At 41.9% G+C, this 72089-nt stretch overlaps 3 protein-coding genes across 3 annotated transcripts; 2 read left to right on the plus strand and 1 right to left on the minus strand.

Annotated features, from left to right (window-relative positions):
* Positions 1-32432: 32432 nt before the first annotated feature.
* LOC143102840 (ectonucleotide pyrophosphatase/phosphodiesterase family member 7-like) lies at positions 32433-38278 on the plus strand. The gene is made up of 6 exons (XM_076266654.1): positions 32433-32682; positions 33214-33359; positions 34806-35438; positions 37029-37263; positions 37786-37906; positions 38275-38278. The coding sequence occupies exons 1-6, from the start codon at positions 32433-32435 to the stop codon at positions 38276-38278; spliced, it is 1389 nt and encodes a 462-aa protein (XP_076122769.1).
* Positions 38279-44432: 6154 nt separating this feature from the next.
* Positions 44433-48830, plus strand: cbx2 (chromobox homolog 2 (Drosophila Pc class)). The gene is made up of 5 exons (XM_076265336.1): positions 44433-44514; positions 44600-44643; positions 45826-45891; positions 46387-46456; positions 46542-48830. Exons 1-5 carry the CDS (start codon positions 44443-44445, stop codon positions 47976-47978), a joined length of 1689 nt encoding a protein of 562 aa, XP_076121451.1. The 5' UTR covers positions 44433-44442; the 3' UTR covers positions 47979-48830.
* Positions 48831-64215: 15385 nt separating this feature from the next.
* On the minus strand, positions 64216-65696 carry nog1 (noggin 1). Its single transcript, XM_076266845.1, has one exon. It carries the CDS (start codon positions 65230-65232, stop codon positions 64564-64566), a length of 669 nt encoding a protein of 222 aa, XP_076122960.1. The 5' UTR covers positions 65233-65696; the 3' UTR covers positions 64216-64563.
* Between the last annotated feature and the right edge of the window lie 6393 nt (positions 65697-72089).

Consider the following 72089-nt stretch of genomic DNA (forward strand, 5'->3'; position numbering starts at 1 on the left):
ACAATAGAGCAAACATAAACGATATAAGCCGTCTCCGGCCTTGGTGGAATAATGGAAAAAGGCCCCCTTTCTTAAAGACTGGACTGGCTCTTTTATACAGTGACTTTTGTTGCTTCTATAATGCATGGGGCAATGGGAGCATTTTTTTTTTTTTTAAATCAGCCAGGATTAAAAATAAATAAATAAATAAATAAATAAAATCCAGCAATGTGGGTCTTCTAGTTTGATAACTTTCATCACTGCATGTTATGTGAAATCACACAATAGCAAGGGTACCTGTTTTCTTTTTCTGTTTCTCTTTCTGAATCACATTCTTTTTTTAAAGCTCTGTCAGAGGAAAATGTATATTTTCATTCTGCAATCTAACATCAACAAGAAAGTGGTGGCACTACCTCGTTCCAGAGATTACCTCTCAAGCAACTGTAGGCGAGTGGAAGAATAATAACATTCCATCTCTGTTCAACAGTGGCTCAAAGAATCCACACAAATCAAAATAAAGTAATACACTTATCAATCCTTACCCACAGCCAAAAGCACAGTAAAATAAGTTTTTTTTTTTTGTCCTAAGATAACTAAGGAGAAACTAGCATTAAATAAAAACATGTTGTTGTTCAAGGAGCAGGTCAGGCTCATGTCAACAAGGGTCCAATACAGAGTAGAAGACAAACATTTGAAGAAAACCTGGAGCTGGCCAAAGCAGACACTTGATCATACACACTGGGCCTTTGGACAAGTCATGCCATTCAGCTATCATATGCATTCAGGAGTCAGAGCTCCTTAAGTCAATGAGAAGTAAGACAGGGAAAGACTGAGTTCATGTTGCTGTGAATGTCATCTCTGAAATAAATTAGACTTGCCAACCTCAAGGAGAGACCAGCACCATCATCATATCGGAACCATCATAGGCGCAGTGAGCAAAGAACACAGTGAAGATGAGAATTACTACGGTAGGCAGTGGATCACCACAACTCAGAATTGTGTTGTTCACTGTTTGCAAAAAAAAGCAGCCACACTGCATCAGGGCTGAAGAGAATACATGCAAATTATCTTAATACCATAAACAACAGCTTCAGGTTGAAAAAAAAAACTCTTTTATCTCTTGTTGTAGAAATGTGTTTTCCAGTAACCTTAGAAAGAATCAGTTTTTTGTCATGATTCAACCGAACAAAAAACGTTCAGTTGAATCGTGTCAATCTGTTAATAAAGGTTGTTATACAACAATTGGGTTCCATGGAACTATTTATTTGTTTCTGATTGGCCGAGAGACGTTCCATGAGTTGGAATATCCCTGGACATTTCAACTCAGACTTTGCACAGCTAATAATAAATCACTCTGCGATACAATGCAAAGATTTGACACAATGTTCTCATCCCAGCTCTCCAGTATTTTAAGCAATGGGTTACTCCTTAGCAAACCATAACAAAACAGTGCTTCACCACATCTGTGGAGATTTGTAGATAACTAACGTTAGCATAGTTAGCTAACCGCTGCTAACGTGCTAGCATCGTCACGTCAGGCTGTGCACAGTAGTGTAACATTTATTCACCATAAATTAATAAAGTTGAGTGGTTCTGCAATGTAGGCTATGTTTCCGGTTTTTTTGCAGTACCATGTCCCTTACATGACATGGCCCAGTGTCCTTGTAACATGCATGCAGCAAACCTAGATATGAATGTGATTTCAGCCCGACTTTCAACATTTCTTTCAAGAAGACACGTAAACCACAAAGACCCGTAACGGTAACGAGGGATCTGGAATGTTGGTTACTTAGCAACCAAGACGCTGTCTATTGAAAAGGGAACTATTTTTTGATGCGTAAGAACAATGTCGAAATTAACATTTTTAAACAATATTGGGGTGTTTTCAGATTATTTAGTTTGTGGTAGAATTGTTGTATAAAAGCAATATAGCACTCGTGATCGTGGGATTGGTCATGGACGTTCCCACAGCTGTTGTTGCCTGCGCCACTCGGCCTCCGGCCTCGTGGCTACGGCCGAACAACACCCGTGGGAATATCCATGACCAACCCCTCTCTCACTCGTGCTATATTGCTTAATTATAAGCAATACTGTAGGTGAAACAAAAGTACCAAGTATTTTGTTTAAAATGCTCGCATGTTCAAATGATTACACATGAAAAGAAACAAGGCAGTAAGCCCTGCAAAAGTATAAGACATCACCCCATGTTCTAACAATTCTTTGCTGTAATGTGTGCAATGTTTTTGTGTAAATAAAAAAGCAACCAAAATAGAGCTGATGGTTTGAATATCCCCGTTAGTATGACCCAGCTGACTGGGTAGGATTTACGATAGTTCACTATAGACATGGCATGGTTTAACATTACAACAATGCAATTTCATCAACACTGATTACATCATGCTGTGTAAAGTCCTCCCAGACACTCCTGGATTTACTGCATAGATAAGATTATCAGTGAGGCATGAAGAAACACACAAAAAAGTACATAATCAACTCAAAGGGGACAAGGAGACACTGGCGACACTGATGATTTATCACGATATCAGCAGAACACGTAAAGGTGTGCTGTCCTCTGTTTTGTCTGGATATACTCCCCTTCAATCCGAATTCTTGCCAGGGTTTAATGGTAGGCAGCTTCACAGAAAGGTCCATATGTGTGTCTCCATGTTTGAGAGAGAGAGGGGGTAGGGGGTGGGGGGTGTGGGGGGTAGAGAAAGAGGATTGGAGTAGAGGATGATAAGTCATCGCAGATAAAGAGAGAGCCCAGGGGTGAAACGATGTTCCACATAACAGTGACCGATCAAGATATGGCCAGAGAGAGGTGAAACACTGATAGAAGGCATGACTGTAAAGGTGTAAAAAAATAAAATAAAACAGTGAACCAGTTAGACCCTTCTTCAAAAGTGTTCCCCTGACAATATCCATCCACTCTCTCCTGCACACGGTGAGGGAGCGAGGGACTGTTTAAAAGCACATTTTACCGTGCCGCATGTGCCCTCGTACCCTTCAAAGGGTTCAGACAAAGAGCACAACAGTCTAGTGCCAGCATCATGAATTTTCATAAGCAGTTTTGAGGTTCGGAGAATATTTCGCCTCTGAATGATTGACAGTTGCAAAGTGTGCACATATTGACAGTGATTAGAAGCACGAAGGTCTTGCCGTCAATGAATATTCAGGAGCACCTGCCTGAGAGGCAACTCCTGTGCTCGACAATGTGTGGACGGAACTTTCCGGCGCAAGGCTCCACCGAAGTACAATAGAGTGCACTGTCAGGAGAGCAACTTGTGTGTCTAATGAGATTCTTTATCCACTTGTTTATGCCCAAGGTATATATGATGCAGATGTACATTAGGGAGTATATGATGATTATAATGGTAAAGTATGTTGCTGATAATGACGAGAGGCCGAGGGACAATGTTAAGGCAGCACAGCAAAGATTAGGTGAAAGCACTATGGGCTCTAGAGCTTTCTGATTCCATAGCTTGAATGTTTAAAGTTAATTTTCATTGTTTTCATCTTTTCAATGTGTTTTAGCATTTCTCATTTTACCCTCTTTTTATATTACTCTTTCTGTGTTCCTTCAGTATTATAATGTCCAGGGGCGGAGTGGGGCACTAAAATCCACCGGGAAAATTCTGATGGCACCGCCCCCCCACCCCCCCAACACGCACACACATCAATAGCACAAACAAAATATATGTCAATTTAAAATACTAATAGGCTACGTATAGGCTACATTTGGAGAAAGGAACTATGGATAGTGCTAATGCAATACAACAAGCCAATCAACCACAAACCAGCCACTTTCAATAAATGTGTAAGGAACTAGATATTTAAGTGCAGTATAAAAACAGCTTTGTGGGTGGATGGACATTTCTGTTGTCCAGCTGAACCTCTCAAAGACTGAACTGCTGGTCCTCCCAGCTAAACCTACCATACACCACGACATCAACATCAAATTTGACTCCCTGTCTGTTTCACCTACCAGGACTGCAAGAAATCTAGGAGTTGTTCTCGACAACCAACTGAACTTCTCAGATCATGTTGCCTCAGTCGCCCGGTCATGCCGTTTTGCACTCTACAACATACGGAAAATCAGGACTTACTTGACTCAAGATGCTACCCAACTCCTGGTTCAGGCGATAATCATCTCACGACTCGACTACTGCAACGCCCTCCTGACAGGTCTCCCAGCCTGCGCAGTGAAACCCCTTAAGATGATCCAGAACGTGGCGGCGCGCCTGGTCTACAACCAACCCAAAAGGGCACATGTTACCCCGCTGCTCATCCAGCTACACTGGCTACCTATGGCGGCCCGCATCAAATTCAAGGCTCTAACCCTTGCCTACAAAGTAGTCTCCGGTTCTGATCCCACCTACTTGAATGCCCTCATACAGACATACACTACCACCAGACAGCTGCGCTCCTCAGACGAACAACGTCTAGCTCTACCACCGGTACGCTCAGGCCAAACCAAACTTTTCTCATCTGTTGTTCCTCGCTGGTGGAACACACTGCCAGTTCCTACAAGGGCAGGGACATCCTTCTCCATTTTCAAAAAACTCCTGAAGACCCAGCTCTTTAGAGAACATCTCCTCTCATAGCACCACTCACAACAAGTCTTGCTGATCCTAGCACTCACCAGCCGTCTTGAACTGAGACGTAACAGCACTCACCGATGCACTTATTGTTACTGTACTCTACTGTTTCTAAACTGTTCTTTAAATTGTCCTAAAATTGTTGAGATTCGCTTTAAAACTTAAAATTGTTACCATGTTGTAAGTCGCTTTGGCTAAAAATGCATCAGCCAAATGTAATGTAATGTAATTTCAAGCATCATGCAAGGACATGTATCTGGGCACTCCAATAGTTGCCTGTATAAATTTAAAAAAAGTCTAGCCTACAGACAATGCCAACCTAATAGCACAGGTAATTAAATAATTGGAAAACCAGGCACTTTGAATAGGTTTGTAGAAAACGATTAAAGTAGGCCATTATAGGCTTACATATACCACAAACCATTTATCAGCCTGAGTGGCCCACTAATTAGTCATAAGGCTAGGCCTACATATCAACATAAGACTAGCTTGTGCTAGTTTTCCGCCTAGCAATAACGTCAATGCTTTAGCTCCGCTAACCTTTCTCCCTGCCTTCCATCCATGTGTAAAACAGCAAGCAACCACGGGAATCCGTCGACTGTCAAAAATCCTGTAGTTTTCCTCTTGCGTGTAGGGTCATGCCATTAGACGGGGGGGGCACTCATTTATCCCCCTACATTTCTGTAAATAGACTTGACCTGCAATCGGTTCATTGGATAAACCAGAAACACATTCCCCATTCCCAGGAGGCTTTGCTCCATTCTAGCCTAGGCCTATGTTAATTTAAGAACAAACAAACAAATTAAATTGTCATTTATTTTAGTATTATAGTTATTTGTGACCATAAAAGTTCTTTAACGCCTGAATAAGACAAAAATGAATTAAGATAAAACAATTAAGGCTAGCCTACACAAAAATCAGCATGGGAGAGATGAGTGTGCAGGGTAACCATGAATAACATGAGCTAACGAATGAGCTTTCGAGCTAACGTTCATTCCTAACACCCACTAGACTACTCCCTAATTTCAGTCTTCAATTTCTTGTCTTTCAACAAAGGTGTTTCAAGTAAGGAAGAGCATGGTTTAGGCTACAATGTCTTAAAGTAAAGTAAAGTAAAGTAAATTAAAGTAACTGATCATACTTGTAAAATGTTTTGCTTGCATAAAAGGATAGTCATTAAGTATAAACTGCTCACAATGTAGATCGTGGCAATGTGGTTATCACTAAACAAAGACCTCTTTTATTCTTACTATTCTTACTATTCTTTCCATTCTATACACTGTTTTATTTCTTAAAAAAATAAATTACTGTATGAAGAGCCTTTCATTAGGAAACTAGATAGTTAGGCCTATTCAAATACATAATGCCCACCTTGATTAGAACTTTGTTATGGGAGAAATTTTTTACATTGTGTTGTGTAAAAATGACTATCGGCCGATATGTCGGTAATCGGTTTTTGAAAAACTCAAATATCGGAATCAGTATCGGCCTTCAAAATCCAATATCGGTCAGGCCCTATAGGAGATGGAGACAAAAAAATGGAGACATACACACACACGCATGAACACACACGCACACACAAAAACATGCACACACTCACACACACGTATGCACGCGCGCACACACACACACACAGGTACGCACATACAAGCATACACAAAAGTTGTAAGAGTAGGGGATGGAGTAGGAGATGGAGACAAATTGACTAGTAGTGGTGTCAACAATAATCGATTTGGCGATGCATTGCAATGCGGGGCATGCAGGATTCAGCATTGATGCGGCAACGTGCCATAATCGATTATGTCACTGTTTATTTTCTGGCCTTGAGTGGACAATAAAGTTGTGAAGTTTCAATTACTTCTGGGGGCATTTCCGGAGCAACGTTGTAATGACATGCGCAGCCTGTAGCTACATGCTAAGCGGCAGCACTAGCTAGCATAACAACAACACAAAAAAATCAAGATGATGGAGGGAGATGACCGCGATAGACGGGTAATTAAAAACGCACCCAAAGCTTGGAAAGCGGACATCTGGGCACATTTTGGATTCTACTAATTTAATGGGAAACTAGACAAGACGTCAGTTGCGCTAGTGACGTTAGCTCATTCACAGCCACACTAGATTGTACAAGCATACCAGCAACAGGTCTTAATTGGGCTTTCCTTGCCAAAGAAGTCAGAGGATTAAACACATCAGGTAAGTTGTATTCGTCCATAGACTGTACATTACATACTGTTAAGTGACATAGCAGGCAGCAAGATGCAACCGTTAACTAGCATAACAGCTCTTATCGTTTCATTACGTTGGTGACGAGAGATGTAGTCCACTGAGTGGATTCGCACAAAACCAACATAACTTTTGAAGTCTATCGAACAACAGTACTTTCTTGACGTGAAAAATTATCTTTTAAATTCACACACATCATATGTGAAATTCATGGCACAATTCAAACTGGACCAAAAAATAATTGTTATCTCTCCATTAACTCCCGTTCATAATTTTTTGAAAGATAGGTCCCATGGACCGGAAGTAGAAGGGGCGGGACTTTGCTACTCTATATCAGAATAAACAGCTGACCTTGCCGAACAGAAAGGTGTAAAGCAGTCCCCTGTACAGTTAGCCATTCCAGAGTAATCCAGTTCTGAATTTGCAGCAAATTTCGACATGCATGGATGTCTCCAAATTTGGGCTTTAAGTTTTACAATGTGTTTAAATTATTCTACATGATTTCATAATGGGCCAAATACAAAATAAATGTTACAAATATTGCCTAGATATCGGTAAATCAGAGACAGCTGACTAAGAGTTTGTGAAAGTGGCCTTAATGATCACAAAATGCTAAGTATGCATCTATGCTATTTGAGTTTCTTAAAACTGAGCTGTGCTTAAATTGTTCAATACATGATTTCATAACAGGCCAAATATAAAATAAATGTTAAATATATCCTAGACATCTAAATATTAGATGATCAGATGATTTACAGTTCTATGTAATATGGCATGTTTCATGTTTTTGTAATGTTTCATGGGCTACAGTGATGCGGGTCTACTGCTGTGAATAGGCTAAATACAACTTTGATCATTTTTATAGCCTACTACTGTATAGTTAACTTTGGCCTTGGTGCCCTGACATGTGGCCTTTGTGCCCCCCACCAAATATGCCCAACTGAAGGCCAAGTGGCCTTGCCCCCAGAATGGTGAAATTCCATTAATGACATTTATGTTAAAGATACAGGAGAGGTGATAATACACACATAGCAGCCAATAAAATCTGTTCAATATCTGACTGCTTGTATTGCCTCATGACCTCAAAATTTGCCTTGTTGTGTGCAGTAGAATTTTGATGCATCGCAAAGCATTGCAATGCATCGTAGAATTGAATTGAATCGAATCGTTACCTGGTGAATCGTAATCTAATCGAATTGTGAGGGCAGTACCAATGCACACCCCTATTGACTAGCGTGATTTATTTTCGCGGAGAGGATGTACAGGACTGAGCAGCGGTCATATGTTGTACCGCTATGCAGTACATCTAGTTATGGAAAGCACTACATGGAAAGATATGTTACAGTAATGCTTAAATATCATACATTAATAAATACATAAATATTGATATAGTTAATGAAAATGCTAATTTTGCTCCTGTTCATGCTGGAGCAAGTACTGTAAGGCAATGAATGGAAGGAACCATGATGGCATCAACACTTAATAAAAATGACGTACTTTAGTATCTATGGAAACACTAATGAGGTACTACTTTTCACATTTCATTATAGCTCCTTCTTCGATATTTGCACTGGAGTGATAATTATGGTAGGTGTGGGGTCATTTAAGATTACACTTTCTGGAGCCTGAAGAAACAAACTTCATGACAATCTTATGCATAGGAGGTTATGAAATCAGAAAAACTCAATTGATCTGACAACTTTCCTCTTTGGTTGTAATTAGAGCTGTCAGTGTGCTATTTAAAGAGGAGAGTCAAAGGCACAGTCTATAGCAGTAAGGCGGGGATAACATTGGCCAGCGCCAAGCAGCAGATTTCCCATATTGCTATGGTTCGTCAACGGACAGTTGGAGCGGCAGCTTTGCGCTAGCGTTGAACTTGGCTCAACTTTCAAAGCGTAACACAAGGCTCATCAATTGTCAGTTTAGGCAACAAAACATAGGCCTGTTGTTCCTGTAACTTAGTAATGAGATAGAACTTCTTTTGAATTTTTATGGTCTGAGTGCTACATTATATTTTACAATTACAATGGCACAAAAACCGTGATGCATGCCAAACCATGCCAGTGTTTCCCTACTATGTATTCAGCAGCGGCAAAGAATTGAAGAATTGCTAGAACTTCAGTGCCTCCGCAAAAAAACACATGATCAGGTTTATTTTTTGTGCAAAAAAAGTAGCCTACGTTATATTTTAACCAAGGACCAAATGAAACACCAAGGTAGTTCGCCCCCATGTATTTAGTATTTCCAGAGAAATTTCACACAGGGTTTCGTTTGGCTGGGCTGGGCTGGCTATGAAATATGAAATTTAGGTCTACTATTGGGTTTAATTGAATTTAAGTAATAGTTTACGCAACCATTTACAACTGGAGATTCCTTGTCATTTCTTTAGTGCTCACCAAAATCATAGAAATTATCATTACAAGACACTTATCTCCTATAATCCAAGATAGATTTTCTTCGAGTTGTTAGGCTGACAAATGACATGGAAAACATAATACATTTTATCCACATATCCTTATGCACAATGCACAACAACTCTACTAAATTAGCTTAAAACCGTGAGACTCAAGCAAGCCTCGTGGCCTTAAAGTGACAGGCACACAACACCACCAGTACAGTGTAATGACATGAAAGATAATTCTATATATACTGTAGTTTATATATTTTATATATTAATAGTTTAGCTCACAGGTGAGATGTGGCTTATGATTAAGATTTGATTTTTAATTAATTAAATAAGTATTTTCTGAGTTGTGCCATTTCATTTTTGTTTCATTTCAATTTATAATAATAATGACTAATAATATAAATGAAAAAGGTGAAGATTAACACAAAAGAAAAACATGTGTACTGCAATAAGGCCTTTTTTTAGCAGATGCCTTGAATCTGTTGATGATTATGTCATATTTGTAACTCTCAATCATTCAATTTCTTTTGACAAAATCCGTCAGAAGTCACAGAAGTCAGAAGAGTATTTTTTCCACATTTTCTTTCTGCAGAAGGTATTTCTAGGGGAAACACTGCATGTGCATACTTTACCATTGCATCTGTCACAATGTGTACTGAGCTGAACTGAAAACCATGACCCCAAAACCATGATACAGACCAGATCATGGATTTTGTGAACGGTTTTACCCCTACTTATTATGTTGGTGACATGACTTAATTTTCAATTTTCAAATTTAATAATAGTACGCTATAAACCAGCTTTGTGAAACTCAAATACAAAAATAAAATAAATGTGGATCATATACTGGCAGGATGTTGGACACTCCCATTTGTAAGCTATAATAATGGTATGTTTTATAAGAATATGCATGATTGTTTACCCCATTCCCATTGAAAACAATAATTTATTTAGTGCAAATAAAATGGAAAACAAAGCAAAAGACTTGGTATCTTATCACGGAAGTTGGACAATTTTCCAAGCCTACTTGAAAATGATCCTTGGCTGTTTAAATGATCTGAGCATTCAAAAGGGAAAACATACAGCCACACAAAATAGTGTGCTACAGGCCAGCTGGCATTTATGGCTGAGTGAGTCCCCATTTAAAGGTACAGTTTGTGATTTACTTTAATACATCTAGACAGGTTCATGTTTGAAGAAAGACATAGGAGGCAAGTGTTTCAATGTCTTTCGGCAACTGTTCATTTGGTTCACAATGTTGGCTTGTGCAATTTCATGGTATTTCATGCTAGGGCTGCATGATTTGAGGAAAATATTGTATTGCTATCTTCTTGCTATGCATTGCTTATCTTATTATTATGACCGCCGCGCAGCGAAGCGGCGGTCATATAGGTTTAGTCAGATTTTTTTTTTTTTTTTTTGTCTTTTTCGCATGCCCAAATTTCCGTCAATGAGTCCCGGGACACTGAAAGACCGGGGTACACGAAACTTGGTGGGCATGTAACCCCACATGGATAGCATGGAACCATCGTTTTTCGTTTTGATCTGTAGCCCCCCCGCTGGACTGGACCCCCCGAAAGGAGGGTAGGGCAGACACAGTTTTCTGTGAATATCTCGAGAACCGTAGGGCCTAGGAGGTCCACCTTTTTTATGTATGTTGGTCTTAACGGGGCATGTCAACCCATCCCATTACCACTTATTTCATGTATAGCGCCACCTAGTTAAAAATTAAAAAGCAAAAAATTAGGTGTTTTCATCACAATATCTCTGGCTGACAAGGTCAAAACTGCACGAAATTAAAAGTGTAGGATCATTATGACACCCTCCGAATGCATGCCAAGTTTTGTGTACTTTCGTTCATGGGGGGTCTTACAATAAAATAATTTATGTGTACATTTAGTGACGTACACCAACAATGATTCCCGGGACACTGAAAGACCGGGGTACACAAAACTTGGTGGGCATGTAACCCCACATGGATAGCATGGAACCGTCGTTTTTCGTTTTGATCTGTAGCCCCCCCGCTGGACTGGACCCCCGAAAGGAGGGTAGGGCAGACACAGTTCTCTGTGAATATCTTGAGAACTGTAGGGACTAGGATGACCATTTTTTTCCGTATGTTTGCCTCCAGGGGTCATGTTAACCCATTTCATGTACACACATGTGCACAAACAGATACACACACACACATACATTCACAGTAATCATACGTATGACACGCTTGCACATACATATGTACGCTTGCACAGGCACATACGCAGGCACACACACAAGCGCACGCACACGCACACGCACACGCACACGCACGCACGCACACGCACACACACACACACACACACACAACATAAACATGAACATGCACACATGCACACAATTCAAGAATTTCTCAGAATGATGAACAGGCAAGATGGAGGTGGGGTTGTATAAAATTAATTTTACATGTGAAATCTATGAACTAATCATGTTTTGGTACTTGTTGTCTAGCAGATATCAGTGAGAATTGAGTACGTGTGGATAATGCAATTTAGTGAGACAGTTAGAATCATATAGGCCTTTCAGCGTGATTTATTTTTGTGGAAAAAATGTGCTGGACTGGGCGGCGGTCATATTTTGTACCGCTCTGCGGTACATCTAGTTTTTTTTCTGACAGACATTGTCAAGTCAGATTTATTTTTAAAGCGCATTTAACATGCACATAGTGCAACCCAAAGCGCTCCACAAACAAGACACATAACAACAAGACAAAAGATGCCGGATGGAGCAGCGTAGTCGCCAGCGTACCCATGACACCAAGACATACAGACAGACAACAAAACAAATAAACAAATAAAAAATATATATTTAAAAAGGGGGAAAAGTGATGTTAAAATTAGTCCAAATTTCCAAACTAGCTGAAAATGTCCAAGGGTAATGATGATCCGTGAAAACTGCACACAGAGCTGTGTCTTCACAACCGATGCAATGCCAACAAAGTTCTTTAGCAACTGACCAACCCGGTGAATTCACTGGCAGTCTGGAGATAACGTTAACGTTAGAAGCTAGGCCTTAGACTGCAGTCTGGAGATGACTGGAAGCACAGTCCAAAGTACTGGGCGATCATGTAGATCCGCAATTCGGTGGACTTAACAGCGACCGTTTGTTGCTCCGTAAGATTGCAGCTCTTCACCGTTAACGTTAGTCTGCAGTTGGCAAAGCAGCCCGCAGGTCAGCAACAGCTCGGCGGCCACGGCAGATCTCTCGCAGAGCAAGCCTAGGTCCAGCTGTCCCGAGAGATCCCCTCGACCAGACAGTGAAGTGCACGATTCACGGATGGATGGAAGGATGTCAGAGGCCCAGTTAGTCTGCAGTTGGCATGGCAGCTCGCAGGTCAGCAACAGCTCGGCGGCCACGGCAGATCTTTCGCAGAGTAGCCTAGGTCCAGCTGTCCCGAGAGATCCCCTCGACCAGACAGTGAAGTGCTGCACCGCTCACGGATAGATGGAAGGATGTCCGATGCCCAGCTAGGGCAAAAGCTAGCCATAGCAAGCTCCCAATGGACAAATGTCAACGACATCAGCTGACTTAGAAGCAGTAAAAAGGACTAAGAATAACACGAAAACCATCAAAAATAGCGTAAATAAATAGGGAAAACATCTAACTAGACAAACCAATACAAAAAATAAATATGACATTACATAAAATTACGAACATTACATAAAAACAAACAAAAACATGATGCCAGACGGAGCGGCTTGTCTCGCCAGTGTCCCCGTAACCTAGCAACGTGTTATTTTACGTGTCAAATTGTGATTTGATTTGGATATAATTTCAGTTCAATATTCAAAATGTTGCTTTAAGTTGGGCCATTTTGATTGGTGAGCATGAATAGTGTCTGAAAAGCACACCACTCCTGTTGGGTGAGCCTCACTGTCTGCCACACAAGGAGAATGACATGAATATAAAAATCATAGATGTGACAAGATTAACCATTGGGAACAGAGTTGCAAGCTGCAAGATTAATTGCCGCCTTTGCCATTAGCCAATTGCATTAGTTTGCACTACCAATAACCAATTGTGATTAAAAATACCAGCACATTACAGCAACACAGCAACATAATAATGTCCTGAAAACATCACAAAACAATTGACATCATGACATCAACAATGAAAGCAAATATCAGGACCTACACAATCACCAAATCTGCAAAAAAGATTCAACCTCCTTCAGAGTGGAGTCTATATATGCTGCATTTGGATTTCATATTTAGTCTACCCCAATGTAGTCTATCTGCATGGACTACATTGCCCTCTCCTATGAACTACTTAAGAACATTTCCACTTTTAGTTATTGAACACCAAACCACTACAAGAGTATGCAACTTGAAAAATCCCAATACTCTTCAACATACTCTTATTCATGATTCCTGTGCTTCTCATTCAGCTCATTAAAACATGCACCTGAAGCTGAAGCTTCGCCAGACATTCACCAAAGCATGGTGTCACATCGGCACAATGAGGAGACTTTAGGCGTGGGCGATGCTTTGGGGGAAAGGAGTTGTATGACCATCTGTTTAGAATAATTCAAGCTGCCACAGCCTAACATGTAGTCACGCATTCAGCAAGCTCCCTGCTGAAGCACACGCCCACTCCCTCAGCAAGCCACGGGAGCGCTACGCGGTGCGGTCTCTTATATCCCCACACACAGTCGCCACAGCCGCCTGGTCACATCGTCCTGGGCAGCGTGTGCCTAATCCTATCATCTACATGACTCAGCCTGCACTTTAACACAGCAGAGGCTAGCATGGCCCTGGCCTGCTGTCAACTCCATCTCCCATATTAACTGCATTACATGCAGGAGAGGGGAAGGGAAGGGGAGAGGAGGCAGGAGGAGGCAGAAAAGACAGCAGAGGAGGAGGGGGGGGGGGGGTGGAGGTGGAGTGGAGCTGCTACACGGCTGAGGCATACGCTGCAGTTTCCATAACAACTACTAAACCTGCTCCAACAACCGTCAGAGGAATAACATTTTTACTTGTCAAGTGAGCATTAAGAGAATCAGCATGAGCAATGGGGATGAAATAACAAAAACAAGTCTTTCCAATCCAGAGAAAATAACTTTTAGAAAATGTTGGTTTTGGAAAAGTTTTTTGTTACTTCCCAACTAATATTTGTAGATGTGGTTCTGAAGTAGCCATTTGTCTCACTTATGTTCATCTTCAATGGTAACAAGAAATCATCTTACATACCAACATAACAAGTAGCTGTTAGCAATTAGCTGTTAGGGACCGTTCGTTATTTATAAACGGGGTCACCGGAGGAAAATATTGGAGGGTCATGTCTTTTTATTCTTTGTTGAGGGGAGGGTCACCTAACTTTTTTTTGTCTAGGAGGGAGGGTCACCCATCTTTTGTATGAAAACAGCAAAAAATCAAAGTGGCTTGTTTGATTGTTGATTTCTGTCGCCATATAACGTTCTCTTTCGTTCCATAGCTCTGTCAACATTGAACATGAAAATAAGGGAGATTTCTCGGGTTTCTCACCCAAAATACGGAAAATGTCAACATTCGTCCCCATTAACGTTGGAAGGGTTGGAGCAACAAAGTAGCCTACTTTATTCACGCCTAACAGCCTATATCCATTTGGTCAACTTTATCCAGCCCTAAAAAAGCTAAATTTAACTTGGGTTTACTTGTAGTTTACCGTGTAGCCTAACTTTAAACAGTGTGCATGCTTAACAAAAAGCATACTTGTGCTTCATTCATCCACACATCCAGCTCCTAACGTTTTGACAAGCATTTCTACCAACTGACCTTGTTCCTGCCCATCTCTAGCTTTGCTGTCTCCATCCTTTCTGTTTTTGTTGTTTGCAAAAAATATATAGTATTTATTGGTAACCAGCAACAAGTGCAATTTGTTAATCGCTGTCATCCTCTCTCCTGCCAACAAAAATGTGTTAGGCCTACGTTCCAAGTAGCAGTGCATAATTCTGCTTTATAAAGTTGAACAAATACATTTGGTCATATAAATTGCCAGTTTATGGTCTACAGTGTAGTTGGTAAGTTATGGTAGGCCAACTTGGAGTGAATATACAGGGGGAATTCTTTGTCTAGCTGAGTAGCCTGGCAGGTGCGCACGTAGGCATAGCCTACGGCCGAACACCGCAAGCGCTAATGAATCTTGCTCTCACGACAACCACGTCGTTAACTTAAATAGGCCTAGGTTAACATCACTCTGAGTTCGCATTCAAGCAAGAAAAACGATGATTTGAATACATCTGTTTCACTGGATAGGCAAGGGGTAGCAACAGGACAACACAGAGACAGGCCAGAATGCAGGACTAATGTTATGAGTATTACAGTAATATAGGATATTCTACGGGAAAATATTAAAACGGCAAGACAGCAGGGAAACGTTAAAATGATAAACCCGGAAAAAGTTGGCATGTTAGGTATGTTTCGGTCCCTGTGATTATTTGTGAAATTGTGCAAACGGCCTTTTCAAGTCATTTGAGAAGGAAGGAGTGTAGCAAGCTCCCAAATTGACGCTCGTCTGAGAAATTGAGTTTTGGATAATGTTCAGCTTCGGCAGCTTTACAATGACTGAGGAAGCCTAGAGACGAGTCCATAGCAACAAGTTCATGTGTTGAATTAGTTATTACCCAGTGTGCTTTGTTGAATGGTCTCAATGCTTTATTGTTTTGAATGTGAATACTTACTAGAGGAGTAACTTTTCAAGTAGGCTAATGCAGTTGCAGGAAGTGTGCATTTAGTTTCCATGCTTATTGTGTTTCCACAACAATGTTAGGGAGTAAATCTACTGAAATGGCCACCATCTTGGTGAAGTGTGATGTGTAAGATCAGAAAGCAGAGGTTGATATTAGAACGGTAGCATATATTGATGTGTTACCATAGCGTGTAAGATCGTGGGTGGAACAAGTCGACAATTGGCCGGGGAGGGTCATTTTTGAAAATGCTGCTGGAGGGTAGTTGAAAATTATAATGCAGGTAGGGGAGGGTCATGCAACTTTTGATCGAAGCACTCAAAATCCCTCCGGTGACCCCGTTTATAACTAACGAACGGTCCCTTAGAATATTTCTGCTAAACACTGCAGCCATTGGTGGTGTACGCACACACAATAATTGGAAATTTGGGATGCCTTTATTTTTGGAAGTTTCCTAATTGGTTAATACAGCTGAATCATGCTGGAAGTTATGTTATGGATTACTGAACCAATGAAAACATCCAGCCAACCTCACAATATCTATTAGATTGTGCGGATAGTTAAGCTTCAGTTCTCCAAAAATATGCCTCCCACCCCATTTTTTATGAAAAACACTAGGGGCATAACACTTCATACTGCAGGTTCTGGCATGTGGACACCCAAAAGCGAATTGCAAGCAGCTGTGAGTGGCACTAGAACGCCGAAGATGAATTTTGCTCCTGTGACAATAAAGTTTATCTTATCTTGTCTTATCTTATTTTATCCAGGTACTATGCATGATAATGTAGGGCAGCATATCCACATACTGAACATCCACTGGATGATGATGGAATGATCGTTCCGCATGGTGTGTGGACTGGTTTGTGATCAGAGTCCACTGGACCGGATGGTGCCCACATGAATCATAAAGCAAGGAGCGTGTAGCATGTGATGTGCGGCATGCGGCGCGCAAAGCAGCTGGATACGCACCCCTTGATCATAACCTTGTTTTCTCTCTCAGCAGGAGCCATGACGACTGGCTCAAGGAGAAATGTGCCCCCTCTCTCTCCGCTCAGAACATGGGGACGGAGTCAGAATCGCTACTGAGTTTGAGGATGCTGTGTGGGCAGGAGATTGGTGATTGGAATGGTGATGGGGGGGGGGGGGGGGGGTTGTATGTGGTCATGATGAGTGGGGAGGGTGAAAGATGGCTGGCATTAAACACAGTCCAGAAGACTCTTTTTTAAATCATTAGTTATGGCTTCATCATTGCCAGCTTGGAGCGGCAGTAACCTTCAACGAGGTCTGACAGGCCCTTGTGACCAGCAAGGGAATGGAGAGAGAAAAAGTGAGAGAGAGAGAGAGAGAGAGAGAGACTGAGAGAGAAAAAGTGATGGAGAGAGAGAGATACAGAGAGAAAGACTTTTTTTGCTTTTGCATTCTACTCAGCTGGCGCCTGGGGGCTATAACCCTGAGAATCCGTATTAGGTGAGCCAAAGTCACCATTAATATAGAGCAGTGGGCCATACTATAACCTTACCCTCCACATCTCTAGGGTGTGCTGGAGGGGGAAAATGGGGGGGGGGGGAGCTTTGTAGCAATCACTTGGGAGGATTTTCAAAAAGTGACCTCTTACCAAAGTCAATCCTTTGCTTTTTCTATTTTTTATCTGTTTTATCTGAATTGGCTCACTCTGCTCGATCACCCCATCTCTCTCATCAGCCACAGTTAGTATTTGGGTTTTTGGAGTTCAACTGACATACACGAAGAAGAAAGAGTGAGCAAGGGACAAGAGAGAGAGAGAGAGAAAGAGAGAGAGAGAGTTGTAAGAAAAATGTTTTGCAAATTAATGATTGGAGGCCTAACAGAGTTCTGGACCTCGGCAAATCACTATTTAATCCTGTTTGGGGTCTGCATTTGTAATAGAGCGACTCCAAAAGGCTCATTCAAGGCCATTTAATATTTATGCAAAAGAATAGAGGATCACAGTGCCGCAGTCCAATTCAAAGGTGCTTGGACTCTGTTATTACATTCTTCGCCCACAGGCCAGACACATTTTGTTCTATTTCTTTACTGAATATTTAAACATCATATTTCTGTCTGCAGATAGGAACAAAGAGGGTAACACTGGGAGCAGTCAAAGACAAATGCATCAGAATGTAAAAAAAGGGCTGAGACTACCACTGGCTAAGGATTAGGTCATAGAATCTCAATTCCTTTTTCCGGAATGAGGGTCCTTTGGAGTCCAGTCTGAGCCACAGCCCGCTGTTCACCTGATTCAATTGCTGTGAGTTTGAGAGTGGAAGGAGAACAGGTCGTGTTTATCAGCTTCCATGTGGGGGACCATAAGCAGAAACCAGACTCATATCAAAGACAGGTAGCCAGGGGTCAGTTTTGATGTGAGCCCGAACGAAAAGCATGGGTCCTTCTCAGGGTCTGACAGATGCTGTGACAAGTGATCCAATATGTCAGAGATTCTGTATGATTTACAGATAAATAGCCTGCCTTTTCGGTCTTTAAATGACGATACATAGTGTGCACACAACTCAAAACAGTAGTATTGCCTTACAAATCTCAGATTTGTCTTCCCTGAAAAACATTTACCATACACTATTTATCAGTCTTAAAAAATAGCAATATTAGTGATAGACTAAATAACAAGTAAAACGAGGAATCACAGAAAAGTCTTGACAGTGACCTCTTAGTGTTGATGGAACACTAGCATAGCAGGAACTCATCAGAGGACGAATGGGCGAGAGAGTACCTAGAGATGGATTGTATGAATAAGATAGCAAGTTGCAGATCCGGTTCTAAAGGCCAGAGTGAGGAATTTGAATTTAATTCTGGCTGCTATAGGAAGCTAATGAAGAGTCACTAACAGAGGAGTTACATGTGTCTTTGGCTGATTAAAGACCAGATGTGCCGCTGAATTTTGAATCATCTGTAATGGGCTCTCTACATAAGCAGGTAGATCACCAAACAACACATTGCAATAGTTCAGTTAGGAAAGAACATGAGTTGAGTGGCACATTGTGTTGAGTGGCATATTACATTAGATTAGGTCTGGTCTTCCATATATTGTATAGGATAAAAAACATGATTTTGTGACTGAGGCTACATGCTCAGACAAATGTATTTGATCAGTAATTGTGACATCCAAGTAAGCTGGATGCTGATCTGTTGGGGAATAGCTGTAAAAGTTAGAAATAGCAGAAGCTCAGTTTTGGAGAGATTAAGCTGAAGGTGTCGATCTTTCATCCAGACTGAAATATCAAGCATGCAGAAATCCAAGCAGCAATAGAAGCAACAATTGAGTCATCATGTGGGAAAGACTAATAACGTTGAGTAATGTTGGTCCTCCCAGCTAAACCTACCATACACCATGACATCAACATCAAATTTGACTCCCTGTCTGTTTCACCTCCCAGGGCTGCAAGAAATTTAGGAATTGTTCTCGACAACCAACTAACCTTCTCCAATCATGTTGCCTCGGTCGCCCAGTCATGCCGTTTCGCACTTTACAACATCAGGACTTACTTGACTCACGATGCTACCCAACTCCTGGTTCAGGCAATAGTTATCTCACGACTTGACTACTGCAATGCCCTCCTGACAGGTCTCCCAGCCTGCACAGTGAAACCCCTTCAGATGATTCAGAATGCCTATGGCTGCCCGCATCAAATTCAAGGCTCTAACGCTTGCCTACAAGGTAGTCTCCGGTTCTGCTCCCACCTACTTAATTGCCCTCATACAGACATATGCTACCTCCAGACCGTTGCAATCCTCAGACGAACGACGCCTAGCTCTGCCACCGGTACGCTCAGGCCAATCCAAACTTTTCTCATCTGTTGTTCCTCGTTGGTGGAACACACTGCCAGTTCCTACAAGGGCAGGGACATCCCTCTCCATCTTCAAAAAACTCCTGCTGAAGACCCAGCTCTTCAGAGAACATCTCCTCTCATAGCACTACTTACAACTAGTCTTGCTGATCCTAGCACTTACCACCCGTCTAAAACTGACACTCAACTGTTTAAAATCAGCACTCACTGATGCACTTATTCTTACTGTACTCTACCTTTTTTAAATTGTCCTATAATTGTTGAGAGAATTGCTTTAAAACTTAAACTGTTTACCATGTTGTTAGTCGCTTTGGTTAAAAATGTGTCAGCCAAATGTAATGTAATGTAATCTGCATAACAGTGATAAGCAAAAGTGTCCCCATTACTGATCTCTGAGGTACACCTGTGGTGAGGTCATGTGACTTTGATACCTGCCATTGCAAAGACACACTGAGTGAACATCCTTTGAGGTAGGATTCAAACCAATTAAGAACTTTCCTAGAAATTCCTGGCTCAGATAATGTAGAGAGGGGCATTTCATGGTTCACTATATTAAAGGTTGCAGATAGGTAATGTAAAATTAACTGATGAGCAGAGGCTTTGGCTACTTTCAATGCTTCAGTCACATATAAAAGAGCAGTTTCGTAAGAATGGCCGCTCTTAAAACCAGACTGCTTTGGGTTTAGTAGGTTGTTCTGAGATTGGAAATCAGAAACTTGCTTGAATGCCACAGTCAGAAACTTTGACAAGAAGGGAGATAGGCCTATAGTTCTTCACATCAGTTGTAGTTGTAACCCTTGCTTGTTTGAAAAGAAAAAGGAACTCCAGAACTGAGGGGTGAGGGATTAATAACATGCGTGACCTCCAGCAAAATAGTTTAGATGGAATGGGATAGAATGGAATCTACAAGAAAATAGAAAGAATCCAACGATGATGTCTAAACAAGGTAGTGTCTTTTAAAAGGCTCATTGAATTGGGCACTTACCTTAGCAACTTTTTCGGGAAAACATTTTGAAAAGTTATCGAGCGGAGACAGTGAAGTAGTTGATGATGGAGGATTGAGAAAGAGACTTGACGTGTTCTCAACTTTTCTTTGCTAGAAAGCCTATTTAGCAAGTGTTACTGCAGAGGAAAAGGCAGATATTAAAAAATAACACTGCTTATGCACCATTAAGCAGGTGTCCTTGGTTGGTGGGTTTAATTTAAATATAAAGGGAGTCATTTTCCAACTAGCATGGTAACCTGCTATTTAGCTGAGAATCCCCATATGTTCTTAGCTTCAAGAATTAATGGCTATATTCTAACTGAAATCGTCATTAAACTAAGGCCTCTTCATCCTGAATAAATGGAATAACATAAAATAACTGCTTAGTTAGTTTAGGCAGAGACCAACATAACTCTAAAAATGGTAAAAAAAATAAATAAAAAAAAAACTGTGTGTCGTCATGTAATATATATCCACTTAATCCAGTCCAGAAACAAATTATGCAATGCAATAAAAACTGTTTTTTGTTTTGTGCAATGCAAATGGTTATGGAGACTCTGTCTGCTCAGTTAAAAGGGGGGAGGGGCAGAGGTTTTTTTTATTAGGAATTATGGCATAACGTTGAGATAGAAATGTAAATTCAGTTTTTTCGAGACAGAGATTTAAAACAATAAAAAAAAATAGGAAAATTGAAGTGTCAAAAGCATCCACAACCAAGACTATTTTGCAGCAAAAAGCACATACGAGAGAAAAATGACTGAGAAAATGAATGTTACATTCCACCAAGAATTCAGAGCTATGACTGTCAATGAGAACACAAAGGACTTTGGTGGCTCAGTTAATTACATTTCAACATCTAATTAAATTTGTCATTGGGATACTGAAGGCTTGAGGTCTCAAATTACTGTATTCAGTCCGCTGTATTCAGTTTTCATTAAAAAAAATGGATGGTGAAATGATTAGTATTCTGAATCTACAAGCAAAACTATTCTAAATACTAAATACTGTAATGATCCAGTTTTGTTATTTTGAGATCTTATCGAAAAAAGTAGGTTGCACTTCAGCTATCAAAGTAAGGCAGTGACACTCCACTGTAACTCCCATTTCAAGGGTTCCACTTGAGGCCAATTTGGAGTACACTAAGGTGTCCTTGCATCACCAAGGACAGGCAGGAGAACAATGTGGTAAAGAAAAACACAAGGGCAGCAGAGGTAGCAACTATGCAATAAAAGGCTATCTCTTGTCCTTGGTGACCAGCTGCAGATGTCACTGCTTATACCCCTTCTCTTTAGTCTCCCGTACACTGTTTGTTCTTTCAGCGTGTGGTCTTGTAAAGCCCTCTTGAGGCTGATTTTTCTTTGGTAGCAGCAAGGAATCTGTTGACCGTTCATTCTTATGCTGCCGACAGCCTTGAGGCAAAATGCATGCTGTCAAAGACCCCCCTGGCCCCTAACATTGGACAGCAGCAATCGTACAATGGCCATTACTTGCTGGCTATATCCATCTTTAGCTTGGTTTATTTCATTGTTTTCACATGCTCTAGACGGCTGCACAACCCTCACCTGTCTAACAATATGAAATCTTTCAACTGGTTGAGAAATCCTCGCTGCCTCTTCCTTGTTTGTCTGGTTTGCGCGTCTTGCCTATTCTGCCCACCAGCCCCCTCGAGGGTCTCTCTCTCTCACTCACGGCTCCTGTGGTTGAGTCTCGGCAGTCCTCTGACCTTTGCACAAACAGATCGATCACTACCTCTCTTCCACATTGTCACCTTTTCTGTCCTCGGCTAAAAATACACAAAATACGCCTTATTCAATCTAGCCACCAACAATCTCCAGTCCAGCATTGGCATGCCTTTGGCCTTTTCCCCTCTGCCATTGTAGCTCAATCCATGGACACTAAATACTGCTTTTTGTTTGCTTTTTCTCATTGTTATTGCCCTTGCCTAGTTGTTATGGTTCCTGCAAGACTTGTATGGAGTGGACATATGACCTTTGAACTATTCTCTGATATGAAGGGTCATCATTTAACCACCTCCAGTGGTCATGGATTCTAAGGTCAGTCCTAGAGAGGCTATATCATTCTGCTTGTCCAGTAAACATGGGGGTCTTGAGTCACCTTCCCCTAATAACCTGTCTGCAGCTTATCCTTTTATGAAAGAAAACATAAACAAAAGGAGGATATTGGCTGAAAACTACATAGAGCATGGCTCATCACTCAGGAGGACAGTCCAAAAGAAAATGCTGCATCCGAGGTCATCTTTTTCACCCATCAAAAGAAGCCAATATTCGATTAATGTCCAACATAACATTTTTACTGCATAGTCATAGTCACGTTCATTGTTGTCATAATAATAAATCTCAATAGTTCCCATTTTCTCCAATGATAGAATCTCCTGGATGACCCCCTTATCTTTTGAACAACACGAACAGATGAATGGAGAAAGGGAAGGTCATTGCAAAGGCAGTGGTGACTCCAGCAAAAAAAGGGTAAAAAACAAGCCTGAACCTCTTAAAGCAAAAATAAAGGCAATAATCTCCAGATCAGCGGTCCACACGCATGCCCTTGACTCAGCGGGAGAAAACAGGCAGTCGGGCGTTGGCGGCGGAGAAGATTACTCAGACGAGTCTGTACGTTGGAGTGTCTCAATCAGCATGGAGTGGGGATAGGGTCATCGGGCGGCCGCCCAGCCATGATTCCAAGGGTGCTCCACCACTGTACGAGTGTCTAATGAAACAAGTCTTCCTGAGTGCAGAGTGTAGTGTCGCGCCAATATGAATATATATGTGTGTCCACTCAAAAGGTCCTCTTCGATGGGCTATGCGCATGGTGAGTACCATGAAGTCCAAGGTGTCATTAAGGGTGGAAATTGAATTCATTAGGGTGTCACAGTACTTATGGTGACACATGTGCAGAGCAGACAGAGAGTAAAAGAGAGAGGGAGAGAGAGTGAGTGATAGTGAATGTGGTGAAAGAAGGTGAGAGACTTGGAGAAAAAGCCCAGGCCACTTAGTTTCATGCGCTTATTTGGGCAATGCTGTGACAGCTTCAGCACCAGCACCTCTGTGAAAAAAGTCCACACACAATGAGAAATAAATAAATAAAATAGCTCGACAACATATTAAATCTGATGCCGCTGTAACGAAAACCAAGCAGTGATAATAATAAGCTCTGATGGGGTCCTCTTATGGCCCATCGATTTCCAATAGTCGAGATCATAGAAAGCTGGGGGGGTAATTACACTGTGCAAGCAGAGGTCGTTCTGAGCAAATATCATTATCATCAGATTAGAATGGGAGGCGGGGGGTGGGGTGGGGTTGGGGGTGTCAAACACGGCAGGGTGAAGGAGACCCAGAGGAGAAGTCAGCGAGGGGAGACGCCAGTGGCACACCAGTGACTGCCTTTGACCCTGATCATCTGCCACACACACACACACACACACACACACACACACACACACACACACAGTTCCCAGCTCGTTCCCCCCGACCGCCATCTCCAAAGGTCGGCCCTACATCATGCCGGCAATGAGCCCCGCAACCTCCAGGTCAGCCCCACCAGACACATTCATCAGTCAGCAGACACATCCCGATGATGAGTAAGATCTCCCAAGACGCGCATGGCGCATGGAAACAAAGATGGATTTGTATATGCAACCTGGAGGAGGGACTACCCTTGAGCTCCTTTGCTAATGGGCCTGGCCTGGGCATTGCATCATATCGGGAGAGAGGGGGCAGTAAGGGGAGTCATCACAGCTGTCTGAAACAAGGAACACCCTGCTAAATGTTTCAGGGAGCAGCTGGCCTAAAGAGACGTGACATCGACCTTGTGTTAATGTTCACACGCTGTAAGTGGTATTAAGCAACGGATGACAAACTGGACATCGAGGAACATTTCCTCTGACCTGGGTGGGAGGCAGTACAGAACTCTCGTTGCCAACACGAGCCCTCATGAGAGCAGAGAGAGAGGACACCAGGACTTATCAGTATTCCACTGCTCAACCACCACGTTTTTTTTTTTTTTTTTCTCTCCAAAGACTACTTTTAAAGACCGACCGTATTCCCCCATGTCAGACTGGGCAGCTTGACCACTGCACGGAAGCAGATGGTCTGAGCTCACGGCTGTGCCCGCTTGTCCTGCATAGGTCGGCAGACGGCGGAACCCCGGCGAGTGGCCCTGGAGTAGTAATGGCCCCCGTAGCGGCAGGCTTTTCCTGGAGGAACCAGAGACATCTCTATCTCCAGAGTGCAGCTGAGGGAGAGGGTGCATGCTAGCACGCTCGGCCGGCAGCATTAACATAAACAAGCGCAGGCAGCGGGGCGCACCTGTCAGGAGGCTGTCAGAGATGGAGGGGGAGCGGCAGGGAGAGGGCGAGGCAGAGACGACTCCGCATTAACCTCCCAGCTTATCTCCCCCAGGCTCCACGCACAGGCCCCGAGAAAAAGCGCGGATTAGCGCTGCCGTCAAGGAATTGGTTTTGGGTCCTTGTCATTCCAGTGTGATTATTAGACCCCGTGCACACGGCAGCAAGCACACCTCAAACCGCAAAAATACACACACACACACACACACACACACACACAATTATACATGTGCCTCAAACACACACACACACACACACACACACGCACACACACACACACACTCTCACTCACATATGCATTCAGCTCTTTCTACTGCTGCTCAGCCGCTCTTTTCTCAATGGGGAGGGGAATCCCTGGTGCTCTGTGTCATCCATCTTTCCCACTGCAGTGGCACATTCCTTCAGCGTCCTCCCGTCATCTTCGCCATCCTAAGCAATGCGGCTGCCACTGGCTCGAGTGCAGGGTATGCAAGGATCACTGACAGTGTGGTAGGCAGGTGGGATGGTGGTGGGGTGTGTGTTGGGGTGGGGGTGGGGGGTCAGTGTGTGAAGGGGAAAGAGACTCCCTGCATGCTTGACGAGCGAAGAGGGGATAAAGGCTGTCTCCTTCACGCAGCGCATAGAGAGCCACTAACTCCACTTCATCCCTCTCTACCTCTTCTCATTCTTTTTCTCTTTCTTTCTTTCTTTCTTTCTTTCTTTCACTCTCCCTCTCTCTTCACTCTCCTCCCCCACTCCAGCCCTTGCTGTGCCACTCCACGCTGTGCTGCTCCATGACTGAAGGGCTCTCTAGCTGCTGGTGCTGTGCTGTGGGGCGAGTGCCGCTGTAACTTTAGCGGCGACTAATCCATACCCTCAGACCTCAGGCCCAATCAAATGCTTCTGAATGCGGGACGGGAGTCAATAGCTGCTTAATCACTAACGAGAGTAATGACAATAACAATGGCAGCCTCTCCCTGCCGACGTAATTAAGAGGAGCAAGAAAGGCATACCGAGGGAGACCGGCCTCCGAGCAAGGCTGTAATTAGTTGATGAGCCGAGGAAGCCATCTTCCCACCAAGATGCAGAAGACGCATTAAAGCGTGGGCCGATTTGCATGATTTTACATGGATGCTGTTTGTGTAATGGACATAGAGAGAAGGGAAGGGGTAGAGTGACAGATTTGCCAGGTGCAGCAGCCTAGGAGGATTATGACGACGTGTAAGTGAGCCTCACCAAACCGATGATTCTTGCGGAAACATTGCCTTGGTGGTAATACAACTGCAAAAATGAGCACCAGTAATAAGTTCAGCTGTAGAAACTGAGATCTAGATGTTTCACCTCTCATGTCCAATCTTTGCTGCGTCTCCACTAAATTTCTCACCACTCCCACAGGCCTTCTTAGCTCCCTCTCAGCTTGCCGTCAGGTGCAGGGAAACAATTTGACTACTCATTTGAAAATGGAGTAAATATAACCCAGCCCTGGCTTTGTTACTCATTCAGAGAGCACTGTAGCCCCGTGCCTAATTTTCCGGTACGTTCACAAAGGCAGAGGGCGTTTCTGTGGAGAGGGGAACCCTGGCGTTTTGCCGTTTCCCTTCACTTCCCCACTCTCCTCATTTCACAGCAATTATCCCCAGTCATTCCGCACACTCTGCCATGAAAAAAGGAAAAAAAACTCAAGGGAAGGACCTCTAATTGCTTTCAAAATGGAAATAAAAAATAATCACACGGCTGCTTTGTCAAAACGGCTCCACTTATTTAGCGTTTGGTGGGGGAGGAGGACTGGGGTAGCAAAGGGGGCAAGAGGTTCATCTAGTTTAGTTCCTTCATGCTGTGGGGGCCATCACCCAAACTCTCCCTGGCTTCTCAGAGAGGAGAAATGTATATATTGTGCCGCTGGAGCATGTCTCTCTGTTGGCTAAAACAACTTGATGGTGGTGAGGGGGTTTGGTGTTGATTCTCTGCGTGTTTCCTGCTGTCTGAGCTGCAGCAAAAATGTTGTGGACAACAGGAGGTAGAGGAACAGAGCATGAGCTCAATATAAGAGAGAGAGAGAGAGAGATTGAAAAGAGGGCAAAAAGGAAGAGATGAAAAGAGAGGTAGAGAGAGGAGGGATAGAAAAGATAACCCATTTTGGTTTTCACTTTCACAGTATATATGGTTAACCATCATATAGGGTTAATTTCCCAAACTGACAATTTGGTGTAACAATCTCTCTCAAAACAGTATTTCTTTATCTATCAGACATTAAAATGTAAAAAATAGGTAATATTATGTCACAAGGGTCTGACATTATGCAAATGCAAGGCAAATGCCACCCCCAGAACTAGGAGTAAGGCGGTTCTCTTTAATTACTACAGAGGGGAGTCGGTACCCCATGTAGCTTGAGAGGATTTCCCCAAGTTGGCTGTCTGGCTCTTTTCTTTAAAACACTTTTATAGACTGACACAGTTAAGAGGGCTGCTTTGTCACTTGTGAAACAGCCTTGCAATCGTCTTTGTAGTCTGAATGCTCTCTGAGCAATGATTAAGTGTAAGGCACAGGGACCAAAATGTCAGCACTGAGCCCCGTTTTTTGAAGTTTAATGTAAAACATAAAGACACAAAGGAAATGTTAATGAATTGTCTGTGGAGAGCGAGATCAGAGGAGTCAAACGAACTCCATATCGCACCTAAAGACCTGGCATTTAATTAAAGCACTTCCTAAAAAAGAAAAAATTTGCTGCCCAGTCACAGCAAGGCTGACAGTGGATTCGCTTGAAGCAAATTAAAGAAATCAATTACTGCCTTTTGAAGATGTAGAAAAAGCAGAACAGCAGAGCCACCCAGCGCCACAGCGAAATACAATGCCAAAAGGAGGGTGAGTCATAGGGGCAACGTGAAGACGACAGCAGAGGGAAGGAGAGAAGGGGAGAGGAGGAAAACCAACGAGGAGAGGAGTAGGGGAAAAAAGTAGTTTATGAGAAAGAAATTCAAGGGAAACATAACTACTGCTGGAGTTTATCATGTCAGCATGTCCTATGAAACGGAATCGGAGAGGAGGAAGTCAGTATGCTCAAGTGGAGCTTCAAATCAGTTTTTGTAGCAGTGCTTCCAGGTTTATGACGGAGTGAGCATGTCTGAAACACTGCCATGCCCAGAGAGAAACACAGTCTCTCAAACACTTTGAACACATGAATGCTAGATGCTAGACACGAGGTACAATCGAGTGAATATACCCGTAATTTCCTGAATATTAGCCAAGGTTTGTACATTGATTTTGCAACATTTCTTCAGCTATAAGGTTAATACACGGGGGTGTGCTATACATGGCAATGCCTTTATTTTCTTCATTTTTCTTCATAATTAAAGAACAATCTCATTCTGATTTCATTGGGCTACTGGTAACTGTGGTTAAAACAGGGGTGCGGTTAATACGTGTTTGTTTTTTTAATTTGCATAAAACACGGTTTATACACAAGCGTAAATTTGCCTATCACAACTCAAAATGCACAGCACTATGTCTATAAGATGAACTAAAACAAACATGTATGGAAAAAAGATTAGAAAGTACAGTGCATAGACAAAAGCAAACTGTTAGGACACTAATCTCGCAATACAAATATTTATCATGACACAGAATTTATCAAAGGGATTTGCTGCAAAAGCACTTCTAAGCAGTCCTAATCTGGGTTTAATTTATTTATAGCAAATTAAGAATAGTTCATTTGGGGAAATAAAGCATTATCATACCACTGGATGTCAGTGACAAATGTGTTTGCCAGCCATTAAGCATAAACGGTGTATAGCCCTATTATAGATTATAGACCTACTTTTATCTCATTTGTAGGTGTTTTAGGGAAAACACATTAAAAGATCATAGTACCTTACTGCAACCCTGCTTTAGTGTTGACAAAAAGAGAATTGGAGTATGATGTAATTGTTCTGTGCAGAGCTATGCCCTCCTACACTTCTTCCCCCAGACCGGAGCTGAGTGGGCACTGTGCTGTCATAGGCAGTGACGGGCACCTTGGCATGGGAAAGCAGTGCCCAAGTGGGCTGACTCCACTGTCGGGGTAGCGGTAACAGCGACCCATTCTTTTGGGGGCTGGGAAGTGTTGACAGGTGTGAAAGAGACACTTCGTCTCTCTCGCCATCATCCCTCGGTCTCTGTCTCCACTCTCTCAATGTTGTCTGTTTTTTTTCTCTCCCTCTCTCTCCCTGCCCTTCTCTCTCTTTCTTTTGCTCTTCCTCTCTTTCTGTCACACACTTTCTTTCTCACGCCTTCTCTCTTCTTTTCACTCACACTTTCTCTTTCTCTCCTTCTCTCTCATCTCTCTCTCTCTCTTTCTCTCCTTCTCTCTCATCTCTCTCTCTCTCTCTCTCTCTCTCTCTCCCTCTCTCTCATCTCTCTCTCTCTCTCTCTCTCTCTCTCTCATCTCTCTCTCTCTCTCTCTCTCACTCTCTCTCTCTCACTCTCTCTCTCTCTCTCTCTCTCTCTCTCTCTCTCTCCCTCTCTCTCATCTCTCTCTCTCTCTCTCTCTCTCTCTCTCTCTCTCTCATCTCTCTCTCTCTCTCTCTCTCTCTCTCTCTCTCTCATCTCTCTCTCTCTCTCTCTCTCTCTCTCACTCTCTCTCTCTCTCTCTCTCTCTCTCTCTCTCTCTCTCTCTGTGAGAGCACCCCTGAAGGAATCTGGTGGCTTTCAGCAGATATGACAGCTCTATGAGATAGGCTGTCATCTGCTGCAGGCTGAGCCCCACTGCGGCTCACACCTCATCAAATTGTGCCAAGCACAAGAAGAGAAGGGGGAGACGAGAGGAGAGGGTAGGAGGTGAAAGGGGCTTAGCAATTGGCACACACTGGCTCCCATACATGCAGAGTGTCAACCAAAGCTGGAGAAAACTACCCACCTCCTCTTACCCCTGACAAAAATAAAACGAGAAAGGGAGAAAGAAAGTCCACATGTTCGGTGCAATAATGCTTAGGTGTGCACAATTCAGCCAGAAGAACATACCTGCTTAGTGCATTACTCTCTGTGACAGGCTGCAAAGCTTATCATTAGACAGAGCCGTAATGGGGTCCTTTCTGGGTGCTATAGGCACCTGCTGGGAACACTGGTCTGACTGTGTGTGCGCACACGTGCATGGGTGTGCATGTGTGTATGTGTGCGTGTGTGTCTGCATGTGTGAAATGTGAACAATAGGGGTCATTCACACTCTAACTGTTTACACACAGCTAAACACACAGCAAGTGAGCTGAAAATCTCTACTTGACCCAGTGATTATGAGCTTGCATACAGTAGAAAGCTTTAGCACATCAAAGCTCTCCAGTCAAGCATGGCAGTCATTTCAACCTCATCAATGGGCTCTCAGGACTGAGACCCTAGAAAGAGTTTGTGCCACTAAATTAAACTCCTCTAGAGCTCTCTGCCTTTGTGATATAGACATGCTCTCTGAATTACATCTGACTGTTTAAAATACAACAATATGAGATGACTTCAAATGTAAACACTTCTACATATAATGCAAGCTTTGTAAGCACTTGCAAGCTTTCTACATCATTTGGACGAGGTTGTGAAAAATGCCTTAGTCGCAGTACATTTGGTAGATTTCCATTGCTGGGCATCCTTGGGGCCATCCCAGCTAAGTGGTGATGAGCAGGAAAAAAACGGTATGGAGCAGGGCATTTGGAAACTTTTGATTCCATTTATCATGAATTGATATTGTAAGTGGCTTTCTGATTATGTAATTGTGGTTACTACTGTCACTATTGTGGCTGTCATATTATTTTTGATGGGGGTTTTTGTAATACTTTTTCATTGGGTGATATATGGTTTGGACAAGATGTGGACTTCAATTTAGGAAAATGTGCAAAATGATGTTAATAATTGGTATGTGCATTACTTTATTGTTGGGTTTTGTTTGACTTTGGACAATATACATAAAGTAACATTTTGTTCCGGACCATTTTTACAGAAACCTGACTTCACTCTACCTGTAGAAGCAGGGTTGATGTAGTGGGATATTTGATAGAGGTGTCAGAATGTCAGGCTGTCTATCTCTGACTGATAGTTTCAGAACCGCTGCTTTAAAACTTCCTTCCCTTCTGAGACTAGGTTAGTCAGCCTTCTATCTGACAGTGCTGCAGTAACAACAAATGGACAGCAGGGAGCACCAGAGTTGAGCCTATGATCTTGTCAGAACTGTGATATGATATGAGGTGCACTGTGGAAAGGGGAGATCCCGACTGATAATTACAAGCACGACAGTGGAGAAGGTCAGATAAAGTTCTTGAGCCTCTGGAAGTTTTTCTTTCTTTCTTTTTTTCCAAATATGGTGTTAACAAGGTTTGGATCTGAGCCCCTCCTCCCTTATTTTTTTTTCAACAGTGTTTAAATTCAGTTGTAAAAAAATCTCACTGATGCCTGATTTTCATGGAGGTTAATAATAATATAAGAAAGCTCATGAATATGAATGAGGTAAATGAGAGGAGATGAATGCTATTTCTTATCTCAATGAAGATTACACATTTCCCTTGAACTTCCATCAAGGACGATAAAAGAGAAGAGATTTGAGAGGAGAAAAAATATGAATTGCCTGCTTGTCAGGGAATTTGATGGACATTGATAAGGCTACATTATAAACCAGTAATTTACAAAGTTCAAATGAGAACACTGTGTATGTGTGAGAGAGAGAGGTCACCTCTAGAGCGTCTTTCTCTCACTGGTCGTACAATCCCCTTAATAACTCTTTTCACCTATAATGACAATTCTGGGATGACAGTAGGGAGGGGGAAAGGAACTGATTATTTTAGTAATAAATCCTGACAGAAAGACGATGGAAATTGCGACTTCCCGATGTATGTGCTAAAGGTGACAACATGCGACAGTCTGCATTAATGACCGTTGTAAATTGCTCACCAGAGTAGTTCCTGAATGGACAAATATTTTCCTTCATTCCAAAGAGATTACATTTTGGAAATAGTCCTGTAATGTCATCAAATGACTGGAACACAGCCATTCAGAATCGAATGCATACAATTTTCTCATGGCCACTATTCCTTCCAGCAGACAAGTCTGCAAGCAGAAAAGTGCTGAGTCGTTGCTTGCACCACCCATCCAGGTACTGTGAGATAAGATAAGCTGGTGAGACTTTGCTTATAAGCCATCAGTGCACGGGAGGATCATGCTCAGGTGGGCTTGAGAAGAAGAGCAATTCTGTTCCAGGCAACCTGCAGAGAAGCCTCAGCGAGGGAAAGAAGGGAAATTGGAGAGTGGAACAAAGCTGAGGTCTCTCCCGCTGTGAGCTGCAACAGCCTTAAGATCTTGTGGGATTGCTGGAGCGATTTTTTGGAGGAAGGTTTTTCCCACACTGTCAATATACTGGTAGACTAAATAAACATCATGCTGTGGACAGTAGGCTTGTGCCTCCTGCTAGCTTCTTCTGGGATAAGCCATCCACTGAGCAGACACAGGCGAAACACTGGAACGAACAAACTATTGCTCATTTCCTTTGATGGTTTTCGATGGGACTATGACCGTGATGTGGACACACCACACCTGGATGAAATGGCAAGAGATGGCGTCAAAGCCACATATGTAACCCCATCTTTTTTTACGATCACAAGCCCCACACACTTCACGCTAATTACAGGTAAAGAGAAAACAACAAAGTTAAGCAATGTGGACATACATTTGAGTATATGCTAAAGCCAGCAGTCAGTCTTAGATTAATTATAGTCATAAATGTTATTTCATAAATAACTATTTCTAAACTATGAATATAATAAGAATATATAGTGACTGTGTACAGGATTATGTTGATTTTCATTTTACATTACACCAATTTGGCACTAATTTTTTTACCACATTTACATCTGTTAATTGTGTTTCTGTTAAGTTTCTAAGTGACAATTCTTTCTATTTGTAACCGTCTTATTTAAGTTCTGCAGAGTTATAGGAGTCCTTTCCCAACTCAAGTCATCTTTGGCGGGTGGGAAATAAATGTGACTCAATAGAAATCCAATTCCTCTAATCTCCAACACTGTTCCAAAGCACCCTGACCAGGAGTGTCACAGCACTCAAACAGGGAATGGTTCGCTGCATTTTTATATGCATTGAGGAGCCTAGAGTGCACCAGACAATGAATACTAAATGCATTGACACTGGAGGTGTCTTTTCTCAGGGCGCTACATTGAGAACCACGGGGTTATTCACAACATGTGGTTTAACACCACCACCTTAGAAAAGAAGTCATACTGGCAGACGCAGTTTGTGAATGAGTATTGGGACAACGGCTCCCTGCCTATCTGGATCACTGCCCAGAGGCAGGTAAGAGCCAAATGGCCATCTCCATTAGTCTTACAAGGTGTGTGTGTGTGTGTGTGTGTGTGTGTGTGTGTGTGTGTGTGTGTGTGTGTGTGTGTATGAATGTGTGTGTGTGTGTGTGTGTGTGTGTGTGTGTGTGTGTGTGTGTGTGTGTGTGTGTGTGTGTGTGTGTGTTAGAGGCCTGCACGGGCCTAAAATTTCAGGCCCGGCCCGGACCCCTGGCAATCAGGCCCTAACCCGACCCTGCCCGACAAATTAAGCAATTACTGAGCCCGAGCCCGTGCCCGACTAAAAGGGTCCGCTATTTAGACATGACAGTTTCCCGACACTTCGGTCGCGTAATAGTTTCTCAGAAAGCCGACTTGAACAATTAAACAAATAATACTTTTAACACACGATTAACCCTTGCAAACACAAGCATTCATGAATTTAATTAAGCCTTAATGTCGAAATAACAGGATGTCGCAAAAGCAGCATGTAACGGACAGCAGGATATATGACATTGGTAAATCTGTATGCGCCGCGGGAGTAGATAAATGAGCAGCACACATGAGCTCCTTGTCCATAGCCAACTTAGTAAGCACCGTGTAAATAAATAAAGGAATTTAATCACTTTGAATTTAATATTTATTAAATAACAATCAAATAAATGTATTGCTCACCTAATAAAGGCAACAAGTGCAAAGTATAGACCGCTTCCAACACAGCCACCGTCTATTAATAGCCTAACAAAGTAACAGAAAACACTCACGTTCTTTGAGTTGCAGGTCCAAATAATCCCAAAACCCGCAGGCAAACCTATTTACAGTCCATCCATGATTGTTCATTTCGCTGCGCTGTGCAGGAAGAGAATCGCGGCCACGGTGAATGGCTTTAGCGAGGTCCACCTCACTTCCAGCGTCCGGCCCCCGGTGCTAAAGTTCCGTTCACTGGGGCTGCTGCTTGCGGGGACACTCAAGACATAGCGCGCAAGTGTAGCAAGCATTGGGAGAGGAACGGAAGTGACTGAACTCACAGATTTTTTTTTTATTACGACGTGCTGCGTAGCGTCTGCTTCCAAAGAAAAAGAGAAATAAAAAGCTGTCCGCGTAAATGTTTTTCTGACCTGAATTCTGACATCATAATTGAAAAAATCATGAATACATAAAACCAACTTTACTAGTGTCAAGCCCGAGCCCTACCCAAGCCCGTGCTATTCATTGAATTTAAGGCCCGTACCCGGCCCGAATTTGCATATTGTGTCGGGGCCCGTCGGATCCCAACGGGCTTGCAGGCCTCGTGTGTGTGTGTGTTTGTGTGTGTGTATGTGTGTGTGTGTGTGTGTGTGTAAATATCTGACATATTCCTTTAATGGCCAATTTTTGCAATGGCCACTACAATCAGAAATGCCAACCACAAATAGCTTCATGCACATTGTCGAATGGCATATCTCTGTTCTTAAATGCTCAGGGTTTGAAGGCTGGCTCTTTCCACTTCCCTGGCACAGCCGCCACCTACCAGGGTGAAATGGTGAGTGTAAGCGAAGTGGAGCCTCCCATTTACAACTACTCTAATGAGACTGTTTGGAAACAAAATGTGGACATGGTCATGGGCTCGTGGTTCCGTGATATGGACCTGGACTTCGTGGCACTGTATTTTGGGGAACCAGACGGCGCCGGCCACAAGTTTGGGCCTGACTCTCCGCAACGAAGGGATATGGTGAGGCAAGTGGACCGCACCGTGGGATACCTGCGCAACTCGGCCAAGAGGCACGGCCTAGCTGACCGGCTGAACGTCATCATCACTGCCGACCATGGCATGTCTACTGTGCAACGCGATGGCAATGTTGAAGAGATCGTCCTGCGAAAAATTCCAAACTTCTCCTTCAGTGATCTGGTTTTCCACCTGGTGGACTACGGACCTACAGGGATGCTACTTCCCAAGGAGGGGCGGCTGGACAAGGTGTACAATGCTCTGAAGGGGGCACACCCACACCTGCATGTCTACAAGAAGGAGGAGATGCCAAGCCGCCTCCGCTTTTCCATCAACGACCGCATTCTACCCATCGTTCTCTGGGCTGACCCGGGATATGTTATTAATGGGGTAAAGTATAAAGACACAAATATTTCTGAAAAAGCAGCAGAGATATACTTAAAACTCTTAACGGTGTACAGTCACACCGGTGTGACGGGAATGTTCAGCATAGAATTTTAGAACCTTGAATTGTTGCGAAACGGAATCTTATGTTACAATGTTCAAAAACCCACACCTTTAAAGGTTAACAAGCATGAGAGTGATAACAAAGACACAAAGAGAAAAAGAGGGAGTGAAAAAGAGTAAGGCATGCTGTGTTGGCACCAAGCTACATTATGCCTGCAGCTAACTGAAAGATGCATGGGCCTCTATGCAGGCAGGAACAGAATTGAAAGTAGTGTGAGGAAACTTTTAATATTTCACAATTCACAGTTTCTAGGACACCAACCCACTCTTCTATGATCCCCAGCCTGTGTCATTATGATATTTCTCCCCAGTATGCATGATAAGTATTCTAATAACATGCCATTCTTCAAAGGGGTCCAAAAATATCGATGGAATTACCAAGTTAATTTGGCTTGCAGCTATGAAGGCAAAAATGGAATCTTTTCGACCAGAAACAAGGAATTAAATTCTAATCTTAATACATTACAATTTTAATCAAGTGCATTATCACCTTCCCAGGATAATCCAGGTTTGGCTGATGGCATGCAGAGTTCTCTATTGCCTCTTGCAGCTTTTCATGCCCCACAATTCCATATTAGTATTTACGTCTCACTGAGCGCACAGTAGTTTTGAAGCTCCCCAAAAAAATACAATATAATTCAATGTGAGGGAATGCTTCAGCCTTTCCAAATCTGGTTATATGAGCATCCATATTTTTTCTCCATTGTGCACCCACACCTGCGTTTCCCAGAATAAAAAAGTACAGTGTATCTACAGGGTATGAATCGCAAACAACAAAGACGTAGCTCCTTGAACCCCTCAATCAAACCACAGTTTATTTCTAGAGGTGGTAATTATGTCTTGTGGTGCGTTTGAGGTTGTGGTGATTAGGTAAGAGCTTGTTCTGGCAGAGAGAGGGAGGTACACCAGCAGTGATGCACATTACAATGAACAGTAAGCAACAGCAAGCAAACCAATGTCCAAATTCTTTATGGTCTTAGTTTTATGTTTATATCTGTACGCCCTTCAACGTTATCGATTTTTTATGATCTGGCTTTCAACAGCTTTAGAGATAGTTAATGAAGGAATGATAAACCATGTAACTGTAAGTCATACTACATATGGTCAGAGTCTCATTATCTAAGTTTTATCTACTTCTGTTAAGAAAATCCTGTATCGTTTCATAGAATAATAAGTGAGGATCACCCAGGTGAGCATGCCACAACTCACTTATCAGTTGGCCAATATCGCCATCTGCTGTTTTAAAAAGATAACAGCAGAGTACAGATAGTGTAAGCAGTAGCATACATTTGCAAACTCCAAAGAGAGAACAATGGATACTCTTTTGGTGAAAAAAAGTATCCATTGTTCTCTCTTTGGTGTTTGCTCATCACTCCTAAGAATCAAATTACTCTGGATTATTTTAGATATTTGTCTTAGTCATGTCTATACATTAGTCTGTGAGTTACATCCTGCTTCCATTTTCACTTGCAGTACTTCCCAGTGCAGTTCAACAGGGGCGAGCATGGTTTTGACAATGAAGGACTGGACATGAAGCCCTTTTTCCGGGCAGTGGGGCCAAACTTCCAGAAGAACCTGGAAGTGGGCCCCTTCGACACAGTGAATATCTATCCACTGATGTGCCACTTATTGGGCATCACACCCGAGCCCAACGATGGGCACCTGGACAACACCCGTCGTATGCTGGTAGCACCACCACCACCAGAAGGTGAGAAATGCCTCCACATAATACAATGAGCTACTTTGTTTAAGTATAGTCAGTACACTTATTCCAATACAACTTGGCATTGCATGCTACTCAACATTATGTGTCCATGTAGAACATTTATGACAGGGTCTGTTTAATGTTACCTTTCAATACCATTGATATTATAAACTTACTGATATTAGCCATATACATTCATTCACTTTGTAGAGCAAATAAGCAAAGCCTAAAGATCAATATAAAGTTGTGGAATAATTGCTTACAATATGTATTTTCTTTTCATTGCACTGCACTAAGGTACAATGTTTTAAGACCTGAATTAGCTCTGTCTGACTTCACAGGGTCGTACTGTTCTATATTTTCTCTCCTCCTATTTTCTCTCTACTCTAAATTTTGACTTGTGCTCTTGATAAACCAAGTAAAACATTTACTCTATGCACCTCAAACTCCAAAGGTCTTTAGATAGGATTACAAAATATCTTCTACTCACAACACAAGCCCTCTATATTCTTCTGCTTTCTTTAGAACCCAAGCGCAGTCCATCCAGCGTTTTCATTGGCATAGGGGCTGTCGGCGGATTTCTGGTTCTGGTCTTTTTTGTTCTTGTGATTTCTAAAGTTCTAAAAAGAGGGAAAACACAGAAAAGGTAGGTATAAAATGAAATACTGCAAAGGAATTAAATGCCCGCACTCTGCTAAAACTCCCATATATTTAATGTATTGCAACGTTTCGACCCGGCTGGGTCTTCCTCAGGCAAATGTCATTTAGCAGTTGACATAAAGCCTTTTCTCTAATGTACTTTTCATCTCCATGTAAAATTGTGTGTGGGATTGCTCTGAGGTGACATACTACTTGACAAATTATGTCATTGTGGGATAATGTAATAATGTAATTGTATTACTTTGTTAGCCATGGTGTTGGACTTTTTCTATTTTCTTTATTTTTTGTGGGTAAACTGTATATGTAACTTCATCACTAATTATCTTATGTGGTGACACATGTGTGATGGATAAGGTGATACTTAGGCCTTGGCAATTAGTGTGAATGGGCTCAGCTGATGAATGATCAGCTGAGCAGGTATATGTTCTACTTATACGCTTGAGCCACTGCTAAATGACATTTGCCTTAGGAAGACCCAGCCGGGTTGAAACGTTGCAACACATTAAATATATGGGAGTTTTAGCAGAGTGCGGGCATTTCATTCCTTTGCTGTTCTAGTTCCATTTGCCCTGCACCTCAACGGTGGGGATGTGCACACTTCCACTACTACTCATAGACTGTATATACAGTCTATGCTACTACTCAATAAAATGAGATACACCAGGGCCACCATTATTTAGCAATATAGACAATACATATTTTACTAAAATAATAACATGAAAGATTCTGCGACACCTCTCCCTGTAGACTGTTTAAATGTAACTGCACTGACACATATCAATGACATGACAGTTATAGGCTGTGATTCATGGTGAAAAAGGCAATTACAGTTGAGAACAGAGAATAGAATATGAAAAAAAAACCTCTAAAAACTTCTAAAATGCTAATTCTAAAAATACTGGAATATCAAGTGACGCAAAGCATGCACGTCCAAGTTTAACTAATCTTAGAAAGCAAACACTCAGGTCAGGTAAATTCAGTACATTGTAGCCACATATTATACAAATAAAATATATTATTATTACATGGCCATTCCAAATTCAGTCTTGGAGTCGTTTCATTCCCATGTTCAACTTACTATGGCCCATGAGCTATTGATCATTTTACCACACATTAACTCATGACCACCCATTGCTAACATATAGGCCTAGACACATACGTGTGACTTTTATATGTGTGACTTGTTTGTTTGTTATAGGTTCACATTACTAATCATCATTATAACTATTTTAAGTTCAGTTTAACTAGTGAATGACCAGAATTATGTTCATGTACAATTAGGAAAGTTTCTAATTAGTATTGTCTGAGTGATAGTGTATAACAACAAATACAAATACAAAATGAATGTCTGCATCTTAGTCTGCTGTTGAAATATGTATGTATATATATATATATATATATATATATATATATATATATATATATAATTATTATTATTATTTTTATTTATTTTTTTCAATTTCAGGATTGAGGATGGTGGCCACAAAGAGGACAACACAATTATAGAACATACAAATATGTAAAAGCTACAAACTTTTTTACCTGAACCTAGGAAAAAGAGAATCAATGACACACCTATGGATGAAACACAAGACAGTATGCTCTAAATTTTAGATTTAAAATCCTGAGGAAGACGCACAACTGTACATTAAAGGGGTGGTTCAGGATTTTGGACATAAGACCTCATTTCCAAGTAAGCAAGTGTGATATTTATCAGTGGAGACCGTTTTCAACACGTTTCATCCAGTCCTTGTAATTGCAGAGTTCGCAGGTGCTAGGCTAGCGCAAGTCAACGGTATGTGCTAGCCTGCCACTAAAGACAGTCTTACCCACTCCAAAGTACACCCGAGGCAAATTCCAGACAATCGATGTAAATGTCTGTGTTGATAGAATAGTGTAAGAAATACAACTACCCTCGCATCGCGTTGCAATAGTTATACTTTGGTCCCTGAAGTTGGTAGTAGTCATTTTGCATCTCAGCAGCGGACTGATATTACCAAGGCTACTACTAAGTATCCCCATTGGAGTACGCTTTACTGTTTACTTTTCGGCGCAGTACTACTAACCGGAGCAAGTATAATTCCGTCGTGGTAAGAAACAAGTCCCTCAAAATGTAATGCGATCGTTGAAATGCAAGGATAGAATAACGTTAGAAATAACAGTATCAATACAGACATTTACATCGATAGTCTGGCGTTATAATTTATTTGCCTCGGGTGTACTGTGGAGTGGATAAGACTGTTTTTAGTGGCAGGCTAGCACATACCGTTGACTTGCGCTAGCCTAGCACCTGCGAACTCTGCAATTAGAAGGACTGGATGAAACGTGTTGAAAACGGTCTCCACTGATAAATATCACACTTGCTTACTTGGAAATGAGGTCTTATGTCCAAAATCCTGAACCACCCCTTTAAGTATTTGCACAAGAAAATGTAGTATGATATCAATGAAAACACATAGCCTGTGCACAGCCTGTGCTAAAGGGACATCCCAAGTATTTTCACAATGTCAATTGACAAACTGATGCAAGAAAGAAGATGGGGAGCTGTGGGAAGCCAGGACTGTAATCACATTGTCACAATTGCAATTTATTTATTCAAATCATCATAAATTCAAGCACATTATATTTATAATTTTGCCAGCCTGCAGGCCTTCAAGAATTTCTGTTAGTAGGCTTATGCCTGTGTCTGTACCATTCCTTTCAATTATTAAAAATATAACCACTATGTATAGGCCTAACCATTTCACTAAACAGCAACAGTAAATTTCTGAGTTTTCTTTTGAGTATTATTTGTTAAAATAAATATACTTCTGATATATTTTGTCATTCTTATTTGTTCATAATGTCTAATTACTTATGCCATACAAATTATAATGTTTAGCCTACATGTAATGCATGGTTGCCAACTTTGGGTGTTTGGCTGGAGTGAGATTTTGTGAAGTCATAGTGCGTGTGCATTAAATTTTTCCCTAAACCTAATTTTAAAAATGTCTGTCCCCAGACTTTTTTGCTATGTACAGTATAATCCATGATTTAAATTTCTTCAAAATGTACAATTATTGATTGCACTTGAAAACAAGACCAGTGTTTTAACCCTGTGGCATGGAAGGATTATGAGCCACTGGGCCCCTGGGCACAGACATGAAAAGGGCCCCCCTGCCCACCTGAAAAAGGTAGTAGCTCAGTAGAAAAAAATGAAAAATAACCCCTTAAATTATGACTTCTGGTGAGTTTTGTGGAAAGAAATGGACAGATTGAGACTTATGAATGTGTGTATGAGTGTACGTATGTATCAGGGATGGAAATAGCCTAAAATATTTTTTTCCACCATTGTGGCTGGTGGATTCCAAAGTCTACCAGCCACTAGAGATACAGTATGAACATTTGATGAAAAATCATGACCAAAATTATCACGGTTATTGGTATTGCAATATGATTAAAATGTGGTGACTTTTCTTCTAAACCTACCATCAATGTTGGACAGAACTCATAATTGGCCTGCCCTTCATGCCCAGTAGCAACAAATCTAAAGATCAACAGAACAGCTATAGTGTCATAAAAGTGGTGTGGCTCCTTTATGACCCAATCCACTGGTGTGAGTTCTGGAGCCATCCAACTTTATCTAACTCTATACTATCCTACATCATCTGATTTTAATATTATGTCTAGGCTACAGTATATTTAACATTTATTTTCTATTTGGCCTGTTATGAAATTATGCATTGACCAATATAAGCACACTTTTTAAGACACTTAAATACATGCATGCTTACCATTTTGTGAAAACAAATCATTATGGCTACATGACAAACTCTTAGCCATGAGCTATATATCCTCTGATTTTAATATTTACACATATGTAGGTATTTAAGCACAGCTCAGTTTTAAGACAATTGGAGACCATATAGAAATTTGCTACCATTTCAAAACCGGATTACTCTGGAACGCTTATTGTACTACACCTTTGTGTTCGGTAAGGTCTGCTGTTTATTCTGGTTTACGTTTTGTCGTGTGTGGAACGAAAAGTTTGTGAGATATTCCTCCTATAGGAATTGAAATGAGCGCAGAGCTATAGTAGTCTAATATGATTATTTCTTGAAAGTTAATTTATTTTTCTCGCTAACCTTTTATCGCACCTTATAAAAGATGAGAAAAAGTTATTTCATGTGATGTCTGTGAGGCTACTTCGCGAGTAGTTCCTAGAGAAGAATGGGCGGCCACACTTTATGTCGGTCTGCCTCGTGTCTATAAAGCAGCGTGTTCCGTGAAGGTGCCGCCGACCGGATTAAAATAGCCTAGTCAGCGAATCAACAATCAGAGAAAACTGCGCTGAGAACGTTGTAGGCGGATATTAGACCTATACCTGCTGTTGGTCTAGACATATGTATGCCTTAAACTCGTATCCTGTCATTTAGAAACAATGCTGTGGTCTAGTCTAGTCATCAACAAAAAATGAACGGATTGCAAAAAAAACTAGAAAATGTAATTTCGAGGAAATTACCAGTGCATGAAAATATAAATATACTGTATATTAACATAAAATGCAAAACAAAATTTTATTTGGAAACAGTTGGCAGGAGTCATAGTTGATAACAACTGACAGTTAAAATGTCTAAACAGTTAAATAGTTGAGTAGTTTAAATAGTTAAATTATTTAATAGTGAATTATTGTAGTGAGGACATTTATTTTGAAACAGTTGTGGGCAGAGGAAATAGGAACAGAAACTGTAGTCTTAATAGAGCCAGATTGTATGCTTAAAGCCTGAGACAGAGTATAGTTTAAACGTTGAATTTAGATAGTGTAATGGATGTTGATAGACAGAAAGTTTAATGGATGTTGATAGGCAGATTGTTTAATGGGTGTTGGTGGATAGTTTAATGGGTGGATGAGTGAATGGTTTGAAGAGGATGAATGGATAGAAAGTTGGATGGAATGTGCCTTATATCTATGGAGAGACTCAATGGAGAGTTGGCCTAGTTAAGCAGAAAGCAGTTGATACAGGTGCAATCAGTTTAACTGGCCCTTTGATGGGTCCTAGTAGTGAGCAGCTGGAAGTTGATACAGGTGCAAATCAAGTTAATTAGCCCATTGTGATGTCATCAGCCCATGTTAAGTCTATGGGGAAAAATAAGCTTGTTTTTTATTAATATCTCAAAAAGTATAAAGTTTACAAAAGTGAAAAATACATTCCCCACGTGTCCTTTTCAAGACCGTTACAAATTTGAACGAAGTTTCTACGTTAAACGGTTAAAGCTGAATTAGATGCCGAAATTTGGTGGGAAGAAGAAGAAGAAGAAGAAGAAGAAGACTTCGGATAACAGAACAGTGCATTTTCATGCACTGTAAAAACAATGGATTTGGCGTGACATTTCTTGAGTGTGCGTAAGAGCGTGAGATTGGTGTTGAAAGCGTGAGTGTCACGCCGGATGCGTGAGAGTTGGCAACCCTGTGTAATGGATGGTCGACAAAAATGCACATAGGCAGATAAAAAACAAAAAGGTGAAGAAGTAGCCTAGGCTTAGAAAGTGATTTTAAAGAGCTCCCCAGCTCAATTTAAAGGAACCATATGTAAGAAATGTATTTCAATTAATCATAAAATGGCCCTGATATGTCACTAGACATTAAGAAATCATGTTCATTTCAAATACTTATATCACTGATAGCAGTAGTCCTGCCAGGATATTGTCATTTAAAAAGTGAAGTTGCAGCCCTCAACTGATGTTGATGTTGTGTTTTGTCATATCATGTTGTGTTTTGGCCTGATGCGCCACCCTCCACCTATCTACTAATCACAAAGTCAGTAGTGTTTCAGCATTCCAGGTTGGCCACCTCGAGTCAGGGGGGAGGGGGAGGGTATACAACGCTCTACAGTAATTTGAAAGTGATTGCAGTACCAGTTTTGGCCACAATCTTACATATGGTTCCTTTAAGTTGGTTGCTGATTCCATTAAAGCAACACCAAAGAACGTTTCCTCTGTCGCACGCACGCTATTTGTTTATCCAGCGCTGGCTTTGCAAATAAAGATGTCCACAGACAAGGTAGAATATGTTGCATGATTTTATGAAAGGACGATTTATTGCGACATCAGATGCAAGTCAAATCTGTAGTTTCTTATGTCTCATTCCATCGACCTACAGATCCGCTACCCGATCTGGCAAACTTATATTGCGGTTACTGATAGAGGGCCGCGAAGCGAATGCAGAAGTGCATTCACCCTGTTAGAAGCTGAAACGATTTTGGAAACATTATTTTAAGGTACAAAAGCTTTAGGAGCTCTGTGTTGAAATAAATCAAAGAAAGAACGGAAAGAAAGAAAGAAAGAAAGACAAAAAGAAATAAAACTTTAATTTTACAATCGCCGATTTACTGCATGCAGATATTACGCTAACTGAAAGCACTATACACGATCGGTGACGTCGCACATGAACGGTATCCGATAAGGGACATGTTGTGTTTGCGTTTCTTTCCTCCCCCTTTTCCTTTTCTTTCATACAAGGTCTCAGAGAAGGCTACCGCAGACATGGAGGAGTTGAGCGCCGTCGGAGAACAGGTTTTTGATGCCGAATGTATTCTAAATAAACGACTACGAAAGGTCAGGCAACTCACGTTTAGTGCACATAGTACAATACCGGTACACAATATGAAGATAAATGTCTAATGTACGGTTGATTTTGCAGGGAAAGTTGGAATATCTGGTGAAGTGGAGAGGCTGGTCATCCAAGTAAGTAGGCTACAACTGCTGGCTGCTGCAACTGCGGGTAGACTCAAACAATGAAAACAACAACAACGTGTCGCTTGTTGCTTCCATGGCGTTGAGAATGGTTAACTTCGTCCAGCGCCCATAACTGATTTGTATGATTTGCTGTGAAACAGATTGCAGCACGTAACGTATTGCACGTAGGCCTATTGGTTTATTTTTCGATTCATCGCTATTGTTCTTTGTCTAAAGTTTTCAGAGAAGCCAGAGCCTTTCACTTGTTCCTTAGGCTACACTGAACAACAGAGCCGTGAATATGTTTTTTTTTTCACTATAAATCGGCTCCGCCGCAACATAGCCTACCGATCAATACATCTAATGTTGTTGAGCTGCGTGTAATTACAGCGCTATTAAAAGAGTAGCTATTGTATCATACATTTTGTGAAATAAATTACGAGTAGACATGTCTGACCGTAGGCTACTAAACGAAAAAATAGCCACAGCCTAGTTGTCCGTTCCATTACTTAATGGCGTAGCCCTCTTTAATTTTAATAAATTCGTTATTTTTTAAACACAAGAGCAGACACACGCCTTCGCTCTGCCCACTCGCATTGGGCGCTTTTGCTAAACTCCAGCTGTCCCTGTACCCGCGGGTAAACCTCGACACAAACGCCTTCTCGTTTCAGTCAGTGCCCTCTCTCTTGTCTTTTCTACTACATTGTTGCGGATAATCCCTTTCTATGGACAACATGTCTGTCAATCAACCCGGCCTTTGTGCAATTCCACCCGCCAAACCGCTAATTTAATCTTATTTTGTCGCATGCGTAGCCTAGTGAATACACTATTAGGCCGAGGATACTTGGTATTTTTCACCTCTGGTCAAGCCTAGTGCATGTTAGCGGCCTACACGTATGCTAGATTGCCATGTCTAGTATCATGAGTAGCCTATGAAATGTTTTGGGGGAAGTTATACGTTTATGGAGTAGGCTTACCTTTTATTTTTACGGGAGAGCATATCTAATTGAGAAGAGCTAACTGATTGTGGGTTTTACTTACTCAACTGCCTTACTAGAAGAATAATGGAAATAGTATAAGGGCAGGAGTGAGAAAAAACCTTCACGAGTCACAATGCAGCCCAGCTCAAAACTGTCACTGACTGCCATGGTTGCTGCAAGTTGCTCTAATCACTTTCATTATCTGTTTCAGGCACAATAGCTGGGAGCCTCAGGAAAACCTCCTTGACCCAAGATTATTGGCTGCATTTAACAAGAGGTGAGCTACCCCCACCCAACCCCACACATGCAAAGAGCCCTCCCCTCGCCAAGTGCAAACAATGTGCCTGGAAACGCTCTAGCAGGCGTTAACAGCACCCCAGTTTGTGGTGCCAGTAGATGTGCACACTGTTTACAAAGATGGGTTCCATGAATTGTAATGAAATGCTTTACTTTTAATTGATTCTAAGCTAAATAATTGTGACGGACAGAATTGTTTCTAGCAAATGTGCCCCAGAAAGAAAATGGAAAATAGTGAAAGCAGGAAGTGAGTAGGTTGTTATGGTCGTTTAGAGAAAAGGAACTGGATTTCAGCAGGTGTTAGCATATTATTTCACTTGAAACTGCTTGGGGAAATATAAGGGGAATTTATACCGACCTTACTTGTAGCATTTATGTTAAAACATAATGTCATGGTGTTTTGTTTCATTTGCAAATACAAAGTCATTTCAAAATGACTGTGGCTAAAGCAGTGCACCTTTTTGTACATTCACAGTGAACAAGAAAAAGAGATGTTATACCGCAAAAAAGGCAAAAGGCCGAGAGGACGACCTCGAAAAATTGTGGTATGTACATGTAATAAATCACTGCCAGTGGAATATATTTTGAAATGCCTAGGCAAGGTGATAAAGTCTTTGATCACCTCTACAGGAAACCGTTCCAGAAGTCACAAAGTCCAGCAGCTCCTCATCTTCCTCCTCCTCTTCTGATTCTTCCTCCTCGTCGTCTTCATCCTCCTCCTCAGAAGACGATGATGAAGATGAGAGTGACAGAAAGGCCAAGCCAGCACCTCGCCTTCGGGAACTTCACCCTGTGCCCCAGAAGAAGGCACAGATTGTAGTGGCCAAGCAGGAGCCAGTAAAGAAGAAGCGGGGCAGGAAAGCACTGCCACCAGAGCTGAGGGCCCTGCGCCAGGGCAAACCTCCCCGCAAGATCATCAAGCCATCAATCAAGGACTCTCTCGCCGAACTTCGGCCGAACACAATCAAGAAGCCTCTGCAGCCAGCCAGTTTCACTTACCCGGGCATGGGCCGGAGTGCCAACCGGGACTCCCCGGGGCTGCACAGCCGAGGTGCCTTTAGCCAGAGTGGCGCTGTTAAACCGTCACTAAGCAGCATAGGTCCTGGACGATCTCTGGGCCCCACTTCGCCTTCTTTCAACAGGCTTCCACAGGGTAAGGGTGCTCCCGACTTCAAACTATCAGTGACTGAGTCTGGCAGCGGTGCTGGGTTAGACTTGAAATCATCATCAACGTCATCATCATGCAAATCACCAGGTGTTGCATCCCTGAATTTACACAATTCCAAACTCTCCACCAACACCAGCAGCAGCAACAATCAGGGTGCTCCTCAGTCTGTCTTGGGATCTCCCAATGGACAGAAAAAGCACAATGTTTCCTCTGGACAGACCCCTCTGCAGAGGCTGCCTAGCAATAAAACAACAGCAGCATCCTTCCCTTCTGTGAGAAGTCCCAATATGAACATGCAGGCACTAAACCTGCAGAGTGCGAACAAGCCGTTGCAATGTGGTGGGACGGCAGGAAATGGAAACGTGGCAGGAAGCAACTTTAGAGGCGCTGCCAAACCGGCACGAAAGACCCTCATTGGCAAAGAGCAGAGCCTTCAACCAGCCATTGCCAGTTCAGGTGCACAGCAGCCCAAAAAGAGCCAGCCAGGAGGGGATAAAATCAAAGCCGAGGACACCAATGACTTGGGTCCCGTGACGGAAAGGTCAGCAAAGAGGCCTCCAAACAGAGTGGAGAAGAGTCCATCACTGAAACTACCCACAGAGATCAGGGAACCTGTGGGCAAACGCGAGAGGTCGTCCTCTAAGGACGGAGGAAAGGGAAAAGTTCTGTGCGAGATGAGCACTGGCGAAGAAGGGAGCAGCTCCGACTCTGACCAGGATTCCCCATTCCCCAGCAATGGGCAGGACTTGTCCATTGCTGTCCAAGCAAGCCAGGATTGGAAGCCAACCCGAAGTCTGATCGAGCATGTTTTTGTCACGGATGTCACGGCCAATCTTGTCACTGTAACAGTAAAGGAGTCACCAACCAGCGTGGGTTTCTTCAGCATCCGAAATTATTGATTTAAATGGCCATGTAGAGGAGTGATTTCCCCCCCCCCCCCCAAGCAGTGAAGGAAAAATTGTATGGCTAGTTCAAATGGCAAATACACCAAGGTTAAGTGGTAGTAGAATGTCTACATATCTACTCTGAATGAATAACATGTTTACATAGGCCTTATTTTATTCAACGTTGGGATGGTCTGTACGTCACCTGCCAAATTACACCTTGGTCTTCCAACAAGGAAGATGTTTGTTCATGGGAAAACTCTTCTGGGACATATTTTAATCTACAGGTAGCGGTTGAGCCAGAGAACAGTCTAGGTAATGTTCCCTGAATCCTTTTATTGTAGTAAAATATATATATATCTATATGAATAAGAAGAGCTACTAGCATCAAGATGCGAGACATTCAATATAAAAAAGTGAATTGATGTGTACAACTTTGATTCAATGTTTCCTCGTAGAATTTGCATAAACAAGCTTTGACATTCAATCTGTTTGTGTAGAGGACTCTTGTATATGTAATGCCCCAAAGAAACAAAGCTCATAAGAAAGCTTACCAGCAGTGTGGCTTGAATATGAAGCTGCTGCAACTTACTTCGTACACTGACCACCCCATGTTTTAAACAGCTACAGTGTTCTCTCATGGTTTTTTGGTTGGACTGAAGCATCATGGTTGTTTGTGCGGTTTGCCTTAAATGTTTATTTGTATAGACACAATCCTTTTCTGAAGACACTTATGGACATGAAACTGTTGAAACAAGTTAAATTCAGTGATGGAAAACACCACTTTTATCTTAATTTATTATAATGTTCTCTTTTTACCTGCCTTTTACATTTTCTTTTAAAAAATAAAATTTCTGCCTTTTTGTACACTATTTTCATCTTGAGTGCATTGCAGTGAAGATTTAACACATAGGAATAGGAAACTTTAGTGAATTTGCTTGGATTTGACAATGGTTTCACTTGATGATTATAGATATTGCTTTAGTCTCATCTGAAAGTTGACAGTTGCTTTAACACTGTTAGAGTCTCAACTGAAAGTACCTTATTGTTGCTAATTTACCTTGTGGTCTAATTACATCACTAACATTTTTTACCTTGTTATAACTAGTGAAGTGAAAAGAGCATATTAAATACTAACTCATGGTGGCATACCAACGTCCATTACTAATGCCCATTCAATTGGATAATGTATTTTTTTTTTTTTACTTTTTTCCCCAAGCAAATTATTGGAAGAGGCCCCTTTTGTATTTTTACCTAACCAACTCCTGTTTGGATAAAAATGAACAAAAATAGCGATAATGCAGCCACATTGTTGTCCTTGGTACGATATAAGTTTGGTTCCATGGCACTGCAACCGCAGTTAAAGAAGTGCCCCTTTCAAAAACAACTGAGGTACAGTGTGAAAGTATCTACTCAGGAGAATACTTATTTGAGAAGAAGAAACAGGCAAGCTGCAGTCTGCCCTGAGGACAGTGTTATCTCTAGCTTGAAGTCAGAAAAAAAAAACTTTCATTCCTCTGTGCAGCCATGCTATCTGTGCACACTATTCCACATGGATGAGAGTGAGGGTAGGAGATATCCTATCGGTGTGCTGTAACTGGTGGAGTGATAAGAGCAGCCCTCACTAAGCTTCACTATACCAGCTCCCACTGCCTGCCTCTCAGTACCATTCAAACCAGTATTACGATGAGGGCAGTACTGGTTCTTCCTCTTAAATTAATCACTTTTGCCATCTACCCCCCTACTCTTTTACTAGTCATCCTCTTTTGTCTGTCTTTTTCACTTTCTCTTTATCTCTCTCCTTCACAGTTTGTATATCATGTGTGTGTACATTTGCCAGTCTTTCCTCTGTTTACTTGTATATCACATCTGTCTCTCCTTTCTCCTTTCTTTGTGAGAAAATTACAAGGGATTCCATGTTATGTTCAACTGAGCTGTAGGAAGGGCGGGTACTCTGTACAGAGGAAAACCCAGCATTGACAGACCATTCAACTGAGCATTGTTCTCTTTACCCGCAACAAAATAAAAAGCTCCAGAGATAAGACTCTGAATGACTGCACATCCAGTTGAGGCTCTTTAAAGCCAGAAACACATACAAACACGCTGGCATACAAACTTGTTAGTTCAGGAGTTCTACTAAAATGCAGTTCCTTTATCTGATGTAACAGAAAAGAAACCACATCACACTGTCCCCGCTCACACTGGGTTCATTGTAATCATGCTCTGCAGACTGCCGTTGCATCAGTTTTCTAACCAATCAAGGCGTTAACCCAACGAATAGTGTTGCCGTTGGTGGTAGGAAGAGGCTGCTAAACAACAACAGTGCATACGTACATTAAATTTTGGGTTGACAAACATACGGGATCTGACAAAGCTATATTTGAATAAAAGTGCCAGTACATAATGTGACATACTTCAGCATTCCTGTCACCCCAAAAGGATCATGTGGCATGTTCTAATAAAATCAGAGTAATAAAAGAGACTGATGTACACAACCTTGCTGATGAGAGTGACTATTCAATAAGGAAGTGGGTGGCAATATCTAGTCACACTTATACGAGGGCTGATGTTTTTTGGGCATGTAATTTATTTTTTTCTCTCTTTTTTGTTGTTGTAGGTGTCGGTTCAGGTGTCACTTTAGTTCAGTACTATACCTGTCTTTATAAATATTATTTGCAAGACTGTTTTTTTCCCCACAGAGCTATCCTGCTCTGTGCATTTCTGACATTGAGCCATCATGTCAACAATGCACACATCCTAACTAGGCAAGGGTCAACTCTAGTAAAGAATTGAGTTTAGTGTTGTTAAAACATTAATTACTTTTTTACGTAATCATTTAGATTTAATCATCAATTACTTCAACTCAATAATCAAACATTAAACATCAATAAACAGCACTCTCTTGACAGTGTGCTGTGTTGTTTTCCTGATAGATACTTTGTTAATCCCAAGGGAAATGTATGGTCCATTAGTATCAATTTAAGGGGAATTAGCTCCTTTTATTTCTCCAAAAGACTCAATAGAATATTTCCAGATGGTAACATTTACACTGCCTGAAAAATGTAGACTATGCTTTCTCTGTTTCCTGTGCCATATGTGCAAATGTTCCAAGATTCCCCAAGCTGTAATATCTATTAGTGTCCAGCAGGTGTCACCATCATACTGCTCCACCCAAAGTCATCGCTGTATACAGCTCTGGTTCCACCACATCCCAAGAGTGTCAGCCTGAACACCAGAAGTACTGTATATTAGTAAGTAAATAACATTTTAAAAAGCCCAGTGTATCACTTTATTAACGTCAACATCTTTAGTGTGTGTGTGTGTGTGTGTGTGTGTGTGTGTGTGTGTGTGTGTGTGTGTGTTTGTGTGTTTGTGTCATTAATCATTCGTAACTAAGAACAATCATCAATAACTCTAAAGAACGCAAAGCCCATATCCCTGTGACTGAGCTTTTCTTTCAGTGATTGGCAGCACATCAGGTTAGTGAGTGCATTGACACAACAAGATAAAATGGTTGACATTCTGTTGCATAAACTCCTTTAAAAGGACAACACAAGGTCATCAGATAGATATAATCACCACGAGTCCGCAAAAGATTCTCAAAGGTGAGGTGCATACATCTTAGGTTGTTCCTCTACCAAGCTCAAATAAAGTCATTGTTTTTATTATTATTATTCCCTGGACATCTACAGATAAGTATTTAAGCTGGGGAATCAATTAAATGTGAGTTTTGGAAATTTACATGTTCCACTTTATAAGATGCCACAAGTGCCTGTCAAAATGGCCTTTGAGATGACTATATACCTAAGCATCAAAAGTTCTCATCATTGAGTTGTAATTTATCATATTTAAAAATATTAGCATTCATGGACATTTTTATACATCATATTGTAAACACACACACACACACACACACACACACACACACACACACACATATATTAGAGCCTCCTTCCTCTGACCCTAAGTGGCCAGTGATATACTTGACCTGTTGGTGGCATGTGAAATGTAGTCGTGGTGACCTGCAGCCATGACTGATAAGGAGCATGTCGTCTCCTTCTCTCTGCGTTCCCCTTTAGATATGGATGTCTGAGGTCAGCCACAGGGGGACCCTGGCGGAGAGTCGTCTTTCAGGACTGGGGGGTGACATAATTCAGGGGCTTCCAGAAGACCAGGCCTCTTGCTGGAGCATCCATCACCATATCCAGACACACACTGCCAGGCGACAGGGATCTGAGCAAAGGGTCTGCGCTAGTGATTTAGTGACCATCGTTTAGATGGCTGGATTTTTGGCTCTTTGGAGGGATTCTGCAGTGCAGACACTTTAGAATTTTTTGGTTGGCAGGTTTGTTTGTTTGTTTGTTTGTTTGTTGATTTCATGAAGCACCAGTATTGTTTTTTTTTGTTTATTTCAACAGTATTCATCATGACAGAACAATTGCAGATTAAATGTCTGTCCAAAACCAGACTGTCAGGTATTTTTTCTGTCAGCTCACGCTCATTTTTTGTCCCTGACAAAAGCTGAATTCTCCTGCTGTCCCTGCAGTTCTCTACTTCTCCACCTCCTCCTGCCATCACCTTTCAACACAGACTCCCCTTTCTCTCAGCACCCATATATTTACACACTCTTAAAAACACTGTCACAAAGAATGACTAACTGACAGAAGTTATCATTACACAAAGCGCTCGATTCCATAATTTATAGAGATCCCCATCCCCATCCTGTGGAATTTTTCCCAAAATAAATTCATGTAAACACTTAAGCGACAAAGAGGCACTCACAGTGGCCTGGTATGCATAAACACTGTGAACAGTGTGACACAGTCTAAGCCCACCCCCCTCTCCCACCCCCTGCCTTTAAGCTGTGCTGGAAATACGAAGTCTCTCTCTCTCTCTCTCTCTCTCAACCCCCTTGCAGCAAAATAAGCCAGACTGCAATCCATCTTGCATCGCAATAACACCCTGCCCAAATGTCTGTTGTTTTGGAGACACGGTGGCAGGTTTGTCTTGTGAGGACGGCTTCCATGCCAGAATATTGTTTCGAGAGATACTGTGTGATTGCATGATTCTATAAGTACTCTTTCAGGAGGCCTCCTCTTTTGTGAAAGATAAACGTCCTGGGCATTTTAATAAGGGGATGAGGTATTCTGTATGGTGTGTTCGCGTGTGTGTGTATATGGGGGTGGGTGGGGGGATTTGTGTTTATGTTTTTGTTTTGTTTTCTTTCAAACCTCTGAATTACATCCTGGCCTGGTTGTGTTTAAAGCCCCCTGACTTTTAACGATGGTCTAGATTTTCAAAGGGCTGTTTAGAAATCCGATCCAACCCTTACAGCAAAGCATACCTTCCCCACATTCACTACACCCACCCCCCACCCCTCACCCTCCAATCTCCCATGGCCTGCTTCTAAATCACTCCACTGAGGCAGAGTAAACAAACTTCAGTTTGCCCTCTGATATTGAGAGGCAAGACAAGCAGCAGTCCTGCACTATGACAACACGGCTGAGACAGACGATGTCATCCGTCTTACCTCACTGGCCATCCATCACCGCACCGGAGTCGACATGTCTGACAGTCCCAACTCTCACTTCTCACACTGGCACTGGCCCCCACATCTGTCACTTTTTCCTCCTGCCCACTCCGTTTCACCAGATGGAACTCCCTCTCTCTCTCTCTCTCTTTCTCTCTCCCTCACATGCACACACCTGAGGTGAAAGTAAAAAAAAATAAAAAATGAAACCGTATTCTCATCAGTGTTTCATCTGAACATAAATTAAATGACCGGGAAACTGAATCATTCTAAGTGCTTGTGTGGCTTAAATGTATCAAATGAAGTTTGGAATGCCTAGTGGAGTTTTAATTTAGTTAGGAGCCTTACTGATTCCTCTACCCCCTCCTCCATCCTCCTCTTGTAGAGGGACACATTTGAATCCATGTCTGCGTTTGACTACAGCGCGGGTCTGTTCGTTTAGGTGAGACACACCTGTGGAGAGCAGACAGGTCCTGAGGCGGTGAGGTGACACAATGCAGATGCTGCAGCTGTATCTACAAACCACAGTGTTTGGTCATGCAAGTCCATGGGGACTCCATGGAGGGCGTCCCAATCTCTCCCTCCCCTACTATCTTCAGTACTTCTCTTTTGCTCAGTTAGTTTTACATTCCTCTGCGATAACTATCCTTTTTAAATTTTCAGATTTTAGAGGGGGGGGGGGGGTTAGGTTCCCCAAACTTATCTATTTTAAAACCTCTTTTATTCCACCAGAGCATGGACTTCATGGACAAAGTTCAACAGGACAGGATCAAAGTTCACACAGAAGGTGGCAGAGTGCATGCTTGCCTTACAGATTTGCCCCATTACAAACATCTCCTCCCACCCCGTCTCTTAACCTCTCAGTCCTAATTAAGTAGAGAGGGAGAGCAAACAGGAATCAGACCGCTATTAAACAAAAGAGAGTAACAGCTTGTTGCTGTCTCCTGAGGTTAATTCTGTAGTGCCTGCGGATAAGTAAATGCAAAATTCCATTTGTGGAAAAAAATCTGCCCAAAATGAAACCCAAGGTATGGTATGACATGATAGGAGCTACTTTACTGGTGGATAGTGTCTGTGCAATCATACCCAAGGGGTGGCATTTACATAAGCCAAAACATATTATGCATCTCCTCTTCAATATTTGCTAGGATGAGAGGAAACACTAGTGTTGGCTACACTGAAAGAGGTGCCTGCCAATTGGGGGGGGGGGAAAGGGTTGTCTTTTGAAAAAAAATTTCCTATTTATCCTTTTCTGTATGTGTGGATCCCTTTGGGCAGCCGACAGCATTAAAAAAACAAAATCACCCCAAACCCTCGCGCCGCGCCGATAAATCAGTGGAGGGCCCAGGCCGAGGCCCGGTGCCGGCAGACCTGTGTGCAACAGGACATCTCTATCGGTGAATTTCACAGGTCATTACTCTGGCTCCAGCCCCAGCAGCCTCCAGTGGCTCTGGAGACGGCCAGCTTTCTCTCAGAGACAACAGCTTACTGGGCTTTGTGCTGGCTAAACAAGCGTGTCTGTCTCACAGCAGTAGATTCATGTGCAGATAGAGCTGCCCCTGCTCCATGGGGAGACCTGCGAAGGAGCCATCTATCAAGCATTCAGAGGCCTGAACTAGGTGAAATAACACAATAACACACGTCCAGAAAGAGGGGTCAACAGATTGCTTCTTTGTGTTGTCATGTTTTTGTTTTTGTGGTGCATTTCTTTTTCTTTTTTTTTTTTTGGGGGGGGGGGGTGCTGGTACTGGTGAACAGAAGGTGGATGGAGTCTGTGCCACCATGCTGGAGCCATGTCTAGTGTCAAGAGACATGGAGGCCTTGACTGAAGGAGTCATTGGATGGTGTTGATTAGATAAATAATGAATATGCCATATGACATAACAATGAAGGACTTACCTACAGAGGAAAGACAGAAAATAGCAATCTCAAATGAGCATTTAGGAACCACAATAGACTGTTAAAGATCTCATCACTGCCAGATAAATAATTATAGCAATGCAGATAATAGTGTTGAAATTCTTTCAGTCCCAATTCACATTTGGTGAAAGGAGGGTACGGGAATGGAGGCCATGTATTGAGGGGGTTGTGTTTGCAAAGCCTGGTCGGTCAGTATGCTGCTAGGCGACTGGTGATTAACAGAAAGCTATTGGTTCCAGTACTTCAGAGAAAAGGGAAATAGGTAAAGCAAACAGAGGGTGGTGGCCATGAGGGGGGAAGAAAAAAAACCCCTTTGGTCTTAATTTGCTTCAAGCCGATCAGTCAAACAGGAACCTCAATAGGAGAAAATCTCGTTTCCAAGGCTGTCACCATGGCTCGAGTGGAGCCGTTTGGGGGAGAAGGAGGCAGTGCAGACGCCGACGGACTGCTCAGCAGATTCAGAACCCTCGCTCCACAGAGGCGCCAACTTGTAATTAACACTTTGGAGATTACGTTTACAGGAGTGTCATGGACTAACCCACTTTTATTACTGGCCCTGGCTCTTTAAAAGGTGCTCTGTGGTGTGTCCTCTGTGAAAACCAACATTAACAGCCCCCTTGGTACCTAGCTATTAAAATGAAATTTACGTCGCCACACATCACAATGTCTGGAGGATACACCAGGTCTAGGTTAAAACTGTGTTCCCTCAATATGCACAAACAATGAGGTGAATGCCAATGGAGATGCTTCTCTCATCATCTCATTAGATAGCTTTGCCACTAGTTTAAAGACTCTGCTGATAAGTGGTGGAATCTAATCTGTTTAGACATGTTGGTCAGGTCTTAACAACACAGAGGCACATACAGTAAATAATCATTCCTATAAGGGAACATGTGGAAATTGCTTCTAACATTTTAGGGTCCAGGGTGGACACTCTGTTCATCATGTCCATCACTGCTTCAAACATTTGATGCCATTGATGCCCTGAGATCAAATTCATCGTGCCAACACCCTTGCCGACACAGAGTAAAAGAGTGATACAAGTAAAAAACACCACATGTGAGTTACTTAAAAATACTAGCAAAAACACAACTAGAGAAAAACATGATGTCCTGATGGACCAGTGAGAGATGGTGACACATCAAGGCTTGCATCCTTACATCCTGGACCAATGATTAGGGCTGCAATCAGACATTGTTAAGAAGGGTGAGGTATGTGCTAAAGCTGCTCGCAAAACATCTCATGAATGTACCCCCAGAGAGAGCCCAAACAAGGGCACCTCAGAGAGGGGAAATGGCTCAAACACATCACACAGAACAAAGAACAGCACTTTCAGGCTACCAAACATCCAAAGAAGGCTACATGCTGTAGCTTTTTTCTGCTGACAGCCAGGGCTCTGATAATTCTGCTTTCATCATTCAACATCAAGCATAAACCTTATAGAACTTATGGAGTACTCATCAACCTAAAGACATTCTAAGCAATTTATAGCTTTTAGACTGATTACAATCCTTTGAGACAGAAATGAATGGGCAATCTGAGAACATACATACATTACTAAGCTTTGATACAGCTGTTAGAAACATCTGCACAAGCCCAGGCCACTAGGTGGCACATATCCCCTAATCTTGGGAAGAACCCATCAAAATAAGCACTCGCCCCAAGGTTAACTCACATAGGCGCCTCCAGCAAATATAACTAATTAAAATGGCTAGCATTACAGCCACCCTATTATAGGCAAGTCAGGCTGAGAAATACAGCGTATCCCCACTCAAGGAAAGAGACAGAAAACCCAGCCCCCCCCCCCAAGTGCTGAAACTATATATATGAGAAAAACTTGAAATGCCATCACAACTGCGAAATGCTATAAAAAATGGTCTGAAGCATGGCAAATGGCGGGTGAGTTTAAATCTGAGACTCTTTTATTACGGCTGAGAGCACTGAGAGACGTCTGTCTGGTGGAGAGAAGCCGGCCTGGATTTCCCATCCATCTCAGCGAGGCTGCGCTACTGTGTCTTAAACACTTCACAGTGGATTAGACTGTGGTGGAGGCTCCTTGAAGAGGAGGAGATGGGAGTGCTGGATATTGGGGCAGGAGGGCTCTCAGGTGATACATCTCTAATAAGGTCCCTGGTCTGTTTCTCTTGTTACACCAATCTCCTATATCCACGATATGCTCACATAGCGATACAGAATTGTAATCTATACATTTCTTATTTCTGCACAGTGAAACTCATTTTCTCAGGCAACTATAGATGGGATAATTTCACTGTTCTAACTGGTTTGTGAGGATCAAAGGATGAATCATCATAACCAAACAAGGGAATATATGTGTTGAATTGATTGAATGTTTTTTTAAAATGGGACGTAACGGCCCTAGGTATTGAACTCTAAGTCATGTTTCTTCTAGACAACACCTGAACCCAAATATGTGGGAATTTCTTCAGGTCTGACCAACCAATCGCCAAACTACACCCTCTGTAAATCGATGGTCAACAGATACTCAACAACTGTGATTGTCAAAAATGAAATGGAGGCTGTCAAGAGACTGAAAGATGAGACCTACAGCATTACAACTGGACAATCACACTGAAACACAGTTTGGTCACTGACGTGTTGTCCTCATTCTTATTGATGATGCATCAGAGATATAAGGGGTAAAAAATAATTTAAAATAATCAAAGAGGATTTTTTTGCATAGTTCTGTTCTCAGAGGAAGTCTATGCAATCCATCACCCTACAGAGATAATCTGAAGATTATTTTTTAATCTTGGTCATTAAAAAAACACTCGCACCTATTTCAGTCTTCTCTATTTCAGTAGCTTTGTTCCTACGTAGAAAACACCCTGTTAATGCCAGACATAATGGTAACCGTCTCCAGCGAGTCTATAACAATCCCCCATACTTTTTTTCTGACCAATCAAAGCCAGTGGAGGCTTTTCATGAAAGCCGGTGTCAGAGAGCTAAATAAAAACCTGGCGGGCTCGGGAAAACAGATCGATAAATAAACCCTTGGGGTGCCGGCTGGCTTCTTAATGAGGGATTGGGAATGGTGGAACCAGAGCTTTCTGCGAAAGGCCCTGGCACAACTGCACTGGGCAGCGAGTGCTGAGCTCAGGCGGTGCCAGAGGGGTTGGGGGTGGTGTGCAGAGACACGGGAGAGGAATGATGGACGGCTCACACGCCAGCCATTGTGAGAAAATTATAGTGAGGTGCCGCCAACTGAAGCGGCGTGGCGGCCAACCAAAGGCCCCAGGAGAACAAAGGCCCAGGATCAGTGTGTGTGTGTGTGTGTGTGTGTGTGTGTGTGTGTGTGTGTGTGTGTGTGTGTGTGAGAGAGAGAGAAAGAGAGAGAGAGAGAGAAAGAGAAGAGGGGAGAGTAAGTGAGTGTGGTTGTGTATATAGGCATGCTTGCATATTCTGGAAAAAAGCAATGCGCAAATGTGTGAGAAAAACATGAACAGTATGGAAGAGTAGCATGTGTGTGTGTGTGTGTGTGTGTGTGTGTGTGAGAGAGAGAGAGTGTCTAAGTGTGAGTGTGTGGGTGCGAGTGAGTGCCCTGCCTGCCCAGGAAGCCTCAAATGTTCATATTTACATGCCATGCTGAAGAGTTAATTGCAGTGGATTCTTGGGCTGGGTGCAAAGTGGAGCCTGTTGTGCTTTATTTTGCATAACAAGCACGCCGTCTCCAACTACACCTCTTTCTCTTTCCCAAGGTAACTTGAAAGGAAGGGAATTTGAAATACAACTAAAAAATCTAATCTTTTAAAAAATAACAACAAATCATTTCAAAAATTCTACTCCAGAGTGGACATTTCACATTGATTAAGGATAAAGTCAAATTTGTTAACTGTGATAATGTGATAAATTGAATATCCATACATCAATTTATATATGTCTAACTTAAAATAACTGTAAAATACAAATTCCATCTGGGTCAGACAAACCTATGACTTTCATGCTGTTAGCACCTTGCTTACTTACGTCTGAATGATGTGTTGTGTCTGATCTTTCTACGACCTAGCAGGTAGAGGTTTCATTGAAACTTGGCCTTCACATCCTTGTACATCAAAACCTCACTGACCTTGCATACCAGGTAAACAGGGTAGATAAAGACTCCTTATATCAAACCACAACATAATTCCCCACCCACACAACCATCAAACGCACATTTTCAGAAAATGTTCAAAAGTAACAGCAACCTGTCCGTGTCTCTCGTTTGAGCACCGTGACACAACCAGGGGTCTGGTACCAAGGACGGATATATCAAAAGGCCTTCAATTATCTGACATGTGGGAGAGGAGGGCATACAAGGCCTGAAACCAGGTATCTACATTTACATACAAATAAAGTATCTGAAGGAGTGGGTCAGCTTATTAAAATTATTTGATTTTCTGTATACTATACTGAAAGCTCTGTTTTGCTCGACTCTGTGGAAAATATATGGCCAATACTTTTATTTGAGGTGCTTTAAAAGAAACAGTGGGCTATATTATAGATTCATGTTTGAAATGAAAATGCCTTGCTGCCTCTGCAGTAGCCATAGATAAGGATACAATGGAAGCACAGAGGACTGTGGAAGGCTGTCGTGTACACCTGTCTGTGCAGTGTAAAGGATCATTTCTAAAACCTTTGACTACAGTTTCAGCTGGTCAGCTGTGATCCCGGCAGCCATTACAAGACCTCAATATTTCAGCATATTGACAGATGGGTGCGAGCAACGGTCTGCAATGTCTCTATTTCTCTACCTCTAGCTCTACCTCTAACAGACAGACCTGTACAGCAAAATCAAATTTCAAAGGTCACACACAGGTCTGTAAAGACTTCACCAACCAGCAATTTCCATTAGATGGTACAAATGTTTGATTTGGTGGTAAAGACAAATCAACATTTGGGGGGTCATGATTTTTTCCTTGTTACTTGCATGTTGAGTGTGGAAGGAATGGAGACATGTCTGAACCAATTGGGCACATTCAAGAACTCCAGCTTCAGGCAGAATAAAATATTTATAAGTTTATAACAATGACATGTCATGAAGTTTCAATTTCAGCATAATGCATCCACACTCACGGAGCATTAAACAATACCATATGGATGACAAAAGAACATGACACAAATGCACCACTCAACCAATCCAGTCTTCTCTACACTAACCAAAAAAAAAACCTTGTGCATGCCTTTTATCCTCAGAATGAGAATCATATGTTTCCAGTCCCCTGTTCCAACAACTCAATAGCCTCAAAGTACTATTCTAATGGAGTCGACAGCTTTAGGCAAAGATGTGATTTTGAAAAACAGCTCAAATCTGAAAAGGAGGAGTAAGACATTCACGTACGCTCTCCTTTAGCCAGGTTTAAGCGCCTCTGCCTGAAAGAGGCAACACCAGAGTAATGATTTAAACTGTACTCTTTCTCTCAATGTACACTAACCCAGTTTTCAAGAAAGTAATTTTGGCTTGGTCAACTGATAAGGTCTATTAAATTTGTGAATAACCATTTGGTCATTAAAAGCATTTGCAAGACATTCACATGAAAGACTAAAATTATAGCAACAAGCACTCCACAATAACAATGTGACAATTTTGGTTGATGAAATCCATTGTATCTCAGTGTCTTTGATATCCCTGCAACGATCAGTGGATATGCATGAAAAAAAAAACCTTGGCTTCAATCGAAATTCTTCATTATAGCAGAATAATAAGCAAGCTATGTGTATAAATCAAGGCAATAACATTCCTTTCATGTCCACCAGAAGAAGGTTATCATCTAGATCAACAAAGCTTTGAACTTTGTGGCAATGTAAAATACATTTGCAGAACTGCAGTGATCATTGCACATTGAACCCTGGATGGCAGGACTATAGGGCCACTCTCACTTCCTGACAAATCAATGAATAAATAAATAAACAAATACTATATTTTAGAAGATTCCAGCAAAATAAAAGTGAGCAACATTTCCTCATTATGTTAAACTCTGTTTAAGTTGATTGCAAATCATTCTAGCCATCATTACATTGACTAAGCCCTTTTCTAACAATTTCAATTTGCTGCTAAATTCACCAGACGAACCAGAAATATTTTTCTAATAAGCCATTCCACATTTCCCCTTCTCATTCCATCCTATTCAGTTAGCCTTTATGTTTTTACTGATCTGACTCCTTTTGTTATAGTTGGCATAATAGTCTAAAGGCTTCCTTTTGATCAGAGAAATTGCCTATGCCTTCAGGGCAATTTAATCAACCAAAAATATTATTCTGCTACAAAAAATGCCTAATGCACTCAAAGAGAGTTCACCATAATAAAAACAGCACTGCGGAGGGTGAATGGTCATCAATTTGGCGAGACGCACTCATGGCTAAACACATTCTACTGGAGGGAAGCCCCATACTGTTGGAGACTGGGATCTTTTTTCCTTCTCCCTCTCTTTCTCTCCCTCTCTCTTTTATAGAGAACACCATACAGGGAGCGAGAGGGAGCACTAAAACCCCGTTCTCAGGGGGTGACGGGCATTAGTGGCTCTGCATCACCAAGTCCACAGCTGGTATTAGCAGGCACCAGGCACTCTGTCAGCGCCTATTACTCCACACACAAATCATCTGACCAGCGTCAGCACTTTCCAACTGCTCTGAGACACCAAAGAGGAAAAGAAAAAGATATGATGGTGAGAATACAGGGGGGGGGGGGGGGTGAAAACTATGAAACTAAAAAGTGGTGACATGGAGATAAGAATGTATCCACATCAAAATAAAATTCCAGACATTTGGGAAAGATATGGTAGTGTAGTTTCACAAACTGGTAAAAAGGGAAAGGATACAAAATTGCAGCAATGATTCCCTTGCATGCAAATCATCCATCAATCAGGGCTAGAGATAAACAACACTATAGATTGGATGACTGTTTGTTCTTTACTAAAGCCAAAATGCCCTCACTCAAATACCCTCTAAGGGGAACACATAATCAAAGGATCTGGGAAAGATGCATTAATTGACAGCACTTAGATGTACAGACACTTAAAAACCTGATATCACAACCAAAGAAGGCACCATCTGGAAAAGCTGGACTGGCTCAAGTCAAGAACCAAGAGGACCTCTTGTGGAAAGTCATGATGGAACCACATCATTCATGTGCAATGTAGCAATAACTGCTGGTTATATGTATGCGTCTACATACTGTCTGTTAGATGGCTCTATTAATAACTGTTCACTTCAACACATATGAGATGGTGTTAAACACACACACACACACACACACAGACACACACACACACATGCAAATATATGTCCGCACACACAGAGGCAAACAAAGGGACATACATGTATGACAGGCAGCCGTAAAAGAGATTTGAGGTTCAGGTGGAATGGTGAGTGTGAGTTATACCCCATCTACAGACTGGTTTACGAATCCCCACTCCTAACCAAAACAAAACAGGCCTCTGGTGCTGTTCAAGGGGGCCAGGCACATCTCATTGTCATTATCGGTGTGTGTGTGTGTGTGTGTGTGTTTGTGTGTGTATGAGGGAGGGGTGTGTGGTGGTGGCACATGAGAAAGCATGACCAGCATCTTGAAACCGCCCCAAAACTGTCTATATTCAACACACATGTGCTTCAAATAGATTTTATCAGCACTCTATTAACAGCCAATTCCTTGAATTTCACTGCAGCTCATTCAGAATGTGCTGTATCTCTTTATCACCAGCAACTCGCTGAAGTAAGTGTTCTTGCATCAAGCCCCTCAGTAGGGGACACCGCTCCTATTATCAGTTAGATGGGCAAACTAGATTCTCACTTTGACAAGGAAGAGCATGAACAGCCATAAATAACTTATCATCAGCATCTGTTTAGATATGGGTTAGTGTGATGCAGCAAACAGCCCTGCAATTTCCCTAGGCCTTTATGAGTGTGCTTATTCCAACAGCACTGCGCTCCAATCCCACCAGCAGACGGCCACCCTGCTGTGCCGCAAATGGGAACAGGGGTGTTGGAGATGAAAGACGCTCTCTGGGAACTGTCAGCAGCAGATCAATGAGCTCCACTTTATCAGCACTTACATTTGTACAGTTAGTGTTGTGGTGGTTGTGGTCGTAACGGTCTTACTGAGGGTCTAATGACAGTTTCACCTTCACTGATGGGGTCAGTGGATTGCACAAAAAAGAAGCCATGCATGGAGAATAAAGTTCAATACACTGACAACGTGGTGGAATGTCAGCTTATGGAGACAATAGACTGATATATCCCACTGGGCTTGACTATTTTGCAGTAAATAGTAACTTTATAAACATAAATCAAAGGAAGATATATGCATGACAAGATGCTGAAATATCATCAGCATCCATGCATCTTATATACTCCCATTAGTGGCTGACATTCAGCTCATGTTACTGATGGCAACCCTTGTTTGTGATAAAGGTACTGATTTACTCTTGTTTAACAGGACTTATTTTTCACCCCTTCCCCAACAGTTTTCGCTCCTGGTAACACCAGGGTTTTAACACTAAATGACCAATGAACAAATAGGCAATGACCCAAAGCCATGAATGTGAGGAATTGTCCGGACTACGTGATGCGTATAATACTATTAATCTACTGCAGATCGCTAGTTCTCAGAGATCTATGATATTGTGTCTTCAGTTCACATTTCTGCAAACAGGCATAGCCTGTTGTAAAAATAATGTCAAAATTGATGTGATTAGCAAGCATGGCCTTCAAGGCAAATGGAAATGGCAAAATGCACCAATATGTTCGTTTCAGTGGTTTTATTTTACAGACGTTTTATTATATGAATATAAAGAATAAATAGCAGTTACTCTTAATTTACATGATAAATCATTGAAATGTACCATTTGAACGCAACTGTCCTACAAAACTTTTATAACCAATATTTAGTTTGAGGTCGATAGATCCACATCTTCCAAAGAATGGAAAACGGCTCTTTGACAGCAATGCGCCATTAGCTTCAATATAAATACAAAAGTTATAACCAATATTTTCCACAAATACAGTAGACTCTGGTTACACATAATACTGTCTTTTTACAAGAAGCTATATCATTACATGGCACCACATATACAAAAAATACATTCCTCCTACACTTGGTAGTGCATACAAAATTACAATGTAATTATAACTTATATCGGGCACAATTTTGTCGTACTTTCAGTTCGCGCAAGAACACTTGCATTCGGTGATAATTGGATACTGAACTGGTATCCACGCACATTTCAGTCCACCTTTCCTCTGAAGACATCTCCATCTCAATATTGTGATATGAGTAGATTTGGCGGGTTTGCAGACCATTCCCTCTGGGACAGAACAAGAGCGCTTACTGTAGCAACTTCCCACCCGTACATATCTGGGCCAAAATCGGTTCCCGAGGTCGTTCCATGTGTAAACAACTGGACAGTGAGAGTACGACCAAAGCCACAACTGCAGCCTCCGTCTCAGCTTTTTGCTGGGTTTGCGTTTCTTGCCAAACTGAATGTCAAAATCCATAGCCTTGATGTCCCTAGGCATGGCACCAGTGGGAGTGTGCTGGAGCTCCAAGTCATCCAGCTCATCATTCCCCGTGTATCTGTCCTGGGGTGGTGTGATGGACATGAAACGGCTGTCAAAATCCCCAAGTACACTTTTCAGTTCAGTTTCATTAAGGTCCCTTTCTTTAGGATCGAAGACGGGGTCTGGGTCCTCCTTTAGATCCACAAGTGGCAAACTGTCACTTGGGATGGGACGAAGGAGGTAGTAATGCTGACATACACCCTCTTCTATCCGCACACCAAAAGAGAACACCAACAAATACATTGCAACACAATAATGTGTTTGATCCATGTCTATTTGAGTCTTGGTCGTGATTCAAAAATCTGGGCTTATGAAGGATAAAGGTATTTTTCCTCCGTTTGGAATTGTTGCGATGTGCACGCTCTCCCCAAGATTCCGAAGTAAATCCACTTTTTGAGTCAGGCAGCTGCTTTCTCCATAGCAACCGGTGACTGGTAGTGAAGCTGAGCAGTAAGCCTATGTCTGACAGTCTGGCTAGTTCGTCCACAGTAGTACGTTTGGATTTTCGCCGAAGGAAAGGGGACAAACTCGAGCGCTTCACTTCTTTCAGAGAGTGACAGCATCAGCAACTTTCCCTGAGCTGAGCCTCCTCCAGCGCGCTCGTGGTCACTATCAGCTTCAGGGGGTTCCTTCGCGAATTTAAGCACCTCACGCGAAGAATCTGCATGTTTCTCCCCTTTTCTTTTGGTTGACAAGATGAGGGTAACTCGCCTCGTCTGATATATCCTCACGGGCTGTGATGTAATACATAAACCCATTAAGAGAGTGGGCTTGCTGAAGGAGATCCCCGACACCTCCTTCGTCGGAAAGGCGGGGTTGGGGTGGGGTAGAGGGAGAGGGAATTGGTGGGAGGTGAACGGTCTCTTGGCCGCCATCTGTCGGTAGCCTACATAACATTGCGTCTCCAAACATTCCTCTACTACTGCATAGCCTACTATACAAGAGCCACTAGCTGCACTGGAGTTGTTTTAATTGCAACACCACTGAACAACACGCTATTTGTGCGTTCATTCTAAGCGCGGTTATTTTTTAAATGCATTTACCACTGTATTGTAGAGGGTTCATCAAATGTGCTATAAGCTTTCCATAGAATACATGTGGCATAATAGCTGGTATAGACTCCTGGTGTACTAAGACGTTGCAATGGAAAGCATAATTTGTTCACCTCCCCACTGTCAACTGCTGTGGTGGTGGTGGGGGGGGGGGGGGGGGTCATTCTCTATGCGTAATTTAATGGAAGAACTTGCCAGAGGCAACATCAGCCATAAACTGCTCACTCAGATAAATGCATCTCTGTTTCTGTTTGAATGAGGTAATTCACACTCCACACTCCCTGTTCAACTCATTTAGTTTATCAGGTGATGGTGAAAAGTCTGGAAATTGTTAAATATGTGCATATAGCATATATGTATGTATGTATACATCTTCTAGACATATTTATATCTTCAATATGCATTTTTATCAGGCATTAGCACTAATAAAATGTAGTGTAGATTTTAGCACTGATAAAAAAATTTTTTTTTAAATAACAGTAACAGATTTTGCACAATGTCTTCTGGCATTTCTCCTTTGCTTAAGGATATAAGCTCAAAATGAGGAAACAATAAGCAAGTAATTCCATCCTTTCTCTTTATTTTTCATTTAATGAAATATTCCAGATCATTCACTTGGAAGAGACCTTACACACAAGTCAAGGTGCAGGCAACCTAAAACAACATAACATGTGTGTGTGTGTGTGTGTGTGTGTGTGTGAGAGAGAATGTGAGTGAGTGAGAGAAAAGGAGAAAAAGAGAGAGCAAAATCATGTGTATGTGTGTGTGCTTGAAGACATTTGTCTCCACTTTTTCATCTCCACAATTCACCTGAACTTCCAACATCTCATATAAGCTGTCTGCCAGAATTCAGATAATAGTCAGACTAATGGTCTACTCTAGACCCCAGTCTAGTCATTCTCAGATATCCATCAGTTGGCAACCCAAGAGAACAGTCTAGCCACAATGTTGCTTTAAGTAGCCCAGATAAATATCAGTCATGATGGAAATGGTCTGAGGTGCCCCATAAATGCCTGTGTCTCTAAAGGCCTTCGATTCCCACTCGGCACACTTCCGATGCCGGCCTCCTCACACTCTTTATCTCCGTCATTACCATGTTCACACTCTGCACTAATTGAGTCCATATTGCTAAGCCGAGCAAACACAGGCATGAAAATGGGCTGTTATTCAGTTTATTCTGGCACTTGGGTTAGGTGTTTTATTTGGTGTGGTTTAGTCAATGGTCCTTTCTCCCTTACACACATATTTTCTTATGGTCAAGTGAAATACTGCCAAGCTGCATATCTGAAAGGTGGTCCCGTTAGGGATGGCACACTTGTACATCAATCAAAGGCGGCAAGCAATTTTACAGCTCATAAGTCTGGAGGTTATATTTTACAGCATCAATTAACAGCCCTGTTTAGTTTCAACCTGCTAATGTTTCCTTTCTGTAGTAAGTATGGTGGATACTTTTAATAGATCCCTATCAATCTATGTGCTAGATGGCCCTAGACTCCATTGTTGACTCGTAATGCGTTTCATGGACAAAACTGAAGTGTCAAAACAAACTTGTTAAACTGTGACTTTACAAGCGAGATAAATATTTCATGTTCTAGGTGTTGTTGCAGGCAACTGCAATTCAACATGCCAGTCTCTCACACAACTTTTACTCCCCAACCTACAACAACCACCATCCTGAATAATTACAATGGAAAACTGTGCAAACAGTAAAACATGTGAAATGCTCTTGCAGTCTTAACTGAGGTAATTTAGCCACACTCAAAATGTTGATTCTGTTTTAAGAGGACTCTATTTGTGTAATAACAGATGTGAACCATTGGACAACAAAAACACTAACTTAAGAGTTAGTTACCATTTAAGATGTCTTCATTTAATGAGGTTCATTGTTAAGCATCGTGAGAAATGGCACTGGACTGCAGAGACTCTGATCAGAGCACAGTACTTGCCAGAGTACTGATCAAAGATTGTGATAGTGAATTTGGATTCAATACACATGCTCCAAACAAGACGTTTTGACAGACAAATTATGTATACACCCCACCACCACCTAGAAAAAAACTATCGAATACACACACTCACATGAAGTGCAAGAGCCTGTGGTGCATACAAACAAAACAAAATGGGGCACAAAGAGTGTGAAAATAGTTTAAATGATTACAAATACCTTCACGACTGATGCTGTTAAAATGTAAGTTGGGTATTTTTCAACCTAGGGTGTATTTTTGGACAAGTTAGAATTTCATTTGGGACGAAAACAACGTCATTCTACACAGTCTTGAATAAGAAAAGATGCTTGGAGGCGATGTCGCCTTGTTAAAGTAAATTGCTCCTTTAAGCCACTGACCAAGAAAACCCTGGTCTATAGCGAAAGTCACGAGATGTAAACAGCAACTCCTCTGCAGGATAAATTACCTTAGTTTTTTTATTCAGTCATTCGAACATTATTGGGGTAAGTGTTGCTTTTTTCAGGCTATGTTTTCTATGGTAACCCATTGTCAGTCAATAGTGAAAGTAATTAACTGTGTATAACTGTTTTGCCGTTGACTGAGTTCAAATAATAGATGAGTGCAGATGCGTGTAGGCTATACTCTATTAGGTTTTAGTAAAGCATGGTTTAGAGGAATACCTGTTCCATACGGTCTTGTGTGCAAGCAGATTCCTTCAAATGCGCCGCTGACTAAAAAAACACCGCTGCTTACTGTTTGGGAATGACAGATGTCATTTTCATTGGTTTAAAGGTTGTCAAACTATAATAAGGAGAATAGCAATAATAAACAACAATGTCAATTCAATAAATAGCTTAATAAAATAAGCAATGAAAATGAGGGGAAAAGCAATAATAAACAATAATGTCCATTCAATCAATAATATAAAAAACAAAATGACATGGTGCGACTATATTAAGGAGAATATCAATAATAAATAATAATGTCAAATTAATCAACAGCCTAATGGAAATAAAACAATATTATACTAACCATAACGCATAAGAAGCGCTAAAAGAACTAAGTGCATGTTGAACAGGAATGTCTTTAAACGACCCAAAACGACACTTCTCTTAAACGACCCAAAACTACCACAGGAACGGAGAGCACTGGGCAACTCATTCCACCAGCATGGAACCACTGAGGAAAAGAGTCTTGAATTAGACCTAGTGTTTATGACTGGTCGACATAACAGACGCTCATCAGAAGACCGCAGTGGGCGGTTGGGGATGTATGCCTTGATTATTGAATTAAAATAACTAGGAGCAGATTCAGTCAGTGTCCTATAGGCCAAAGTGAGAGATTTAAATTTAATTCTGGCTACTATAGGGAGCCAATGGAGAGTAACTAGGAGAGGAGTTACATGTGTCCTCTTTGGCTGATTGAAGACCAGGGGTGCTCCAGCATTCTGAATCAACTGTAATGATCTTATACACAAGCGGGTAAACCAGCTAATAGTGAATTACAATAGTCCAGCATGGAGATGACCATGGTTTGAACAAGAAGTTGTGTGGAATCTTGTGTCAGATAAGGTCTGATCTTCCTAATGTTGTAAAGCATAAACCGACATGATTTTGCAATAGAAGCTACATGCTCAGAGAAGTCGGTCATCAATTGCAACGCCCAAGTTATGTGCCGATCTAGCTGGGGTCAGTGAAGTTGAGTCAAGCTGGGTGTTAATCTGTTGGGGAATAGCTGTTTTAGCTGGAAACACCAAAAACTCAGTTTTTGAGAGATTAAGCTGAAGGTGCCGATCTTTCATCAAGGCTGAAATATCCTTAAGACATGCAGAAATTCGGTGGGAAACGCTAGAGTCATCAGGTGGGAAAGACAGGTAAAGTTGAGTGTCGTCTGCATAACAGTGATAGTCAAATCCATGGAAGCGAATGGTCTCACCTTAGGAAGTGGTGTAAATAGAGAAAAGCAAGGGTCCTAATACTGATCCCTGAGGCACACCTGTGGTGAGGTCATGAGACTTAGATACCTTTCCCTGCCAAGACACGTTGAAAGAACGCCCTTTAAGGTAAGATTCAAACCAGTCAAGAGCTTTTCCAGAAATTCCCAGTTCAGAAAGTATAGAAAGGAGAATGTCATGGTTAACAGTGTCAAAGGCTGCAGATAAATCTAGTAGAATTAATACTGATGACTGAGCAGAGGACTTAGCTACTCTCAATGCTTCAGTCACAGACAGAAGAGCAGTTTCAGTAGAATGACCACTCTTGAAACCAGACTGCTTAGGGTCTAGTAGATTATTCTGATAAAGAAAGTCACATACTTGCTTGAAGACCACTTTCTCCAAAACCTTTGACAAGAAAGGAAGAAGGGAGACAGGTCTGTAGTTCTTCACCTCAGTTGGATTAAGTGTACTTTTCTTTAGCAGAGGTGTAACCCTAGCCTGTTTAAAAGAATAAGGAACTATTCCAGAACTGAGTGAAGCATTAAATACATGTGTGACTGCTGGTAGAACAGCGGGTGCGATAGACTGTAGAAGAGTGGACAGGACAGGATCCAATGGGCATGTTGTTGGACGACTTCGCTGAAGCAATTGAGAGACTTCTTTCTCATCAAGAGGAGAAAAAGAGTCCAATGATGCTGTCATACTAACACAAGGCAAAGCCCTCCTTATAGGTTCATCAAATTGAGCACTTATTTCAGCAACTTTTTCAGTGAAAAATGTTGCAAAGTCATCTGCTGACAGTGAACTAGTTGATGGTGGAGGTGGAGGATTGAGAAGAGATTTGAAAGTGGAAAAAAGTTTTCTACTGTCAGTTGCACTCTCAATCTTGCTTTGATAGAATGCCTTTTTTGCAAGTGTAACAGTGGATGAAAAGGATGATAGCAAAGACTGGTAGTTACTAAGATCATTTCCATCTCTGGATTAATGCCATTTCCTCTCAGAAACATAAGAACCTTTTTGCTCCAAGTGTCCAACGTTTGATAACAAAACCACCCCGAATGTGGACTGGACAAACTCCTAAATGTATTTAAGCTATTCGCCAGTGACCATGCATTTAAGATCAGCAAAATAGGGCCCTATGGTTTGTCTGAAGGGACCCTCTCCATAGTAGGATAGACATGTAATGATATTTTGTGCCTAGTAAGTGGCTTACAAGAGCGATATACTTTGATGCAGCAGCACTGTCTCTAAGCCTCAGTTAGGTCTATTTCACTGTAAATGCATTTTCTAGTCTTACTCAAAACTGCACCGCTTGACATCATATTCATCCCAATTGAAAATGTATACTCGCCATCAGTGTTGGGAGTAACGGCGTTTAAGTATAACGGCGTTACTAACGGCGTTAATTTGTCAATAACGGAGTAATCTAATTAATTACTTTTTACAACGTTACAACGCCGTTAACGTTACTGGACGTTAAATGCGGTGCGTTACTTACTTTGCATTGATTGATTAAACTGTGTAATCCGAACGCACCCCTGGCTCACAGCTAGTGAGGAGGTGGGTTAATAACGACGTAAGCGATTAGGATTGGCTAAGGCAGAGTCATGTTTCATGATAGCCAATCAGAGCCAGTGTTTTTACACACTTGCCAGCACACGCGCCACACACACGCAACAGCTAAAGTAGAGATTCGATGAAACAGCAGAGGTCAGGAGCAATCCGATGAAAAGTTGGCATTTTCAAGGTGGAGATATAAGCACTACTTCAAATTCATCGTGGTCAAAGGCAAGAACGTGCATGTAATGTGTACATTATGTCCAGGAGCGAAGACTTTGTCGACATCCGTTGTAAGCAACTCTAATTTAATGAGGCATCTCACACACGCCAAAAACACCGATAGCCCCCCTCCACCAGAGATGATAGCTCGCCATCCACTAGCAAAGAAGGACTCGGAGCAATGTCCTCCAAGCAGCAAAAGCTAGATATTTCTGCCTCACAACAAAAACCTATGACACAGGCTGAAGTCAACCGTAGGTCTGTCGATGTACAATTTCCCCTTGGGGATCAATAAAGTATCTATCTATCTATCTATCTATCTATCTAATAAATATCGAAAGTTATGTAGCCTACAAACACCTGTCTGTTCTACTAATTTCAACTGGCTTTTCAAAACTGCTCAAAAAATCCAAA

The sequence above is a fragment of the Alosa pseudoharengus genome, unplaced genomic scaffold (genome assembly GCF_046254945.1).
Source record: "Alosa pseudoharengus isolate Yale_2024_CS ecotype anadromous, Long Island Sound unplaced genomic scaffold, YU_APseudo_1.1 YU_APseudo_1.1_scf_4, whole genome shotgun sequence".
Lineage (NCBI taxonomy): Eukaryota > Metazoa > Chordata > Actinopteri > Clupeiformes > Clupeidae > Alosa > Alosa pseudoharengus.

What these genes read in the sequence shown, in the direction of transcription:
- cbx2 (XM_076265336.1), top strand. Translation starts at nt 44,443, where the DNA reads ATGGAGGAGTTGAGCGCCGTCGGAGAACAGGTTTTTGATGCCGAATGT. An exon ending in TGGAGAGGCTGGTCATCCAA is followed by an intron (nt 44,644 to 45,825) that starts GTAAGTAGGCTA and finishes TATCTGTTTCAG; the next exon opens with GCACAATAGCTGGGAGCCTC. An exon ending in GACGACCTCGAAAAATTGTG is followed by an intron (nt 46,457 to 46,541) that starts GTATGTACATGT and finishes TCACCTCTACAG; the next exon opens with GAAACCGTTCCAGAAGTCAC.
- nog1 (XM_076266845.1), bottom strand. Translation starts at nt 65,232, where the DNA reads ATGGATCAAACACATTATTGTGTTGCAATGTATTTGTTGGTGTTCTCT.
- LOC143102840 (XM_076266654.1), top strand. Translation starts at nt 32,433, where the DNA reads ATGCTGTGGACAGTAGGCTTGTGCCTCCTGCTAGCTTCTTCTGGGATA. An exon ending in GGATCACTGCCCAGAGGCAG is followed by an intron (nt 33,360 to 34,805) that starts GTAAGAGCCAAA and finishes TTAAATGCTCAG; the next exon opens with GGTTTGAAGGCTGGCTCTTT. An exon ending in AGCACCACCACCACCAGAAG is followed by an intron (nt 37,264 to 37,785) that starts GTGAGAAATGCC and finishes TGCTTTCTTTAG; the next exon opens with AACCCAAGCGCAGTCCATCC.